At 36.4% G+C, this 72,089-nt stretch overlaps 2 protein-coding genes across 27 annotated transcripts; one reads left to right on the forward strand and one right to left on the reverse strand.

The window, feature by feature from the left end:
- Positions 1-7,600: 7,600 nt before the first annotated feature.
- On the reverse strand, positions 7,601-41,261 carry LOC127646900 (matrilin-4-like). Of its 26 annotated transcripts, XM_052130854.1 has the most exons (19): positions 41,091-41,261; positions 30,648-30,765; positions 27,144-27,707; positions 26,919-27,041; positions 26,707-26,829; positions 25,826-25,948; positions 24,218-24,340; positions 22,994-23,116; positions 22,447-22,569; positions 21,805-21,927; positions 21,047-21,169; positions 19,600-19,722; positions 18,300-18,422; positions 17,871-17,993; positions 16,887-17,009; positions 15,653-16,066; positions 12,991-13,143; positions 10,904-11,008; positions 7,601-8,621 (listed from the first exon to the last, which is right to left on the reverse strand). In XM_052130854.1, the coding sequence occupies exons 2-19, from the start codon at positions 30,718-30,720 to the stop codon at positions 8,563-8,565; spliced, it is 2,844 nt and encodes a 947-aa protein (XP_051986814.1). In that variant the 5' UTR covers positions 30,721-30,765; positions 41,091-41,261; the 3' UTR covers positions 7,601-8,562. The 26 variants fall into 26 exon arrangements, with proteins under 26 accessions (XP_051986814.1, XP_051986819.1, XP_051986816.1 ...); XM_052130859.1 differs by lacking the exon at positions 25,826-25,948; XM_052130856.1 differs by lacking the exon at positions 24,218-24,340.
- Positions 36,328-57,164, forward strand: LOC127646902 (recombining binding protein suppressor of hairless-like protein). Its single transcript, XM_052130882.1, has 12 exons — positions 36,328-36,465; positions 41,029-41,125; positions 43,266-43,382; positions 44,318-44,388; positions 44,504-44,619; positions 46,765-46,939; positions 48,081-48,218; positions 49,191-49,303; positions 51,414-51,554; positions 51,642-51,797; positions 52,282-52,385; positions 56,693-57,164. Exons 1-12 carry the CDS (start codon positions 36,432-36,434, stop codon positions 56,964-56,966), a joined length of 1,536 nt encoding a protein of 511 aa, XP_051986842.1. The 5' UTR covers positions 36,328-36,431; the 3' UTR covers positions 56,967-57,164.
- The last annotated feature ends 14,925 nt before the right edge of the window (positions 57,165-72,089 follow it).

Below are 72,089 nucleotides of genomic sequence, written 5' to 3' on the forward strand. Positions count from 1 at the left end.
AATGATAATCGCATTTAAAATCTAAATATCCGATTATATGGTCAATCCCCAAGGTTGGTGAATATTTTTGCTTTATTGATTTTGCTTTAAAGATTTTATTAATTTATTGAAACACGAAAAACTTGAACAAAAAGACATTTCTAATTTCAAATTGCATTTTAAACGAAACCAAAATGCAATACAAATAACGAAGTGATAAAAAAAAAAATCTTATATTTAAATTAACCACCTCCCCAATCCAAACATTTACTGGCTCCAACGGCCCCATTTGCCACCACGCAAATATCAGTATGCGGCAACAGGTGTAAATTAAAAACTAAAGACAATTATACATGTAAAGATTATTATAATAATCATCATAATAAATAAGCCTAAAAAAAATCTTGTGTTCCCAAAAAATGCTGCCAAATATGTGTTCTTATTGAATGTGTTTATTCCGTTTTGGTTGCGTTCACAATTTGTAAGAGCGAACTAAACTCGCAGTACCTCACAAGATAATCGCCGATCATTTGCAGCATTCTCATAGACAACATTATTCTTCCAAACAATTTTCAGTTGAATGAAATCGAGAAAAAGGAGTGAAAACTCTTTACATGCGCTTGTTTCACGAGACAGTGTCCTGTTGCACGCATCAGACATGAGCATTGACGGCTATTCTTAAAAATATAATAAAGTGTGTTTCTTTAAACATGTCAGCATTTCTTGTCATATGTCACTCTGAGACATCTTACTGGTCACCCACCTTTTGCAGGTAGATGAGTAAAATTACTCGTGCATGAAATGCATTTGCAGAGGAGCTCGCAAACTGGATTCTGTTGCAAAAGTATCTCTAGAAAGTTTTAAACGATCATGTGTGTTGTGAATGTTGAGAGACCCGGCGAGCCACCTGATTTTTAACAAAGAGCCACTTGTGGCTCGCAAGCCATAGGTTCCCGACCCCTGCTCTAGAGCAATAGTTTGAAGTGTTCAGGACAGCATTGTGACCTGAAAACAAGGTGTCAAGGTTTAGCTAGTTAGCATGGCCCAGTTAACCCCTGCTGGTAGAAGCTGTTACCACACCTTAAGGCTGATTTATTCTTCTGCGTCAAATACGGCATAGGCTCTGCATAGTGGCCAACGCGTTGGTTTGCATTTATAGTTCTGCGTTGGTGTCTGCATCGTTCTGCAAGTACACAATAAAAATGCTAATTTTTCTCCCCTTTTCTCCCCAATTTGGAATGCCCAATTCCCAATGCGCTCTAAGTCCTCATGGTGATGTAGTGACAATCCGGGTGGTGGAGGACAAATCTCAGTAGCCTCCTCCACTGAGACAGTCAGTGCGCGCATCTTATCACGTGGCATGTTGAGCATGTTACCGCAGAGACATAGTGCGTCTGGAGGCCCACGCTATTCACCCACCATGCACAACTCACCACGTACCCTACCAAGAGCGAGAACCACACATTATAGCGACCACGAGGAGGTTACCCCTTGTGACTATACCCTTCCTAGCAACTGGGCCAATTTGGTTGCTTAGGAGACCTGGCTGGAGTTAATCAGCACGCCGTGGATTCGAACTCTGGGGCGGTACAAACAGTCTCTGTTTACAAAGTGCACCAATCACAGCTTTTGTGGTCTGCATTGATGTAATGCGCAGTTACATTTTGAAGAGGTGCACTTACAGGGCTACATATTAGCTAGCTAAGCGTATCTTATGGCATAGATTCGACCCAGAAGTTTTAATCAGCCTTTATGCTGTCAAAATGCACCTTTCTCCATTGAAAATGGCATTCAAATGTAGCCGAGCATTTTGACAAAATGTATTATTTTTGCAACATATTAATCGCACTAGTATAGTTTTACTAGTGACTAGTGAAATTAGTGTGAAATTAACTTTTCCCGGGCTAGATAGTTGCTATTGAAGGGTTTAGAACTGTGTGTGTTTTGGTTGCGTTGGGACGTAATCCTGCATCTCCAGAACTAGTCACATGGTATTTAGGGCTCAGGCCATTGGCAACAACAAAAAAACTGTATTTGGAACCGAGATAGTGTTGAAACTAATAAATTAATGTCATGTCAATGCTTTACAAAGTATGCAGTACTAGTGAGCTTTTCCAAATGTCTCCATTTTCAGTTAAGGAAAATGCAGATCCAGTGTGGATGAGAGAAGTAAACATGGCAAAAACCATGCTAATTCGAACAAAAATGTATTTGTGTGGATGTGACAATGGCAGATTTCAAATAATGTACTACAAGGGGGTCACTCATGTGCCAGCCTAGCAATTACCATTGATATAAATGGGATGGCCCCCATGCAACCAGTAAACTTGCAATATAATTTTCCAGATGTGGTTTTCAGACTAGTACATTGCAGTAATATTTCTGACCATGAGGCCATCCCAACAACAATTATCTGTTGCATACAATAGCTTTTCACCATTCGTAGGGGCGTTCTTTTAAACTTGACATGGCATCTAGAAAAGTGTAACGATGCTGCTGCTGGCAATGACGAAGATGATGAATGAAGAACCCAAGTGCAATTTATTAATAAACGTGAAAACCCTAACTACACACGTGGACTAAACTAAACATGAACATGATTTGACTTAAAAATTGGCTTGACATAAGTGTCTACATTCACATTCAATACTTGACAAAGGACAATGAAAACATGAGGGTTTATATACATGGACATGGGAGAACATAAACCAATGAAAACAAGACACATGAACATGGAGGGAACAGGAATCACATGACTAGGGACACATGACATGAATCAAAATAAAAGACATGAAATACATGAATCAACAAAATACACATGACAAAAACAATGCAATTTAAGATGAGGCACAACAGTTAAAGATGTCCATCTAGCACGTTTACACAGAAAAACAATAGAAAAGAAAAGTTTGGTGTGACGTAGTGGTGGTGGCATAGTGGGATAAAGCACATAACTGGTAATCAGAAGGTTGCTGGTTTGATCCCCACAGCCACCACCATTGTGTCCTTGAGCAAGGCACTTAACTCCAGATTGCTCCGGAGGGATTGTCCCTGTAATAAGTGCACTGTAAGTCGCTTTAGAGAAAAGCGTCTGCCAAATGCATAAATGTAAATGAACAGCCCCTAATAGAACCTGATAAACCTGGATTGAACACTGCAGCCAGACTCCTATCATCACCACAGACTCAGTGAGCCTTGAGAAAGCCTGCTACTCAATTATACAAATTGCCTCAATGACCATAAGGAATTCATTTTTATGTGACTAAGAAAACGCTGTGATTTCACAATGAAGTATTTAATCATAGCTACATCGCTGCTACTTTATTGTCTCTGTATTATATGCAAAAATAACATGACTCTTATCATACATGACATTATTTTCAAGCTATGTATGCATTTCTGCCTTGTGTGTTTTAATCATTTTGAAACTATGTCTTGGTTTGACTAGCTTTCTCCAACATCTTATTTGTGATTCATATAGTTCCAACCCAGAGACCCCCAAATTAAAAATGCTGTATTTTCTTGATAACAATGTATAATATTTATGTCTAAAATACGCAAACTTCATTACATTATGCAAAAATAGTGTTGACATTTTTTCTAAATTAACAACCTTTAAATAATTTTTTGCAATGTCTAATATTTAGATATTTTCATTTACAGTAATTATTGTTTCATGCTCTAAAGAAAGCAGCCAAATCAATTATATAAAAGGTTTCTTTAGAGCATTTTGATATCATAAACTGCAGAACACATTAACCTTAATATTTAGAACATTAAGAAACATTTAAAAATGTAAGTATATTTTTTAAGATATTTCTATTCGTTTCATCGCAACTGTATTTTATGCTCTAGAAACAACTGAATCAAAGATTATATTAAAGAGGTTGTTTTTTTTTTAACCATATATTTCAAAACGCTATTAAAGAAATGTAAGCGCAGCGTAGTTCTAGCAGGAAGACTAGCAGCTGTACATCATCGCACCATTAGCTGGGTAATTCCCAGCCAATCACATGTAAGCCATCGCTTTACAAGTCTGCTCACAATCTATCACATTGTTGTTTTAGTGTGCTAACACAGCAACCTCCACCACCCCACCACCACCAATTGAGTCCCATCCTGCACGGTTCCTCGCTCCTGCCTCCTATCTATGGCAGGATATGACGGTTCCGAGTCAACTACATCGGACCGCCAGACGGGGACATCTACGCCAAAGAGAGACATTACTTTTCTGTTTTATATTCATCAAATAAATGTCATCTTAAATTTCACTCAAGTCTGCAAGTCTTCCTGATAGAAATATAGATAATTTAAAATATTTAGAAACACATTGAATATTTAATAGTTTTTAAATACATTTCTGCTATGTAAATCAGTCCACACACACCCTGCAGGACCTTTGTGGACCTTTTTGAAAACCCTGGATGTACAGTAGTAGATTATAAGACCATCAAAGTGGCCAGTGCAATAAGGCTGGTAATTTTCATCATCTATATGTCACTCATCTGTAAAATCCTGCCCTTTTCCTCAACATGGGTTTATGTCAACAATAAAGGTAATTACTCACAAAAGATGTCTTTTTTGAGACAAACAGACATTGTTTTTTTCAACGTCTTGTGTATTGGACTCTAAGTGAGAGTATGTTTGGGGTAATTAACACACTACTAAAAAGGCTAGCGGGACTCGCTGACATTTCACAACCTCCACTGAGTCTAGAGCGAGGGAGAGCAATAACATGAGAGTCTAGCGTCCCTCGAGCCCCTGGGTTCTCCCTGAAATCTGCAGGCAAAGGTCAACCCTGCAAGGAACACTTGTTGTTGGGAAAACAGTATCACAGGGAGCTATTAGGACATCTTTGGAGACATGCAGAAAGTTCAAGGAAAATTATAAGATATTTTCTGAGAGATGTTTAAAGGTCTATTGGCATCAGGAGAGATCTGTTTTGAAATGTTAATTATGTGGTGGGAGATAACAGCCTGATGTAAACGTTGATCAATTAGTACATTCAAGAACGTTTGAAAGGTTGAATATAGAGTGTGCATGTATGACATATTCTAGTACATTAAGCATGTATTTGATATACAGTGGCCCCCAAAAAAGTGACACTGAAGCCATAATACAAATGTACAATATACATTTTGGAAAGCCTTTGAATTATATGAGAAAATATCAAACTGATATTTATTTTAAAGACAGATAGCACAAACATGATTTTACAAGCAAAAAAGTCACACACACACACACACACACACACACAAAATGTTTAGATTTATAAAACAATAATAGATTGTATTGATATCACTTTTTGTGTGTCAAACTTTGTGGAACTGGGGTTGTAAATGGATTAAAATCTTTAATTAAATTAATTACGACAATTATCGCATATATTAATATTTGCTAAGAAAGGCCCCCAAATAATGATAACACAATAAAAATAATACATAATCATAAAAATAGCTAAACATTATATATACTCTAAATGAGCACTTTATTAGGAACATCTGTACACCTATTCATTCATGCGATTATCTAATCAGCCAATCCTGTGGCAGCACTGCAATGCATAAAGTCATGCAGATGTGGGTCAGGAGCTTCAGTTACTGTTCACATCCACCATCAGAATGGGGAACATTTTTTATCTCAGTGATTTTGACCACGGCATGATTGTTGTTGGTATGATTATTTCTCTAACTGCTGATCTCCTGGTATTTTCATGCACAACATTCTCTTCACTGATATATATATATATATATATATACTATTTAAGCAATAAGTTACGAGAGGCCATGCTATATTGTGAATATATTCAAAATATGGAACAGCCTTGAGTGCCTTATTGATTTTATTAAATGGCTAACACAAAAAAAAATATTAAAGACACAAATGTTCATTAAATGTTTTTTTTTTTTTAAAGTAAAATCATTAAATGCCATCCTTCCACTAAAAGATATTACAAAAATAACAGTTAGCTATGGGTGCTGTGCAGTGAGACGAATAGAAGCTCAGTAAAAAAAACAAGGCCAGCTGTGTTTTATCGTGAATAAAGCATGGCTATTGACCAATCAGCATCCTGAACCCAAACTAAACAATATAAAAAGTGACTTTAGAAGTCAAAGTACTATTGTTTGTTTTATTCCCATATCATCATTTAATATAATCCTGCATCAATTTTTATCAATCTGTCCAGTTCTCACATAGGAGCTAGTAATGTTAATGAAGAATCAATTATACATAGTTAATAATTTGATCGCATAAGCTTATCGATCGTCTTTTAATCAATTTCAGCACAAATGTGTTTAGTAATCTTGCCAGTAGATAGAAAAAAAGACTATACAGTCTATAAAAAGACTATACTATACCTATATATAAGTCTATACAGTCACCCACCACTAGAGGGTGCACTGATGATTGCACGCATGTCTAGTCCTGTCAGCAACACGGAAATAAAACAGCTTGTAAAGGTGAAGCGTGGTTCAGTGTAATCATAGAGCATTTCTCGATGGACATTACGTTTACTGCATAAACCGTGATAGTGTGTTAAAGTACTCCCTGTATCATCCACACTGACTATCACATCAGTTCTCACCAAGAGAGCAGTTCACTCCGCCCCTTCCGCTACATATGGCAAGCCATGAGCAGTGAGTGTATAAAGTGTCAAACATTCCACACTCTGTTTTGAAGGTTGAAGAAGTGCAACATCTGGGTACTCATAGTACATTTCGTTTTGTTGCATTTTCAGTGTTAACACAGTAGTCACAATACTTACACTTCAAAATGACAAAGGATAGTGCGGACGTGTGGTGTATGGGATGCAACATATACAGTATCTTCTATACAAGTTATTAGTAATACGTTAACAGTAAAATATACAATTCACAAATTCATACTAAACAGAGCCTGAATGTTTTCACATCTCAAATAATTTCAAGTAATGTTTCTGCAATGTTGACATTTTAGAGTTTGCATTAAAACGGTTAGTAAGTCAAAAATCAAAGTTTGTGTGAATAAAGTTTTGATGCATCTTGTAGCTATTGTTTGAGTTTCAAGCTGTTCACCACTTACAGTTTATTATTGTTAATTTAATATATTAATTGATTTTCATTCAATAACATTAATGAAACGTACATGTGTGTCAGACGGACACTTTCGGGGCGTCTCATTTGATTTTTCCGGCTTCTGTGTCAAATTAAAAAGTAGTTGAAAATTGACTTTTGAGATCCATGCATTCTGTTGTGCTTCTTCATCCAGCTGTCAAAAAATGTGTCCCGTGTGACCGGCTCTCATTCTGTGGCTGCGCTGCTTGTGAGGTTTGTTGAGGCGCGCTGACTGCCCTCTACTGACGCAGCTTGTAAAAACATGAATTTACATGTACTTGAAGATTAAATGGCTCAGATGGTTGGAAAATGCAGTATGTACTTTTATTAAAGTATTTTTGTAATTTACAAATGGGTCAGGGGGCACGATTACTTGCGTTAACTTTTTGCAAGATATATTGTGCTAAAAGCCCTATGTGAAACATTTGTAGACAGATGACACTTTGGTTGATATTTTGCTGTCTAATGTATGACCTTAATGCCTTTTTAAGTGTGACAGAAGTTTCCTAATGTGTACAGATGCTTTCTGGGGCACACATTTTATATATAAACATCTTTCAAAAATCTTCACAACAAAATTTTTCACAATGTAAATGAATACAGAGACACTGAATGTTTTTAAAAAAAGCATGTTATTAGTAAATATCCAAAAGTACAAGAATTCACATACAAGAGCCTTAAAATGAGGCCTTTTTGCAAACGTCTATAACACATAATGATCCTGAGGCCAGAGTATTTTGAGGTATTCTTAACTGGATTCTACATGTGTAAATTACACTACAATAGTAAAAAAAATGCAATCTTAAGGGGAACTTTAACATATCACTGTTTCCTCAATTTTGCCTATCTATCTTTAACGTGAACAAAACATTTAGGTGGTTTTTGATTTCCAAATCTTTTTTGCAGTCCAGTCGAACAATTAACAAATATCAGACATATTTTTCTGACTATTTCAAATATTCAGGAACAATAGTGGATCACTTTGCTGTAGGTATCTGTTTTTTGTCTGTAAAATAAGACAATTTATACAACAGTATAATATGTAACTAATTGTTATTTAGTAATATAATATTTGTACATAATTGAAATGTATTTTATTTAGCATTTAAATGCAACAATCAAATGGCACAGGTCCCAGTTTTAAGCATGTTAACATTTTGCGCACAAGTCTACAGTTGTGCAAAGCAAATATGCCAAATATTATGGAGAAAACATATTTCTGAGTGGTACAACCATAAGATTTAATTTCCCTTTTTAGTGTATAAATGCTATTATAAAATTTACCATAAATACATACCTTTCAATAAACCATACAATACAGATCATGTATAAATAGGGAGCATTGTCAGCCATGTTGAAAATGGCACAGAACATGGTCTGCTGGCCTCATGTCTCAGGTGTATACACCTTTATGACTTTGGTTTTATTGAAGGACCCTTCTCACCAAATGGGTCCCTTCCTCCTTAAAGGGCTTGTATGAAGTGCCGTTTCATTTTCTCGTGAGCAACTGGTTCTCCAGAACCTCCAATCGCTTTGTCATAGCAGACAGTGAAATCAGGTTAAGGAATTAGAATTAATTATTGGTCAATACATCAGAACTGCCGTATGCATAAAGTATCCAAAATACTGTAGATTGTTACATTTTCTGAGGAGAATAGGGGTATCATTCATGTCCATATTACAAATGGTGCAAGACGAGTAACTAAGCCTAAGTTTAATGCTTACTGTACCAGTAAGGTTGGGTGTTTCTTATATTATATGTAACATATTTATATATATAATATTTTTGACAAAGGAATAGTTCACCCAAAAAGAAAAATGATTCACTAACCCTGATGTGTCTGACTGTCTTTCTTCATCGAAACACAAAATGAAGATTTTTAGAAGATCAAGCTCAGTCAGGTACTTATAATAGAAGTACATGGGTGCCAGCACTTTGATGGTCCAAAAGTCATATTTAGGCAGCATAAAAGTAATCCACATGACTCCAGTTGATCAATGAATGTATTCTGAAGTGAAAGTTTATAAAGTCGATAATTTAAACTTTAAATTGGTGCTTCCGTCCAGAGCTCTGATGAAATGTAATGTGATAAAATGATCTTGTAAGCTGCTGGCAGGAAGCACATTTTAAATGTTAATAACATTTGTGCTGACGTGGGCGTGGCCGAGCGACATCTGTGGAGAGCGAGGCCAGGAGAGAAAGTACGGTAAGGATTGACACCTGTGGGAAATCACCTCTAACAGCTGTATTGTGTTGCAGTGAGAGCTGGAGAGGGATAAAAGGGCAGTCCAGACTGCTGGAGGGGACAGAGAGAGACCCACAAAGCTGTGTGTGTGCCTGAGCACATTTGTTGCTGAAAAGCAAAACCATTTGTGTAAGCTGAAAAGTGTGTGAAATAAAGTCTCACGTTGGATTTTTTATCCGGATCCAGCGTCCTCCTTCACAAAGTGAGCAACACTTTGTGAAGGAGGACGCTGGATCCGGATAAAAAAATCTGTCACAACCATAGGCGGAAATCGCGGGGGGGTCGGGGTGGTTGGGGGGGGCAGGACCCCCCCTATCTGAGGGTTGTCCCCCCCTAAAATATCATTAAAATATGTGTATTGTAAATAATATACAAAAACAACAACAAAAACCTTGGTGTCCCCTTCAAAAATTGCTCTTGAGAATTGTTATGTTTATTGTCAACCCCAACATTTTGATGAAATTTTCGCCCCTGGTCACAACGTTTTAATTATCGATTTATTTTTTACACAAATATATAGATTTGCTTCAGAAGACATTCATTGATTGACTGGCGTCCTGTGGATTACTTTTATGTTGCTTAAATGTGATTTTTGAACCGTTAAAATGCTGGCCTGTCACAGGACGACAGGCTTTCTTTGATTAATTTAAATTAAATTAGAGCAAAATGGATGCAATGTGGCAATGTGCATCAACATCCAATTGAGAATCATCTTTTTCTGGACTCAGTAAGTGGACAAGGTATCTTTTGAGGTTTGATGAATGATGCTGAGTGAGAGATCTGAAACAAAGAGCCATTGAAGCCTGTGGTCACAGAGGTTTATGTGAGAAGCCAAACCAGAGGGGCCAGTCTGGAACACATCAGACCAACAGACAAAATGTGGAATCTCTTTTTGCACAGAGGCTTCTGTTAAACTCCTTTAGCTTCTTTGTAAAAATGCTACTACAGGCTATATAATTATGTTAAATGAATATTTGCTCACTAAATGACTTTATGACTAAAAGAACTGTATTTTTATATTCTGAAGAACATGTAAATTGTGCTTGCCCATGCAAAATCCACAGACACATTATGAGGGTGTTTTGAAGGTGATTGCTATAGGCTATTGCATTTACTAGGGTATCATGGGTGATTGCTAGCTGGTTTCTAGGGATCTCGGAGGTTGCTTACGGGCCCAAGTCAAAAGAGCCCAGTTCCACGTCTCTATGGTATTCTGGACCCTAGATATGGCTCTGGTCGCTCCTTCAATGTAAGTCTATGATATTTAGTTGCCTGTTTTATAGCTTGCCAGGTAAAATGTTTTATCAGTTCAAAAATACCCCATCTTTCCACAACAAGCCAGATGATTTTAGGTATTTTGTCTGTAACAAAAACAGGAATGAGTTATGCACCAAAGTTGAATACTTATGGAATGGTCAATGATTTAAAAAAAACCTAAACCTACATGTTAGCAAAAGAAATACTGACAGTGTTCTTGCCTTAGTAAACACAACTAATGAGCAAGAAATTGATTGGAACAGTTTAGTAACATGTACTTCAAATATTCATTGGTTAAAGGATCTTCACTGAAGATATAAAGGATATGTTTCTGGTTGAGCTGGTCCAGGGTGGATATGGTGACCTGCTGGAATTCCACAAGACTTTCACAAGTGCAGGGGTCCTTCACCTCGACCTCCCCCTGACTCTCAGCTGAAAACAATAGCAGTACATTAAGTGAGATTGATCAGTTTCAGAAATTAACTTTCCCTTTCAGGGGCAATATTTGCTATCTGGGTTTGATTGCTTTTTTTTTTTTTTTTACCTTTATGAGGCCATATGTCATATTTCATCTCAAATACTAAACAATGCATGTAATCAATTCATTAACACATTCTCAATCTGAATAATTACATTTGAAATGTTCTACATTTTTGTTACTTTCAGTGGCATTTTTGTTAAATTCTGACCCTGAAACTGATTAATCAATATTCATGGTAAAAATTCTCAAATGTATAAGATACAAATTGGCTCATCTAAATGTGGGTTAAAAAAAAAAAAAAAGAAAAAAAAAGGATTTTTGCAGGTTGTTCAGTTTATTTAATTAAAATGATCTAAAGCAACACAATTCTAGAAAATGTTGTCACGACTTGGTTTTAATGTGTTCTATCCAATTAAATTTGTAAAATATTATTTTAATTCATCCATTTGGACTAGATTACAAATTTTTGTTGCATTCATGAAACCTAAAATTTCCATTTCAAAGCATGCTTTGCATGGGACTGAATGGGTTGAACAAATGTTGAAATTAAATGTTATTTTATGCTTTTTTTTGCAAGATGATAATAGGAGGTTTGTTAGTGTTTAACACTTTAAGCTCTGAAGGTGTTTTTAAAGTTTTTCTGTTTCAGTGGCATACCCAAAATTAAAGGCTCATATCTAAAAAAAACTAAAACAAGGAGGATTAAGTACTTGTATCATGATGTATGATTATGATTATGAAACTAGCAGCCTAAGAAACTGCTGGAATTCATAAATTGAATTTTTCTTATTTGACATTATAAATCTCTGGGTGTAAATAAATTGGCTTTTGTTTTGTTCCCAATTATGTCAGCTGTGAGAAAAGTTTTGTGTTGATATGACAAAGCAATCAAAAGTTATAGCATTAAAAAAACAATTTATAGTGTCCATCTTTGACAAAAATAGGTGCTAAATGATACAATTTCGTATTTATATATATATTTCTTCAATAAAATGAAGAGTTTAGAATTACATTCTCTCAATAGTATGTCTTCTTTTGTGGTAAATGTGTCATTTTAACAATGGCAGTGGAGGTTTTTGTGTGTGCTTGGATTTGATTGTCCACCCCGTTATGCCATGATCCTCTGACCTTTATTTCAAGATATTTGGTATGGACTGATGTCACCCTTAGGAGGTGGACATCAGCAATTCAGCAAAATCATGTCAGAGGTATTTGAGGTGTGTAACTTTTCTGTTTTATTCATGTTTCCCTTTATTTTGTGATGTTAATCATGTGTCATCAAGAATTACATATCAACCCTGTTATGGAAAGATATAGGGACAATTAATATACATTTAGAATTTCAACATATTTATGTTAACAGAAATACACTAATCACTAAAAGTTTACAAATATGTTACATGGAGATCTTTAAAGACGATGCAGTGGTTAATTTTACCAATCGAATATCCACCCCGATGGAGCCCACCTCACCCAACGAACATCTGAAGTATAAAGGTCATTTAGCTCGACCTGTATAATTTGTGTAATCTTTAACTTGTCCCTTTAACAATAAAACACAAAGATACCTATAAAATGTATTTTTTTTTAAGTTTTAAAGCCGAAAAAGTCCCTGAATTGTAGTAATGACCCAAATATACTTATCAAAAACAACATTTTAGTTTACAATTGATCCTTTAAAAAATAAAATAATAAGATGATAACTGACAACTCATTCTCAGTAGATTTTTGGCTTTCCTATCCTTCTTTTTGTAAATATAGTGTGTGTTTGTACTTGACAGGCTCTAGATGGCGCTTTTGAACAGCTTACTGTGTAAGTGTGTGTACGCTGTCTAACACAAAGCACATTCATGAAATCACATTTCTATGATCTTGTTTACATCTTTCCAAGTATCTGTCTATTCTGTGTTTTGGCATGTTGTTTCAGATGCACCTGCGCAGACGTTGAGTTTGAGGTTCTCAGCAATCTGGCTCATGGCTGTGAAGTCTGCGGTGTAGAAAAAGTTTTTTTCCACGGGCTCAGAGGCGATTACTCTCAGTTCATCCTCTACGGCTTTGCCCACACCAACAGCATACATGGTGATACCTGGAACACACATAACACACGCATAGTGAAGTCTAATCAGTGGCAAAGCTCAAAAGAACATATTGGACAATTTCTACAAAAAGTGGGGAAAGTAGAGCATGAAAGTAAATTTTTAATTTTTCAACAAATGGTCAGTGAAGGGAGGTGCGTCCGTCTCATGAGGTCAAATTAAATACTATATGAGGCCGATTTACCCGGGAATTTTTTTAATGTCTGAAATTATGCCTTTTTTATTTTTAACTAGTGGCACCTAATAAAAATGCCAAAAAATACAATAATTAATTCTAGAGCAAATATTTTCCTAAAAATTGATGGCAACATATGTGGACAGCAGACAAGTTGTGAAATTTTAAATAATATCAAGCTATAGAAAGTCAGATTTTTTAAATCAAATTGTTTATGTTTGCAGGAGTGTTGGTTATTCATGTTTTTGAGACATTACAGACGTTACATTAGAAATTAGCATAAATAATTCTGATTCAAAGTAATGGCCAACATCATCCAATCATTCCCAACCATGTTAAAATAAGATTATACATTATACATTCTGAATCTATGTACCAACTGCCATTGTCTCATGTCTGCCAAACATGTTGAGTGGTCAAAACATTATCTGCAGCCTTAAACTAAACTTTTGGTCAGATTTTTGGAGTGAATACACTTAGCTGCATATAGAGCTATAGGATGCACCCTTGCTTCCAATTTAGTGAATGACTTAACCTCCAGTGTGCTGTCTATCTGTACTGGTCTCAGAACAGTTCGAAATGCACCTTGTTTCATCCTAACTCCATTTAAAGCATCTGAAAGCCAAAATGTTTAGCTTTTGGATGAACCCATTGATTCTCAATATGATAACACACAGTAAATATAGGATTTATAAGGAAAACATGCTAAAGTACACATAATAATGTGCCTGTCGGGCAATGTTTCTAAGGTGGTAAAAGACCATTTTAGAAATACATTTAATATATTATCCAAGTGTCAGCTGAGCATCAAAGATAACGCCCAGGTTCTGCACTTGAGAAGTGGAAAGCATCAGACTGTTATCAACCATTAATTTAGTATAGTCAACTTTACGAGTAGCAGCAGGTGAACCAATAAGCATAAGCTCAGTTTTGGAGCAATTCAATTTCAGAAAGGTATACGGCATCCAATTCTTATTTCTTGCAAACTCTCAGTCATAACAGTTAAAGTGCAGGTGATATCAGGGCTAGTGTTAATGTAAATTTGAGTATCATCAGCATAGCAATGATGCCCAAGGCCATATTTCTCAATAATCTGCCCAAGGGGAAGCATATAAATGCTGAACAGAGTGGGGCCCAACACTGACCCCTGGGGAACACCCTGACGTACTAGTACAGTCTCCAATTACACATTAGAGTACATTGTGTTTAGAAGTGTGGCGTTTCTGACAAATAACTAAAATTTAAAAAATGGCAAATCGGATGAAACTAGATTTAATTTAATTTTAATTTTTAATTTTAATTGATCAATTGTCACACATTTCTGCACATACATGGTGAAATTATTTATTTTTCACATATCCCAGCTAAGCTGGGGTCAGAGTGCAGGGTCAGCCATGATACGGCGCCCCTGGAGCAGATAGGTTCTATGGGCCTTGCTCAAGGGCCCAACAGTGGTGTCTTGGTGGTGTTGGGGCTTGAACCCCTGACCTTCTGGTCAGTAACCCAGAGCCTTAACCGCTGAGCCAAGATTATAGAGACTATAATCTTTTGACTCAAACAGATTTCAATGTAAAAAACGTTATTTGGTTTCATAACAAATGTAGTTTGTTTGCATTTCTCCCAAACACAAATTCCTCTGTGGTCGCCACCATGTTGTTTTGTCACATTTATCCCTTTACTGACAGCCCAGAGTGTCCTGAACTTAAATCAGTCGGTGTAGATTAATTTAATTATGCCTTGCATATAGCGAAGCCAAAATACAATATCCATGCATGTGTAAGTGGGGTCACACAATGCTAAAATTGTTGGATACTGTCGAGAAGAGAAAATTATTTTAGGTTATTGTTCTCCAAATCTTATTGTTGGGGCAAGTTGACACATGGCAGGTTCATGGACTTTTTCATTCATTAGAATTTATATTAGAGTTAAGGATAAAGTGTATCTTTTTGGTCCGGTCTCTCGTAACCTTTTTTTTAATTATTTTATCACCTTTTGCCTTCACTAAATCATTTTAAACTGTTCTGTGGTGTGACAACTGTATTATAAAAAAGTGGAAATACTCCATGTAGTCTATCAATCTAAAGCTGCATGCATATTAATTCTAAAACAATTGTGAAATGTTGTGAAATTGCTTTTGATGGAGTACAGCATGTCTCAATGCAGGACATGTCAACTTACCAAAATTATTTCACAAGTTCACTGGTTCATATAGTCCTGGAGCACATTAAAGTAAACAGATTTGGCATGCTATCCATAATGGAGGGGGTCAAGCACATGACTTTTCTATCACTGTGACTCTTATTTATGGTCCTAAATAACAATACCTGCTTCCTTGGCCTTCTTGGCCCACTCTGTGATGTCATCCTGTGAGCGTCCATCGGTAAACACCAGGCCAATACGTGGGATGTTCTTCTCAGCAGGACGTGCTCCGTTAGCCTCAGTGAAGCTGTTCTCCACCATGTGTTTGAGAGCCAGACCTGTCATGGTTCCCTTCTCCATGTATTCCACATTCATCACAGCCTTCTTGATCTCCTCTTTACTCTGGTACATACTGAGGGGGAATTCTGTCCTCACTCGGCTGGAATACTGGACAAGACCCACGCGTGTGCCCTTAGGGGAGACATCGAGTTGATCCACCACCTGGTTAACAAACTGCTTGACAAGCTCGAAATTGTTTGGGCGAACACTTTTGGAACCATCGATGAGGAGGACCAGATCGATATTAGAAGATCGACAGGCTTGGGGAAGGAGAGAGAATGAATGAACATGTATTTCAGGAGTTTGAAAAATCTCAAAAAAATGTTTTGACTAATGCTCAGCAGAGAAAGTGTGTCATTGTTTTATTAAAAGTGAAGTGTGTAATTTATGTGCTCTGGTTGTTTATTTTGGCAAATGTAGATCACCTGTATTCCATCAAGACGTTTTATTAGTATTATTAGTAGTAACCAATTATTTGTAAGGGCTACAGAGCCACAGTGTTGACACTTTTTGGGAAAGTCATCCTAAGAATCTCTTACTTATTGTCAGGTCTGAACATTAAAGGAACAGTTTACCCAAAAATAAAAAAAATCTAAAATTATTTACAAACCCTATTGTTGTTCCAAACACGCATTACTTTCTTATGTGTAGCACAAAAGATGTTTTACATATATATACCGGTCCGTCTTTTCAATTCAATGGCAGTTGAAAGCGATTCACATTAAACTTAAAAAGGACACAAAAGTAACATAAAAGTAGTCCATGAGGTTTATGCATCATATTCTAAGTCTTCTGAAAACATACAGTCAGAACACGTCAACAGTAACTAATCAATAAATTATAACAGAATTTTCTTTTTTGGGTCAACTATTCCTTTAAATTTGGATAGGAGAAAACATTTGATCGTTTAATTTTTATTGACAATGGCAAGGACAATGTGTACAGTTATGCTATGGAATTAACAACTGAAACTTGTTTGGTAGGTAAACTGCTTTAAGAGATCAGATTTAGGAATTTCCCCTAAAATTCAGGGAAATCCCAGCTGTAATAAATCTTAGTGTGAGTGAGAGTGTGCCATACTTCCGCAGGTCTTGCCATCGTCCTGTAACAGATGGCCCTCAGGACAGATACAGTGATATGATCCTGGAGTGCTCACACACTGGTATTGACAACCATGTTCGACTGTGTTACACAAGTTATCCGCTGTAGAAGACACAAAACAAGGCATGAGACACTTTAAATAAATCAATTTCTAAAGACAGAGTTTTTTACTCGGGGTGACACTTTAATTTGATACGTTTTAAGTTTTGCAGTTGAGAAACTTGCAAAAAACACATTATGAATATGAACAAATACTAACTACAGAGTTTTGCATAACATTGGCAGCAGATAGAGAGGAAGTCTGGTTATGGAATGAATGGGTCTTTTAAAACAAATGTCCAGAGTCTTTAAGGCAAGCAAAAAAAGAAATTATAAACGACACGCTTGATAGTTTTGGCCTTTCCAGCTGTTCAAGGCCAAGGTCTGTGAAGTCCATAAGGCCTGAAGAGGGGGCGCTTTCACATCCGTGTCATGATGATTTTGAATAGTCTTATTGTTTTTGAAAGGTCAAGTTAACCTTACAAAAAGTGCAGTTTGGGTAAATGAATCAAATAATGCATAACTGGAAGTTCTTGACTTTAAGGTCAACAAATCATATCTTATCTACATGTTCTAAAAGGTAAATAAAACCTTGAATGATAGTTTGAAAAGTTAATGTTTTCCACATTTCCTCTAAAAAAGCAAATACATAAACATTAGTCTCTTGTTGTTGCCATGAACAGACATTATAGGCCCCATGAAATGTGTTGACATACTTCGGACATTTGGGCAGACCATATAGAAGGATTTGTCCCATTTAAAAAAAAATAGCCAACAGGCTATTTTTCGTTACATGAACTATGATTTGTTGCAGGTGATATTAGGGAGAGGGGCAGTCTCATTCTTGAGGTAATTTAATTGGAGAAAAAAAAATTGGTGTAGTGCAATCAATATTTTTAGTCCGTCTGTCCCCCTCATACGTACACATGCAGGTCTTTCCATCCTCCTGAAGAGTGTATCCCTCATTGCAGCGACAGAAGAAGCCATTGAGCACACTAACACACTTATGATCACAACTGTGATTCCCAAACGAACAGTAGTCGATCACTACAAGACAAAATCAATGGCAATATTTAGTAAGCAAACAGTACTTAACTGCCCTTGAAAGGGAAGACTGTCTATTTAAGTGGTTTGATCATAATTCAAGCAGCTGGTAGAACAGTTGACCATAAATGACCAACTTGGGCCACCTAGAAACCATGTAATGATTGAAGAATTAAAAAACATTTTGAGAACTAAACAAATTAAGGAGTCTGTAGCATAGCCAAACACAGCATACAGGCAAGATTAGCTTTATGTTTGTGTTGTGTTGATCTCAAACAGTGATTATGTGGCCTGGTTGACTTCACTAACTTGTGCAGGTCTTCTTGTCATCATTAAGAGTGTATCCTTCCTTACAGCGGCAGTTAAAACCTTTGAGCACACTCACACACTCGTGCTCACAGCTATCATTCCCAAATGAGCAGTAGTCGATCACTAGAACAGAGGACAGCAGGAAATGTACTTAAGAAGCAGTAAGCAGTGCAAGCAATAGACCAGTTGTCCAGTATGCAGCATGCATTAAGTACACACTGACAAGCAGCGATAGCCCTGTTGAAAATATCAGCATTGCTGATCATGCTGGATGATAAACAGCATGGCTATGCTGATCTACTTGCTAGACCAGCACAAAACCAGCACTAAACAGCATAAACCAGCCTGAAATTCATTTCATACTATAAATTCATGCTTGGTCTAAGCTGGTCTCTTTTCAACATGGGCGTTGCTGTTCTTGTGTTGTGGTCTTATGTCTGTGCTGTGTACTGTCCTTCTGTTTATGTGGTTAAAATAGTAGCATGTTGACATTTAAACCAGCTGGTCCAAACTTGAAGAAATGGGGCAAAGCTACTTTATGGACCCTTTTTTACAGACTTCATTGACATATTTACACCTATTTTAGCAGCTTAAATGGAAAGTTCACCCAAAAATGAAAACTCAGTCACCATTTACTCACCCTCATGTCATTCTGTTTGTTGCATAATGTTGATTATCACAAAATAAATGTAGAAAAATCTATGTTATATTAAGGCACTTACTATGGAAATGAATGGGACCAACCTGTAAATGCTAAATTTCACGTGGGCAAGAACCAATGACACTGCAACATGACATTAGGTCACGAGACACACCAATGAGGTTTGATGTTACCACCATATTGGATTTCAGCACTCGTTATAAATTACCATAAAATACTTTATAAATTATTTGATTTAAGAGTGGATATAAACTTAAATAATGGTCTGTTCATCATACAAATTGACTGTATGCCCTCAGTAGACTGGGAATATGCTGTATGAGTCGCATGGACTACTTTATGACACTTTTGGGTGCGTTATAAAGCATTAAAGTGAATCCCTTTATTCTGCCATTGTACTGAATTTAGCCAACGGTATGTCCCGTTTCATTAAATGATTTCCTCTTGTGTTCTGCAGAAAAAAAGAAAGCTACACTAGTTTGTCATTCCAAAAGGGTTAGTAAATACTGACAGTATTTACATTTTTGGGTGAAGTATTCCAGATGTGTTTTAGGTTGGTCTGATTTAATGATCTGTATTAGTGTGTATATATACAGTAGCAGTGTGTGTGTGGAGGTTTCATATATTGCCCTCACTAACTTTTGCAGGTCTTCTTGTCATCATTAAGTGAGTATCCATCATTGCAGAGGCAGTTAAAGCCTTTAAGCATGCTTACACAATGGTGCTCGCAGCTATCATTCCCAAATGAGCAGTAGTCGATCACTGGAACAGGCAGAAAAAAGCAGATAAGCTCAAATTAGTAGTAGAGTAAGATGATCAGCCAAAGTAGTTGGCAAACAGCAACATATTTGTAAGAGGCAGATGCAGGAAAACTGTAAAAACGTCTCTACAGCGATTTGATCATTTGTTTTTTGTGTGTGTGTGTGTGTGTGGGGTATAGCACGCACTAACTGACGTTCACTCAGGTGATTAAAGTCAACATGAAACACATTCGCAACTGTTTTGTTTGTGCTCCTGAATTCTGCAGTATTTCTGAGTGAAACAGGATATTTAATGAGAAATATATTTAGGGCGGTACTTTACTTCATCCATCAGGAATTTATTAGATGGTGAAAAGTGGGCGTTATATACTGGAACAAAGGGCTTGCTGTCAGGAAAGTCATTACAGAGACAGAGCAAGTTATTAGATTTTGAATGAAAAGCTACATAGACATAGATATTTCTTTCTTTGGAATAATGTGCACAATAAGATGAGTAAAGTGTATTAAGAAAGTAAATCGGGTCAGATTAGATTTCATGTTGACTTTAAGTATATGCATTCTGTGTATAAGTAGGTTTATGTGTGCAATTTGATTATGTGGCCTTCACTAAGGGTCTTCATGTCATTGTTGCGTGAGTATCCATTGTTACATTGGCAGTAAACGCCTTTCAGGACACTAATGCACTCGTGCTCACAGCTATCATTCCCAAATGAGGAGTAGTCAATCACGAAATATAGATTAGATTTATTTTAATTTGAGTTGCAGAATATTGTAAATATTAGATATAAGATTATTTTTGCTTTCCATTTGAGTGCAAATTTTCAAATCCTTCCAAATTTTTCTCAAATGTCTACCACAAATATGTCAGAGAACTTGTTTTGGGCCATCAAGATGACTACATGAGTCTACTATTAAATGGCAAGATGGTGTATCAATCCTGAAGGAGGCATATCGATTTTTTTGTCCTCAATAAACATGGGGGGTGGGGGGGGTTATTCTATGAACATCAACACATGGATGGTTTTCACAGTTGCACACCATTTCAGTGTTTACAACAACATCTCCCGCTAAGCACGTTACAATGCATTCCTTCCCCCAAAATCAATGGGGAATTCCGGGATGGCAGACGCCTCGAAATAGGTCCCCTTGGAGCTATGGGGCACTTGGCTTCAGCCCGTGTATGCCTATGCGTTAATGTGCCCATGACCATCTTAGCAATGGATGGCCCAAATATTGATGGTAAACAACTGAGAAAAAAGCAGGGAAATCAATTTCTAAGGTCAATAAAGTGATTGTCAGATAAGCAATGTTGGGCCTTCACTAACTTGTGCAGGTCTTCTTGTCATCGTTGAGCGAGTATCCATCATTACATTGGCAGTAAAAGCCTTTCAGGACACTCACACACTCGTGCTCACAGCTGTCATTCCCAAATGAGCAGTAGTCGATCACTAAATATAGATTAGATGTATTAGAAATTGAGTATAATATCAAATAGGGTAAACATTTCTCTTAAATATAAATATTGTAGTTTCAAAATGTTCTCAATTGTAAACAATGAACATGACAGAGAACTTGTTTTGCTCAATCACATCCTTTATTATGGCAAATGATTTGTTGGGAGTTCTATCTCATTATTCAAACTATAAAAGTCTACATGCAACTAAATTGCACGTTTAGTAAGATGGTGTGGCTGAACATGATGGAAGCTTAGTGTGTTTTGACCACAATCAGCATAGAAAAATGTACAACAAATCCCGGAAGAACCATGGGAAGAGTTGTAACAGGACTGCATAAGCATGGTGAGTTGAACTTTTGTGCTTTAAGTGCTTTGAGAAAGAACAGAGCAGCGGTGGCAGGAGGAACAGGAAGGAGATTGAATTAGAACCATGACCCCTATGGGGTCCAAAATTGTTGCCGTTCAAATTAAAAACACTCTGCTACTGTTTAAAATGTCCTGACCAGCTTAGCAAAGGATGTCCCAAATATTGAAAGTAAACAATTGAGAAAATTTGCTGCAGAATTGAAATTCATACGTGAATGTATGAATTGATAGTGAGATGAAGGATGTTGGGCCTTCACTAACTTGTGCAGGTCTTTTTGTCATTGTTGAGCGAGTATCCATCATTACATTGGCAGTAAAAGCCTTTGAGGACACTCAAACACTCGTGCTCACAACTATCATTCCCAAATGAGCAGTAGTCGATCACTAAAAATGGATTATATGTATTAGAATTTGAGTTGCAGAATATTGTAAATATATAATTAATCTCAGATATAAGATAACTTTTGCTTTCCATTTGGGTGCAAATTTCCAAATTCTTCTCAAACGTCTACCACAATTGTGTTGAGGAACTTGATTTGGGCCATCACATGCTCTTATTGAAGCCCTCAAGATGACTACAAAAGTCTACTACTGAATGGCAAGATGGTGTATCAAAACCTGAAGGAGGCATATAGTCTTTTTTGGCCCCAATTAACATAGGAAAAGCAGAGGTTTTGAGTAGAGGTTTCCACTAACCAGTAACCCTGAGGAACATCTGTTGGTATTTAAATTAGAAACACTCCATCTCTTTTTTTGAAAAGCCCTTAACATCTTAGCAATGGATGGTCCAAATATTGATGGTAAACATTTGAGAAAAATAGCAGGAAAATTGATTGTTAAGGAATTCCTTTAAATAAGTCAATAAAGTGATTGTCGGATAAACAATGTTGGGCCTTCACTAACTTGTGCAGGTCTTCTTGTCATCGTTGAGCGAGTATCCATCATTACACTGGCAGTAAAAGCCTTTGAGGACACTCACACACTCATGCTCACAGCTGTCATTCCCAAATGAGCAGTAGTCGATCACTAAATATAGATTAGATGTATTAGAAATGTTTTGAAATTTCAGACTTTGACATGTTGTGCAGAATATGGTAAATTTTCCATTAGATCCATCTCAGATATAACATTACTGTACTTTTGAATAGTGTTTAGGGGCTTTAGCTTCCATTCTTTCAAATGTTTCTCAATGGTCTACGATGATGAAAAATTTGTCATCATGTGCCTTCAATTTGGAAAACATATCTTATTTTTCTGCCCAAAGGTCTACATACTACTAAATGACATTTTCACACAATTAAGAGAATGAATCCAAGGAAGTGTGTCAATACCTCTAGGAGGCATAGAGAAAAAAAACGATATTCCAAATACTGATATTTATCAAATGAGAAAAATAGCAGGGAAATTGAATTTGCAAGGAATTCCGAACAAAATTTGGCCTATCACTAACTTGTGCAGGTCTTCATGTCATCGTTGAGTGAGTATCCATCGTTACAGCGGCAGTAAAAGCCGTTGAGAACGCTAACGCACTCGTGCTGACAGCTATCATTCCCAAATGAGCAGTAGTCGATCACTGGAACAGGTAGAAAATAGAAGCTTTTGGCAAAGCAGGAACAGCAAACCACATCAAACCAATATACCAGCTGTGTTTATTTTGTTTCATAATAGTTAAATAGTTAAATAGCTAAAATGATGAATCTTGCGCTTATTACTGTTTGGCCATGTACACTCCAAAAACATGTACTACAAAGTGACAACGGCATTTAAATGTGGGAGTGAAACACGCATATTGTTGCATGTTTACGCAATAGAGTTGTCACTCTTGAAATGTTGTTGAGACATTTTTTACCAAAAAGTAATTTCAGCAACTGGTTGTGTTGGGTAGAGTACTTCTGAAATGTAATCTGGTACTGATTACACAAATGAAATTGCTATCAGTCACATAATCTTTTATATTACACTTTCAGGCTAATTTAATCTGATTATTTTAGATTACCTTTGGATTAACTATTACATGTTAATGTTTCTTTGAAAGTCAATACTCAATATGTAATTATATAATGTTTTAAAAAGTAACCGTAATATGTATAATTTAGTAATCCAGTAACTGGTAATATATTATCGTCTGTGAATTTTAGAAAACTGTCATAGAGGCCATATTTTGTATGTATGTGCACACTATGCTGCATTAATATAAATACGGTTGTCACTTCCTAAATGTTTCAGGAGTAAATTCGGTTGTTGAACGTAGTTGTTCGTAAATTAACACAAATATCAAACTTGTACGTTTTTTGCAAACACTAGAATTATAGTGCAAAATAGAGAATTCTAGAATCTATGCAGACTGTGAATCAGTTTGTTTTTGTACTTTCTTCCAACTAAGTGGGCTGAGCACTGGCTTAATAGATAAACCAGCTGCTCACAAAAGGAAATGGATAGACAGGTTGTGATGATGTGCTCTGTTGCAACATAAGGCCATGCGCCAAGCTGTACTACATTACTTTCTCTTTGCATTAGAGACTGTGCCATGTGTTGGAAAAATGTTAGTTAAGAAAATCGACTGTGCCTAACATGTAATTATGGGCTTGTTAAGTTGTGGTCTCTAAATAAACTTGTGAGTTCTCCATATGTGAGTGTATGTGTGTGTGTTTTTGTGTTCGTGTCCCTCACTAACTTGTGCACGTCGTCTCATCCTCGTTGAGTGTGTATCCTTCACGACATTGGCAATAAAAGCTTTGAAGCACACTCACACACTCATGCTCACAGCTATCATTCCCAAATGAGCAGTAGTCGATCACTGGAACAGGCAGACAAAGGTGTGAGACATTGGTGATGAGAAAAATGGGAAATTCATTGCTGTTGTTTATGTTTGCATTTGGATGTGCCAGCACAGAGCTAAAATGCAAACATCAAAGAAATGTCAATTTCTTATTTCTAATTGTTCTGTATCAAGAGGGTACCACGTGTTTGGAATGGAATACTAACATACTGCCTACTGCAAAGTATACACTGTATACTGCATGCTAGTTTTAAAAAATAGTGATAAAGTATGCAGTATGCAACAATAAATATTTCAAAATGTAGTATGTATCTGCATTAGGTTATTCCAGCTCAGAGCCAATGTGCAATCAAGCGTTTTATAAAAATATACAGTACATGGCATGATAATAAAGTTTGTACATTGTATGCTATATTTCAAAAATATTGTAATAGTGCACAGTATGCAACAATATACATTTTAAAATGTAGTACACTAGTTCAAATGGGATATTCCAGCACAGAACTATATCAACCATTCCAATCAATCTTTTTCAATAAAAAAACATAGCATCCTACACATTAAATGTTGTATACTGCATGCTATTTTTCACAAATAGTGAAATATATGTATAACATTTATTGGTGCATAATACTAAATTCGGCTATTCCAGCACAAATTTAATGTGCAATCAGCCTTTTTCTATAAATTATACATGGCATTCCATAGGGTAAATGTGGTATACTGCATGCCATTTAAAAAAAATAGCAAAACAGTATGCATTATGCAATAATACATGTTTTAAAATGTTGCATGCTACTATATTTAGCTATTTCAACACAGTGTTAATGTACAATCAACCTTTTCCTATATAATACACATAACATAAAACAGTAAATGTTGTACACTGCACACTTCATTTATCCAAAATACTTAAATACTATGCAGTATATAACAATAAATGTTTTAGTATGCTGCTAATTTGGCTAATCCAGCTCCGAGCTAATATGCAATCATCGTTTTTCTATAAATATACATATTATATTATGCAGTAAATGTTGCGCACTACATGCTAGTTTGCTAAAATAGTATCTAGATAGTATGCAGTATGCAACAATAACTGTTTAAAACTGTAGTATGCTGCATTGTTGTCATGCAACCCTATGTTGCATGCTTACATCAGCAAGAGGTTTCTAAATATCTTCTCAGAAATAAATACGTTTTGTATTTCTAATTCAAATGTTGTGTAAAAAATATCCTAACTTTAGGTAGTTAGATCAAAAATAAAGGTTGTGTCTGATAATGCTTTTGGAAAATTTGGAATTCTGGAGAATGTACACAGAATTCATACTGCATACTAGGACGAGTATTATTGCTGTATGCCATTCCAAACATCCCATGTGTCTCGGTAGAGGATACCTCAAGTCTTCAAATGTTTTTATATATACCAAGTATAAAATCCATCTAAAATATTATAAGTGTTGTGCAGGGAGAAATAATTGTGGCCCAGTTGCCCTCACTAACTTGTACAAGTCTTCAGGTCATCATTGAGTGTGTATCCTTCGTTACAACGGCAGTTAAAGCCATTGAGCACACTCAGACACTCATGCTCACAGCTATCATTCCCAAATGAGCAGTAGTCGATCACTGGAACAGGCAGAGAACAGTGAGAGAAGCTTTGCAATATGAGCATTATGTTGAACAGTGAATATACTAATAAATGTAAGTATACTATGTATTAAGGTACAAATAGCAGGTGTACTGTATATTGACTGTACAGTGCTATCTGTCTATGTTAGGAATGAAGCAGACTGCTTACTGTGCAGTATAGAATGTATATTGCACACTTTGGTAAATGTAGTAAGTAATCTAGTAAGCATTTTCCATGAAGACAACTTGCATACTGTGCACAATATACAGTTGGTAGTTTACTATTCCGAACATAACCTTTGTTTGCATGCCCTTTGAGTAGATTAATATACTGTACAACGTGCCTTGGTTTGCAAGCACTTCACATTGCATGTTTACATGCTTAAGTGTATGAAAGCACACTTTAAAAAAATGCACATTGAAATGTTTTTACACAATGTATGAAACTACATTACTATGTGGGAAATAGTGAATTAAGTTACAGTATAAACATACACACTGGAGACCAATGAAAAATTTACTATAAATATAATATAATTATTAAGTATTAAATGTGAAACAATATATTTTTCATTAGTGGTCCCAGACTTTTGGATGTGTGTGTTGTGTGTGTGTGTGTGTGTGTGTGTGTGTGTGTGTGTGTGTGTGTGTGTGTGTGTGTGTGTGTGTGTGTGTGTGTGTGTGTGTGTGTGTGTGTGTGTGTATCTGAACAATTTCAAATGCTACTCCAAAGATCATTTTGTTGCATCACTAACTTGTGCAGGTCCTCTTGTCCTCGTTGAGTGTGTATCCCTTGTTACAGTCACATGTGAAGGATCCGGGTGAAGCGATACAGAGCTGCTCACAGTCATGCTTCCCTTCTGCGCATAAATCAATGACTGCAAGAAGCAAACACACACATGTTTAACTCCTGTGGAATAATAATCATGCCATGCTAATATAATCACTAGTTTGTAAGAGTACTCACATTTGCATGTCTTGCCATCCTCGTTCAGTTGGTATCCAGGCAGACACAGACACTGGTAGGAGCCAGGCGAGCTCTCACAGATGTGATCACAACCATGATCTGATTCTAGACACAAGTCCATCCCTGCGAAATCCAATGCAAACATCAATATTGTGAATCACAAAGCAAGAAAAGATAATGGCACAAAGCATGAAAAGTCTTTATGTTCATGAGATACACAATTACCACAAAGCTTGTCTTGGAATTGAAGCCCAAACTGATGAATAAGGTCAAAGCTCTCCACTAGGAACACGTGATCTTCAAATGGTGGAGATGCCATTGCTCTGAGTGATGTCATATCGGCCCTGGCGACACCAATGGCATAGATCTCAATACCAGACTCTCTCGCAGCCGCCGCCACTTCGGCCACACGGTCTTGCGGACGACCGTCGGTCACAATAACAGCCACATGTGGAACTTTAGGACGGGCGCCTTCCTCGGCGGAGAAGGCTACGTTCATGGCATAACGGATGGCGAGGCCGGTCATTGTGCCCTGGGCCAATGGAATGATCTCATTGATGGCTTTCACCATCTGCGCTGGCTTGCTGAAGGCTTTGAGGGAGAACACGTTCTGGACTTGGCTGGAATATTGGACCACACCAACTCTTGTATCCTCCAGGCTAATGTCCAGCTCATGGATGATGTTGATCATGAACTTGCGCATCGTCTCGAACTCATGCGGACGAACGCTGCGGGAGCTGTCGATGATGAAGACTAGGTCGACTGGGCCAGATTTACACTTTGGCTCAGCTAGAAAGTGTAGGAGAATGAAATTAACAGCACACATAAAGACATTACTGCCTCAGGGGTTATAAGGAAATTACATGGTTTCTCCAGTATGCAATTTCACATAAAAAAAATCTTATGAAAAACTTGTGGATGTTTCCCTATATAAAGAAATCCAAAGAAATCCAATAATAAAGGTGGATGAACAAAAAATATTTGTACCAATAAAAACATGCATCAAAGTCGGCACAATGTGTCCCTATATAATGAAAACATAAATCCACATTCAGGCACTCATGTGGAATTTCAAAATTAAAAATAATGTGAGGGGTTTATATATATATATACAATGCACCAATACCAATACAGTGTGTATTCATTACACAGGGAAACATATTTTTTTTCATGCAATTACCCTTATTCGGAGCACCTGCGGCATTTTTTGTGCTCTTGCATATTATAATTATTTATTTCTTTATTTTTTTACAAAAATGTTTTCTTAATCAGTGCTTTTCGGCCTTGTTTTCCAGGAGAAATTTACTTGAGAAGCAAATTTGTGAAATATTTATAGTAGTTAATATATAATGTATTTATCTATTATGTTTAATATTTATTTTATTACATCATAGACTTAAGTAAAAATATATAAACATCCTTAAAAGCAAGATACATTGTCTCAAGATAAATGTATTCAAATTCTGATATAAATTGGTGTTTTTAGAGAAATATACCAAAATTAGTTAAAAAAAAAAACTATTGGCCAATGGGTCAAGAAATCAAATTCTTTATTTTTTAAATTTTAAATTTTATTTGCTTCTGTCATTGGTAAATAGTTTTTTTTCTTTTCTTGTTTTATGCATAATCTATGCTGAATTTTGTTAGATTTCTCTGAAAATGTGATATTTTGGGTTTTAAAGGGGTCATGACATGGGTTTTTTTTATTGTATTATTATGTTCCCTTAGGTGCAATTATAGTATTAATATATTTTTTTTAAGAAAAACTTTTAAAATCTAGTGATTTATGACCTTTTCCCACCCTGTTTCTCATCCTCTGATTCAAACAGTCTGTTTCGAGGCGTTTTCCATTTAAGACTTCAGTGTTAACGCCCACTGTTATGATTGGCTAACGTCAGTGCCTATGTATCAATTATTGACGGCCCCAGCCAGAACAATATGCAAGTAAACTAAGTAAAAACACTGTGATTATTCATAATGAATGAAATTGCGCTTTAAAAAGTAGTTTAAAGTTTAAAATAGATTACTTACAGTTTGCGTCGTCGTTGTTCCCAGAATAGTCGGCACGGACTTATCTTTGAGCAACAGTTTTCTGGCAAAGCCAGCATCATATTGAGATTTGTTCTCAAAACAGTCATCCTTAAAATGACTGGGACGTCCATAAAAAATAAACTGCATCCATTTTTCCCTGACGTCTGGATCTTTCGGCAGCTTATTCAGAGGTTTTGTTTGACCACAGCCAGGAACAGCACATCTGTGTGGCATCGTAATTTTCCTGTGCACAAGTAGTCTCTGTCAGAGCTCGCTGTCCATCGACTGAACACTTGTGAGGCGACGGCGATACTGAAATGAGCGTAGTTGTCTTGCGCTTAAAGCGTAGTTATCTTGTGCTGGAGACGGTCATATGCAAACGCTGGTACGTCACTTCTAACCGACACGTCACTTCTAACCATGAATCCAGAACGAGCTGTATTTTGAGCTTGATTAAATAAATGATTCGTTTAGAATGGGGAGGACGTCTTAAAATATTAAACTTGCAGGACGTTTTAATGATACAAAGACCTCTTATATGCCAAAAGATCAAGGCAAATTTGGTTTCTCATGTCATGACCCCTTTAAGGAAATGTATCTTATTTTAAGAATGTTAAGATATTGTTATTGCAAGACAAGACAAAAAAGAAAATGAATGGCAAATTTTTTATTGATTTTTTTTGGTGATTTTCTCCCCAATTTGGAATGCCCAATACCCAATGCAGTCTAAGTCCTCGTGGTGGCGTAGTGACTCGCCTCAATCCGGGTGGCGGAGAACGAATCTCAGTTTCCCCGCATCTGAGACCATCAATCCGTGGATTTTATAACGCAATGTTATAAATGCATTGTTCCTCTATTGGCACCTTGTTTTCTTGATTTAAGCATAACCCTCACTAAATTTCGATAGTTTATTGTTTAAAACAAGAAAGAAAATATATATTTTTTCAATTCAAATGGAAAACAAGTTTATTTATTTTTAAACTCATTAGAAAATGTTGTTGTTGTTTGTTAAGCATAATCCTTACTACATTTTGTTAGATTTCTCTGAAAAGTAAACATAATATCTTTTGGTTCTCAAGAAAATGTATCTTGTTTCAAGGTGATTTAGGTCTTTTTCCTTAGAAAATAATTGTCAAACAATTTTTAAGGTTAAACATAAACCTCAATACATTTAGTTAGATTTATGCTTAAAAAATAAAAAATATATATATTTGCAAATGGGGAAAAATAAACTTAATTCTAAATATATTCTATGAATGTAAACCTTATATCTTGCATAATTTTCTTCTCATGTAGATTTCTTGTTTTAGGAATGTTTCAATATGTTTACCAAAAAACAAGAAAAAAATTCTGAACAAGAAAACAATTTTTATACAGGGCTGATTAAGTAATGTACATGGAACAAATGGAACATTAAAGTGTTCACAAAAACATAAAGCAAGTTCAAAATCTCACACAAATCAAAATTTGGCAGATATGATTACAGTTGGTTGTATCACTCATCTTACATTTTTAATAAAACAATATCATCTAACAAATTGTAAAACTGATCTATTATAGTCATCTGTTCTCAATAAGAACAACAAAATTGTTTTACCACTAAGTGGTTAAGGTATAATATGACAAATGCTGAGGTAGTGTCTACAGCTGCTACTGTCAAAATGGATTTATTAATATTATGATGGCGGTTTAACCAACCTGATTTTGGCCTTCCTTCCGTTGCAGCCATTATGGCTATTAGCACGCCAACGTACACCAACACACGTGTCATGTTTCGTCAAGCAAGGCCAAAACTCACCGCCAAAATCACACTTGGCTGTAGGAGGAGAAGAGAAAGAAAATGAAATTGCAGGTGAAGGGAATTCCTTGCTTAAATGTCAACAGGGTCATTCCAATTATACTGTACATTTTCACGTCCTCATCATGTATGTCTTAAAATATTGGCTAAAATATTAAACTTTCAGTTGTTAAAGATGGAAATCATATCAGTTAGCTTCCTTACAAATATTTCACTAGGTTGCTTTAAGTCGATGTTGCCATTTAGCCATGTCTAACTAGCTTAACATGAAAAATGGTCAATATCTGCATTTTTACTCATAATTTTTGGAGGGAAAACAAAAAAACAAACTAATATCAGTATGTATTAGCAATGGATTTGATACATTTGGTGATGTTTTGTTGTATAAGTTGGTTTATCTTACTTTAAAACATTCCATCCTGTTAGATAAACTTACTGAAATCGTTATATTATGAACATTTCAAAAGAAGAATATCAAATTAAGTTTACACCCTCATGTAAGGAAACTCTCCATCCCTCACTTAGCATTGGCTAACTTTAACATCCTTTTAGAAATAATAAAGTTTAAGTGTCTGAACTTGACCAGAGCACATTTCTGAATGTCTGGGAAACACATTTATAGGGATACTTCCTTAAATCACAAGTTCAGGCAATCACAAATACAAGCATATTCATTTTTAAAGTTACAGAGCCTAAATTGTATTGCTTAACAGGAATGACCCAACTATCCATTCTAGTCATAGCTTGCCATAAAACAGTGTCACCAAACAGATGGTCAACAGCAGTCGCTCTAAATAGAGGCCGTTAACATGGAACAGTGAATAGACTTTAGGGCACCATCACATCATCACAGGCTCTTAGTTCAAACACTGTGTGAAGTAATTGCTGGAAAATAACAACGTCTGGGAAACTGGTGTTGTACATGGCATGGTATCATTCACTTTGACTTTCACAAAGAGGGTTGTCTCTCCAACGGCCTGATAAGGATTATTATTATCAGTTGAACTGCATCAGTGTTGTGTGTCATGGTTTGGCACAAATGTTGCTGTCTTTAAGCCCAGCAGATAAAAAGATAGACAGGTTAGTGCTGTGTTGCATTTTGATCTGCTATTTATCAAACAGGAAATAAATGTTTCTGCCAAACGTTCCACTAACATGAAATCGACTGCATTCTTGCTAAGTTACTAACAAGCTGCATTTTTGCATCAATTCAAATGGGCCTGTTGCACTAGTGTTGTGAAATGCCTGAGCAGCCTAGCAGCCGAGACATGAGTTCTAGTCCCACGGAAACTAGGAAGTTCACATAATCAGTTCATATGATGACAAGCATTTAGCATTTTCGCTCTAAATCTAAATTTTTACTCCACTGACGGTTAGGTTTAGGGTTTGGGTTAGGGCAGGGGTGTCCAAATTCCTGGGCCATTGGTGTGCACTCCAACTGCTCCGATGCAGCCTGCGAGAGACTTTAGCAAATGAACAGAATTAGGCCCTCTATGGAGAAATTATATGTAATTCATATTCTGGGCCCTAGATGTAGCTATCACATGTAGCCGCTAATCACAGCGTATCATCTCCGCTTGTGCATTCTGTGTCATCACCAGCTTCATCCACGGGCAGATTTCAACAGGAGTTTGGAATACTCTTTATTTTCAGAGACGAAGCGCCCCGCAGAAAGAATGATGCATTTATTAAAGGATTGACATCAGGTTAGATATTTTACTCATGCACTTGTTCTTGTTAAAATGTCCTGATCCCTCACATCATACATCTGAGTAGAGCTGCTGTTGTGTGAGCGGCTGAACAGAGTTTATTGAGCGCACAGAGACGCGCAAACCGAGCATACTTTCCAGAGCATCCTCTGTAGCACTGGGAAGTGTACTGTAATGAAATGGTTTGTTCTGATATTTTGTTGAAACCAAAAAAAAAATTTCACAGGCTTCCAGCGCAATTTGAGCGAGGAAGAACTGTAGAAGAGAGCGCTTAATACACTTGCCCATCTGTGCCTGATACCAAAACTTGATTTCATTGCATCCTATCAATTTAAATGACTAAAACTGAAGTTTACATAATCCATTTGAGTTGAGACTACATTAACACTTTTTGGGGGGTTAATGTAGCATTGATGAAACTAGACACGGGATTTGTTATAATGTATTAAAATGTTAAATGTTGTGTTATTTTATGAGTTTTTGTGCAAGGGGGATACTTGTTAGTGTTTAATGTTTTATTATTTTGAGATTTCGAAGAGTTTCTGTATGTTGGAATTTTGGGGTTCCCGTTAAGGTGAAGAATGGAGTTTGAGCTAATGGACAGGTAGCTGTCGCACATTAAATTAATTGCTCGCTTCATTGAGCAAATGCTGTGCTAACCATAGCATAGTTACTATACTACTCTCTGTAGTGCTTCTAACCAGGGGTGTGTTTCCCAAAAGCATCGTTAGACAACTATGATCTCAAGTTCCATTGTTACAACATAGTTCAACGATTTGGTTTTTCCTGAAACATGGTTCTGACAAACATTCACAACGCAACGTTGTGTGGTTGGAACTACAGCTCTTTACCTGTGGATAGATGCATAGTTCCTTGTTAGGTTGCTGTGTGGACATTATTTCTCTTCTATATATTTTATTCTATATATATTGTATTTTTCATTCTGTCAACACTTTATATATTCGTTCTGAAAATGATTTATTCTAGGGTTTTGCAGTTAAAACAGTTTCTGTTTTAATATTTGCAGAATGTATTACTCCAATCCCTGAGAAATGTCATTAATGACAGCTCAATCAATGTGGTTTGAACGATGGATGTGTGACATATTTATTACGGTTTGAGGAAACAGTCCTGACTGGCTAGTTCATTTCTACAATGATGCATCGTACTATGGTGGTTACACAGTAAGTTAAAGGAATAGTTCATCCAAAAAAAAAAATTCTCTCATTATTCACTTTCCCTGATGCCATTCAAGATGTGTATGACTGTCTATCTTCAGCAGAACACAAATTAAGATTTTTAGAATAAGATAGAGCTCTGTAAGGTCCTTATAATGCAAGCACACGGGTGCCAGCACTTTGATGGTCCAAAAGACACATTTAGATGGAATAAAAGTAATCCATGCGACTCCAGTTGATCATTGAATGTCTTCTGAAGTGAATCGAAGGTTTGTGTAAAAAAACAAGTCAATAACTAAAGCATTTTGAACTTTAAATCCAGGGCTCTGATGCTGTTTGAAATGGCCGAACTCTCGCGTGACGTTCGCTCTTCTGTTGTAAATAAGCGTCGCTTCAGAATTCTCGTGTGAACTCGCAAACTCGGTTACGTCATGATTTTTAAAAGTTCATAACGTTTTAATTATTGATTTATTTTTCACATAAACATATCGATTTGCTTCAGAAGACATTTATTGACCGACTGGAGTGGATTACTTTTACTTTTGACACCTAAATGACGGTCTTGTGCTGGCACCCATATACTTGCATTATAAGGACCTTACAGAGATCTATCTTTTTCTAAAAATCTTCATTTGTGTTCTGCTGAAGAAAGACAGTCATCCACATCTGGGATGTCATCAGGGTAAGTGAATAATGAGAGAATTGTCATTTTTGGGTGAACTATTCCTTAAAGTAGTTGTACGGGACATGCACCCCAGCATGTATTTAGCATGTTAACATTCTCTTACACTAGTAAGAAGAAATAAATTAGATGAATTTGAGTTATACTGACACGTCTAATTTTGTTATGTTTATGCAATTCAACTAGGTTCTTTCTACACAAAGTGTTTGTGTAGATGTTACATGGTAAATTTAAGTTAAGAAAACTCATTTCAAACATGTGGAATCATGGTCCATGACTGAATTAAATTCAGCCAAAGAGCTATTTCCCGTCATTGCATATTTAAAAGTATATGTTATATACTCAAATACGACAGAAGGGAATTTTCAGTGAATAGAAGACATAAATGTCTGTCTGTTCCTCACACAAAACTATTGTAGGACTTTAGAAGACTGGGAATATAGCACACGAGTCATATGGACTGCTTTTATAGTGCTTTAATGGTCATTTTTGCAGCTCAACAGCATCCAGCCCCATTCTCATTCATTGTATGGAAAAGAGCTGCTCCAAAATTCTGATGAACTTATCTTTTGTTATTCCACAGAAGAAAGCAAGTCATATAGGTGACAATGTTGACAGAATTATAATCTTTGCTTGAAACAAACAATTTTAAGACAGAGAAAAACAGATGTTGAGAGTGCAAGCTTTTGAAAGTAAGCTATCCATTCACTTGTATCCCCATACACCCTACAGATTGAAAAAGACGGTCATTCTCGTTTGAAGTGACCTCACTGACCTGTGGGAGTTTGTGGTTTTGATAAAGAATCTGCACATAACTGTCGGTTTGAGCAGCATCCAGGTTAAGAGCAGGCATCAGTCCCTGGTGTCTAACTAATACAATGAACCCCTCTGTGTGTGTACATTCGTCTGTGAGTGCGGTGGCCCTTAACTCAGCTTTGATTTTTTTTCTGCACTGTATGGTCACATACACACATATACACACATCGTATAGGCAGACAGCCAATAAATTCAGAAGATTAAACTGGTTATTCAATGCTTACAGAGAGCATGGCACTATTACTGGCTTTTGAATGGTGGCCTTTAAGTTCTCAACATAATGGATCATGTGTTGCAGGCATACAGCATAAATAGGGTTTCTTTTTTTGGGGGGAGGGGGGATTTTCTCCCCTTTTTCTCCCCAGATTGGAAAGCCCAATTCCCAATGCACTCTAAGTTCTGTGGTGTAGTGGTGTAGTGATTCAATCTGGGTGGCGGAGGACAAATCTCAGTTGCCTCCGCATCTGAGACCATCAATCCGCACATCTTATCATGTGACTTGTTCAGCACATTTCCGCGGAGACATAGCGCATGTGGAGGCTTCACGCTATTCCCCGTGGCATCAATGCACAACTCACCACGCACCCCACCGAGAACTAACCACATTATAGTGACCACAAGGAGGTTACTCCATGTGTCTCTACCCTCCCTAGCAACAGGGCCAATTTGGTTGCTTAGGAGACCTGGCTGGAGTCACTCAGCATGCCCTGGATACAAACTCATGACTCCAGGGGTGGTAGTCAGCGTCTTTACTCAAGGGGCTACCCAGGCCCAGATAAATAGGGTTTTTAATCTAATCCATTTGTATTTACTGATATTCTTCGTCTCTGTACAGATATTGTTTCCATAATCGAATGTACCGTATACATTAATGGAATTTATGGAATACCAACAAGGACCATGAAGCCCCTCATAAGGAAGTTTGCTGATTTAATAAACACAAGCCAAATCAACATCTGAGTCAAATGTTCCAAGCACTCATTTCTATTTGGACTTTACGCCTAATTCTATGCGGCTTTGCGTCAGGAACGACTTGCAGCGTGTAGGGAGGCATGAGAATTTGGCACCTGGGTACAGGTGACTATCTTTAAAAACAAATATGCATATGGTTTTACAAATACTGCTATGAGGCTGATAACAGCTATTGGAACAGGAGGTGAAGAGACGGTCTTACAACAGAGTCATGTTGCGAAAAGAGACAAGAAGATAAAACGAGGTGGAATGAGCTCTAGAGGACTGTGTGGTACTGTAAAGGACTTTTTGAAGATTTCAAAGCAGCTGGTGTACATTTGAGAAAAAATGCAGGAGCAAATGAAAGAAGACAGAGAAACAGGTGAGTGAGTGTTGTTTGGTAACAATGGTGGGCATTCTATATTCTGGGGTGCATCTCATGAAATCAGGTCACATTTAACTAAAATAAAATAATAAAAAATATTTTATAATGAAAATGGAGCCTGTTGTAGGACATTAAGGTTTTTTAGCATTGTGATCATTTTCATGACAATTAGGCAAATGTTACCCCCCAAATTCTCATTACTGTAATACAATAAAACTCTCGTTCTCATTACTGTAAATATATTTTATTTAAAATATTTTGTAACTCTTTTGATTCTCGTTAGTGTAGTACAGTATTTTTAACGGTATTACAATATATATATATATATATATATATATAGAGTAATACCGTTAAAAATACTATAATAAAGCAAAATAAGTTGACACCATTATAAAGTTAAATAAATAAATAAATTATATATATATATATAATTATATATATATATAAAATAAATATAATTTATTTATTTATTTAACTTTATAATGGTGTCAACTTATTTTGCCTTATTACATTATCTCACAAAACTTTTTATTCTATTACTGTAAAATTACTGTTTTTACAGATTTTTTCTTTTTTTAAATCAGCATAAATGGCAGAACAGCAAATGCTACCATGATTTATTAGCAATTTAAACCAAAAAAATTTTTTTGGTAATTTTAGGAATATAATATATTCGTATATTTTAATTTTTTAATACATATAATGCATTTTAACTGCATTACATATACTGTATCAGAACATTTAGCCGAAAAAGGGAAAGGCTGAAGCCAATGCTTATTATACCTTCCCTATTCACCTTAAAAGTATACAATCTTGTGATCTTATTTTATTATCCGCATTTACAATCCTTTTAACAATACATAAATTAATGAGCAAGGTGACTATTTAATAGTACCTTTACACAGAATAGGGAAGGTATAATAAGCATTAGCTTCAGCCTTTCCCTTTTTCACCAAAATATTCTGATAATGTTTTCTGTCTGGACAATTTGAGTTGTATGAGTGCCAAAAATAAATTAATAAAAAAAAAAAAAAGGCAGTTCAACAAATACTAATATGATTTATTAACAAATTTAACATTAAATTGTAATTTCATTAAAAACAATGAGATATTTTGGCATTTCAAAAGTTGTCATAAAAACAAATAATGAAATGAAATCTTAATGGTCCAAAAAATAGACTTAATTTTATTTATTTTATTTGATGTTAAAATAATACGTTCTCATAATAATGCATTTATAATACATGAAATAAATGTATACTGTATTACATATACAGTATTATATTTTTTTACTGTATTACAGTAAAAATGACTGTAATAGGATGTTTACATTTACATTAGCATAAGTTAAAGTCAGTACAACAAATACTAATATGATGTATTAACAAATTTAACATTGACAGTAATTGCATTACAGTAATAAGAATGAGATATTTTGACATTACAAAGGTTTACTTAGTTGTCATAAAATAATGTAAATAATATAAATAAATAATAATGAGAAAAATATAAATGGTCCTAAAATCAGGCTTCATTTACTTTAAGAAAACGTAATTGTTTTTGATTTCATAGTGAAATATTACCACATCCTTTTTGGAAGATTCACCCTCTAAGCTTTAGAAATGTGAACATTTTGGAAAAAGTGTAGAGATCAACAATGTACAATAATGATCGAACGTGTGAGAGAAAGAATAAATAAAGAAATAGTAAATTTGAGACAGTACCCAAGAGAGGATACCCAAAAGTGATAATGATAATTCTAAATAGCATATGGAAGAGGGAAGGTATAAACGTATGAGATAGATGGTGTAAGAACGACGAGGAACCTAAATCAAGCAAAACATAGCCTCCTGTCAAACACCACCACCATGGAGAGAGAAATGGTGAGAGGAACCCCAGTGTGCTGTGTATATCTTTAGAAGACTGTTAAAGCATCCCACATCCATCTAGCCTAGGGATCTCCATAGGGTAGCAGTGTAAACATTTCTCTCAGCTTGACACGGGGCACAGACAGACCAAAAGAAAAACCCCCCTGTGAGTGAGTTACAGTGAAGACAAGAGTATTAGAGGAGGAGGGCGTATGGAGGAAAATGACAAGCTTGGTTTCTTTGGCACGGGCTTGACTGACAGCTGCTGAGCAGAGTTAGATTAAGTAACAGCAGCTTCTTGCTAAAGTCAGATTGAAAGCAGATGTGACGCTTTGCTACTAATAGCAGTTCTGCCTCCAGCCAACCACTGTACACCTAAAGCATGTAACAATGGCTGTGTTTTAAAATCTAGGGAGCAGCCTACCTAGACAGCAATGTATGATGCCCAAGAATGCTGTCTAGATAGGCAAGTTGTTAATCTAGGTATTCAGTCAATTCAGCTCTTTTTCAGACTTACACCATGGCTGTGTTTGGAACAGAATACTTGCATACTTGCATACTGCACGGTATGCACCGTGTACTCATTCTGCACCTTTAAAAAATCAGAAAAGTTAAACAATATAAAATATGCCATATAAAATAATACGAACGTGTTCAAATCAACGCGGTCCCACGCCTGCACTATTGATTACAATTTGAGCATCGCGTCTTGTTTTGTCACGTCCCTCGCTCGTGCAGATGTGATGTCTGAAGCACTGGAATTCTTAGGGGCTGTTCACACCAAACAAGTTTTTGCACAAAAAGAAAATATAGAAATAAAATAAGAAAGCAAGATACAAATATTTTATCTCTCCATGCCAGCCGCTTGTCACTGACCAATCAGAGCTGAATTTATTCACAACCAATCAAATTACATTTTACTTTTATGTAATCACAAAATGGAGAAGAATATACTCGCGGTTGCTGAATTTCTTGAGCTATATAACGTTACTTTTGGGATTTTGAATATTCATTTGTAGCCCTCCCATTTTAATGATTGATGTGATGTTATTTATACTATATCAATTTGGCAATAGAAATTTAAAGTAATGCAGTCTTTTTCCCCGTCATTAAAAAATGCGGAATTCATCAAATGTGGAGACAGATGGCAAGACGCCATCAATAATTACAATTACATTGTTTAACCTTGATATTATAATTTTACATTAAAGTAAAAATTGCTTATTACAATATTTATAGTTATAACACCTTTTATGAAAAAATAAGAGCCATTTGATTTAAGTGCAATCACTTACATGAAAACGAATACAATATAGTAATAGACGCAGTAATTGAGCCGAAGCAGGAGTTGGCATTATTACACTTCTAATGGCACGTTTCGCACCGCTTCTAGTGTGAATGGAAAACGAGAGGCGGCAAGATCCAACCCGATCCGATCTCATGAAAATTCGTACATAATTTACGAGTTGGCTATCTCGTATGGTCTTGCACGTTGTTGTTCGCATAAACTCGTACGACTTCCCAGATGTCTAATGCGAAAGATTGATTTCCGCGCACTGTGTGTTAAGGACATACTTATTAACATTATGCCCTTACCCAAATCCCTTATCTTGAAACTTAACCAATCAGTAGAGTGTGTAAACAGGATATGAGCTGTTGTGTGTGTGACAGAAGCAAGTAATTGTCGCATATTTGATGGAAACGATGTTTAGCCGCCACTGGCTGTAGTGAAAGTCGTAGGGATTCAAAGGAGTGCAGTCCCACGATATCATACGAATTAACCAAATTTAGAAAAGTGGTATGAATCCTGACAATTTCGCCATGAGAGTGTGTTGCCAAGATAGCAAGGAAAGCATGCCGCCCACTGCATCCAGTGTAAAACCGCCTTCATGCTGAAAAAAGAGCGGGAAACGGTGCAATGCTCAAAAACGTATGTTTGCATAGGAAAACAATTATAAACTTACAGATGGATGCAAAAACGTGTACGGTATAAACGGCCCCTTATAACAGTCTACTACAGGTAGAAGAGGAAGCAACTGGAAGGGAGCAAGTCTGTAGACAGCAATAAAAGCTAATATTTAATGAAGGTTTGGCATTTTTACAAAGACTTGAGAAAGGCCTGTAAACTGAAGGAGCAATTTTCCATATAAGAATGCTTGTATAGGGTGCCTGCCACATCAAACGCATTTGGAAACGTAATAGTAAAGACAGGAATTAAGATTGTTTTTACAATATTTGAGTAGGCAAATTATGATGCCGTGATTTTGACATTTAAATGAAATGTAATTTACAGTATTTTCTTTTTTACATTTTAAAATTGCCGAAATAGCTAGGCTATAGCCTATCCTGAGGGGAATAATGGAAAGAAATGGCGCGAAAATAATGCTGCTCACACGCAAAATATCTGACCAAAGCTGATAACATCCGAAGTTAAGGCAGTAGAAGTTATATATATATATAAAAAACATATATATATAGCCTATTTGTAACTTGGTCAAAATCAAGAAAGCATATATCTCTTTTATTTTTAAGATAAGTCTAATTATTCTTGTGATTATTTTATTTATTTATTTGCTAAATAGGGTCCGTTATTTGTATGTTGAAAACTCCAACAATTTCTGTTGTCTTGTTGCATTTCCAACTCAGTAAAACAATTCAATATCAAGTAACTTTTTATTTCTTAATTCTCCAGGGTTGCCCATTGTGGACTCAGACGCGTCTCACCTGTACACACCAGACACGAGCTTCACTCACCTCACAACAGTCACGCGCTTACCGGGATGGGACAGGTAAAAATCTCTTCTGCGGAATTTGACAATGGTATCCGGCCCTAACCTATTTGCAAAAAAATAAAAATGTCCCGCTAATGGTTCAATAAATCTTAAAACGAATGAACCAGTTCCTTCAGGCGAGTAGTAACTGCTCTTATACAGGGATAGAGTGAATAGTCTAGACATTGGGCAGGTATTACATTTAGGAAGCACGTTTAAAATGTAGAGCCCACCCCCGTCCAAAATTGGAAGAGCAGGCAGGGTTTCTTTGGGGGGTTACAGTACAGAAGAGAGAACATTAACGCTTTCTTTCTGTGAGCCCACAGAAATTTCTTGCGGTTTAGCATGCACAAACACTTGTTAGAGATATTTAATGTTTTAAATACATTATAATTTTATATAATGCACACGAACTTGTTTTATTCAACATCAAGCCTTTAAGTTCATATAAATATGTAATATATAAATATCTATTTCAATAATAGAAAGTGTATATTCTGAGGATATGTAACTGGCCACCATTTCTTCTGTGTTTTTCAGGTTACAGGTTGAAAGTGCAAATATTTAATCCATGTAGCTTTTCGATTATAATGATGTCATAAGAACTGCATGCATTATAATTATGCAAGAGTTAGCAATTGTTGTTTATAATAACTTCAGATGATGCATGCCACAATGCAAAGCACTGTCTGCAACCCATTAGCAGTGTTTAAAATATTTTAAACAGTGCACAATTATTAAAAAAGTGTAAAATATTAGTCAAGTTTCACCTCCATCCTAATGTGCTCTACATATAGGGTAATAACATCCTTACTGCTCTTTGACCCCTGCATCCTCCTGGGAATACCACAATAAAAACCAAGGCAGATGTACTGAAACATCATAAGCCTGGGGAATTATGTGAGATTTCACTTAAAGTACTTTACTCTGTCAGCAAAAACCACATTCAGATCCTTAAGGTCCTAATCAAAGGAATTAGAATTCCCAGAGAACTGCATTGCACTATATATTTGGACAACATATCTCAAAAATAAAAAAGGGGGGTGTTCACCATTTTTATCTTTGATTTTAAAACATAATGGATCAAAAATAATTAATAAAAAGTGAATCATAAGATTTAATAGAATCAAACAATTCCACTCAACATTCCCCTCCTTGCAACTGGCATCAATATTGCAATCATGAAAAATATATTCAGTTGGGATACATTTTCCAAGAGTGTAAACGCTTTCTTCTTTTTCGAAACAGGCTCCTGCACAATGCAAAAGGACACATCTTTTTAATATTTCTTTAGTTATACAAAACAATGTTTATCTTTATAAATGGTGGAATTAATTTTTCTAGAAGAATAATTTAGATGTTGAAAGTTATTTCATGTCTTAAAGTAAATGTCACTGTCTACACTGTCAAACCACCCATGACATGACTGATATTTGATTCAGTAAACAGTATACAACTATTATTTGTTACTCATATCCATTCCTGAATCAGCAAAATGCAGTAGGACTACCACCAAATTCCATTTCAAGTAATGTCTGTCCAATCTGTGGCCATCTTTGGAATGCTGCAGGCCAGCTACTTGAATTGGTAAAGACCAAAATCTCCAAAAATATTGATCAAGATTACGATAAAAGAACATATTTCTAATCAGCAGTTAAACCTGTCAAAAATGGTCTCATAAATTGTGCTTCTTTAGCCCAGATCACACTTAAAAACCCTATTTTTCAGGCTGGTTCAACTAATGCACATGCACATTCTTGAATTGACTAGGCGATGCATGCATCTGAAAGCTGATTGGCTCTTTTACCTGTGAGGCAGGACATTCTTTTCTACATCCGCCATATTGGGAGTTCCAATTTCTTCCATTCATTTAATAGAAGTGGTCCATCTTGGGCTAAACAGTCACTGCCACCACAGACAAGGGCTGTCAAAAAAAGCTGTTTATGCCTCCACTGTCTAAAGATATATCAATATATAAATTACATTGCAAATAGAAAGGAACTGTTTCATTATAGGACATTGGAAAAATTCATTATTCGTTTATTTAAATGGGTAAATTGACTTTGAATGCATTTTTATTTACAAATGATTTGCGATTTGGAGTATTTTAGTGATGCTAAATGCTTAAAATAAATACTTTTCTATATTGTAAGTATAGGGAGGAACAAAATTGCTCTCTGTTGCCAAGAGTAACCAGAGATTCCTTGAGGCCTGACCAGTCAGTGATCATCTTGCATGCCAAAGTTGCTCAGAAGTCCTACGGCAATGAAAAAAGGTGAGAACGATTTAAACAATTTAAACGACTTATGCAGCCCTGATCCACTTTCACAATTCCATTTTCGAATCTACCCTTTAATATTAAGATAAAGGCATGCCCAAGACATCACAACCTCTCTATTCAAATAAGTATTGAACACAGTCTTTCTTTTGGCCATCTGAAATGGCCAATCCAAGTGTTTAATCAAGATTTGAAGTAAGTGAACACTTTCAGAAATCCTGGATATTCCCAGCAAAAATGAACATAAATACATTATACTAGAAAATCTAAAACAAGCTTAAGGTAGCTGTGGAGCATGACATTTATTTCTAGCTTTTCCAAGCTGGTCATTAGCTGGTTCACAATGGTTTAGGTGGTCGACCAGCTTTTAGACTATCAACAGGACAAGGGCCTGTTGGTTTACCAGCTTAAGCCCAAAGTATACATTCACAGGTGGTTTGACACATGACAGCTATTAGATACCAAACTATTTCTCTTCAGGAGTTTAGACCCATAAAGATGTCTTAATAGTCCTTCAGACTCCCCAGTTGTTCACCGGTGATTACGTCATCTTCTTGAATTCTTCGCAAAAGCAACGGCCCAATGGCAAAAGTTGCCAAAACTGAGGTTTACTTTGGGCTTTATTGAGATGGTGTTGTAAGCCAGTTGGTGAAACATTGCAGAACGTTTGTTCCTGGTCCAAGGTGGTCTCCTAGATCTAACCTGCTTTATCAGGGTCTACCAGGTCAATAGCTGCCCTGATAGCTAGTGGTTTAGCTACCTAAACCAATTAGTAAAGCTAAAAACTAGAAAATAACTACCATGTTTAAAGTTTTCACTTTAAGCTAGTTTTAGCTGGATTTTCCATCTGGCCAGTTTGGTATGGAGTTCCATTATCACTCATCAAATCATTTTATAAGCAGAATCTGTTGTCTTTTTGTGTGCATTCTCAGGTTTTTCTGTCCGCCTCCTTGTGTGTATCTCAGTGGGCATGGATGGAAACTCAGACAGGAGCAACTTAAAGGTCAGTGACCTGTGAGAGACTATTGTCATTCTTACCAAAGTGTGAAAGTAAACAGTCATAGGTAACATATGAAGAGCTTGTAAGGGATGCATTTTTCAAATTTTTTTTTATCCAGCATCAGGTGTTGGTGAGTCCAGTTGTCGTCTGTTTGGGTACATGGGTCTGGACAGCTCCACTGATCCGCAGACAGACAGTTTCAAGCTGAGCTTTGAGGAGCAAACAGACAAGAAGGTGAGATATTGCCAAAGTACATTGATCAAAGAAAAGAGGGCCTGACAGGTTTATGAGTGAACATGACTGCTGTGTGTGCAGATAGACCTGAAAAGGGACTATTATGTTTACTCTACCTGGATTACAACCAGGTTTACATAAGGATGACAGTTGGGAGAACATGACGAATATGGACTTTAACTGTTTTTCCCTTCCTACCAATAAAAAGAAAAGAAAAACCCCACATGAGATCACTTTAATACCTCATTTTGTTCTCCATGACAACAGTAAGATTAAATGTCAAATTCCAACAATTTGTTACTATTATTATTTCTCTTAAAGGGGTCATATAATGGTACATGCACTTTTTCAAGTTGATTGTACTGAAATGTGTGTTGGCTGTGCCTGTACACAACCATCCTATTATGATAAAAATCCATCCAGTGTTTTTGTTTTAATCTCCTTATATATTTTCCCCTGCCTCAAATCGAGCCGTTCGACCGTGTGACTTCACACGGTCGGACGCCCCTCCCAGGATTGTTGATTGACAGCAGTGTTTCAACACAGACCCGCCCTCGCTCGTGAGCGAGCTGTCAATCATAGTCCTTCATCATTGTTGATACACTGGAGCAGAATGGCGCCTATAAGCGATTGTGGTGTTCTGTTCTTCGGTGTAATAACGAACACAGCAGTCATTTTGATGTTCCTAAATCTGAACCGCTGAAGACGCAGTGGCTGAGTTTTGTTTACGATGGGAATATTCCCCACGAGCAACGTCAATGCGTTCATGTTTGCGCGAATCATTTTTCACCAGACTGCTTTATAAACGAGGGTCAGTATAAAGCTGGTTTTGCTAAGAAGCTGCTGCTGAAAAAGATTCGGTACCAACTATTTATATTCCCTCTGCACCTCCAGAAGAAGTAAGTGTAACGTTTTATTAACCTTTATATTAATCTTTGCAAATCGCTAACCCTAACGGAGGGGCGGGGTGACCAAAGCTCATTATCATTTAAAGTCATATGCACTGAAACGGCGTGCTGAAAACAGAGCTGTTTCTGAGCAGGTAAAATTAGTGTTTTCTTAAAATACTAATGAGAATTTTTAATAAAAGTATATTACAAAGTTTTCATTTAGACCCTAAAGATTCATATTAACATGTACAAAAATGGCATTATATGACCCCTTGAACCCTTATGTTGTGTTCCATTTTGACCCAGACAGCTTAAGTATTTTTACTTAATACAATTGGAATAAAATTCCTTGACTTTGTTCACATATGGTATCTGAAAACAAAAAAGCTTTTCACCATTTTCTTTACATTTTATTTCACTTTGTTACACCTGATGCGTGCTTCCGGTCAAAAATTACCGGCCATTGGAAATAAATGGATTAGACTGCAAAATACAGAAATATAAAAAAACTAAACAGCTCTCATTTGTCAGCAAATTAAAAAGCATTATTTAAGAATTTGTAGGATCAGCTCTATTGTAAAGTCCAGATTCTAAGCTTTAAAAACACACCTTTTATTTCAAATTCTAAGCTTTAAAAACACAATTTTATTTAGATCAAGCAAGTGGTTATGAATTTTTTACATTATTATTATTGTTTAAAACAAATCTGCAGGGAGTGCTCCCTACTAGCCCAGTAAAAGCTCAAGAATATATATCCATCCATCCATCCATCCATCGTCAACCGCTTATCCTGTGTACAGGGTCGCGGAGGGCTGGAGCCTATCCCAGCTAACAGTGGGCGAAAGGCGGGGGACACCCTGGACAGAACGCCAGTCCATCGCAGGGCCACACATAGACAGACATACACTCACACTCACCTCCACATCCACACCTAGGGCAATTTTTTTGGAGACACCAATTAACCTAGCCTGCATGTCTTTTGGATGGTGGGAGGAAGCCGGAGTAACCGGAGAGAACCCACGCAGACACAGGGAGAACATGCAAACTCCACACAGAAAGGCCGGGGCAACCAGGGTTTAAGAATATATATATAATTTATTTTATTTTATTGTACATAATTACTAAAATTAAGTTGACAAAAGATCTAATCTTACTGGGCCAGTAAGTTTTGACTGTGAACACAAAAGGTGTTCGCACAAACAAACACAACACAAGGGTTAAGGAATTTGTTTGTTCCTTTATTTGTTTCTTTCAGATGTTTGCTTGCGCTAAGACCTTGTACATCTCAGATACGGACAAACGAAAGCATTTCCGGCTGCTGCTCCACCTGTTTCACAGCGGTGGACAAGAAATTGGCACGTTTCAAAGCAGACTCATTAAAGTCATCTCTAAACCATCACAGAAGAGGCAGTCCATGAAAAATGCTGACTGTGAGTCTTTGTGTAATTTTGAATGTCTGCACTCATAAAGAGGTCATTTGACCTTAGTAAGGGGAGAGATATCATAATAAATTTCATGCAAATGTAAACAGAGCTGTGAGGGATAGACCTACAGTACATTCAATATGTTGTATGAAAGACTTCATGGAATCAATATTTGGGGTGTTTTGTGGCTTTTTGTCTATATGATTTAGTTTTGAGGTCATCTATATGTTAGTGTATTCCTAAAAGTTTAAATAATCAACTTTTCATTGGTTACTAAAAATTGGATGAGCCAATCGATATACCCAATTTCCTGTTTCAATAGAAAATAAGTCAACAGAGGAAAAAGAACTGCACTTCTCAAGCAATTTCAGTAGGTCTTTAAGGTCTTAGGGTCACGTCTGCTTTTCAAAACCCATGTTTTTTGACCAATGGAAATTTTCTTGAAAGACGTACAGTAATTTCAATGCTTTCTTGACTAAACAATAAAGGTACTCAACAGTACAACCCACTTAATGGACTGTGCATCTATACATTTATGTCAAATTAAACACATGCTCTCTACCCTAACTAAGGGCCATAACATAAAAGGTTTAACCGGTATAGAAACCGAGCTCTTGTATGTTTGTGTTGCCATGTTTGCATGTATTTAAGTATTTAAAGAAGGGTCGAGCGCCTAAATGGTGTCACCCAGCAGCCATTACCACAGGAGTCAGACATTTGATCTCTAACCTTTTGATCCTAAAGCACACACTGAGAGGGCAACTTCTGTTGACATTGACCATTAGATCCACACAGAGATCCTAAAGGGGAAGAAAGAGGAGCTGTAACTGTTTGACATCTGAGAGCCACAGTCAAATGACGTCGAATTTCTCACTAACTTGTGGAAGCAAGAGATAATGAGGCAAAGTTCTAGAAAAAGAAGAGGATGGTTTTAGTCACAGTATAACAGCCATTTGTGTTTACTGTCTTCTTGTTTGTCTGAATATGTATACAAACAAACATGCAAAGATGTCAGATGCTTAAATTATTAGTGGTGTTTCTTTTGTCCTTTTATTTGACATAGTTTGCTTCCCTAATGTTTTTGTAAAAGTTCTGTTGCTCCTTTGGATTCTCTTGCATGTTTCTAAAAAGTGTGTTTGTTTTGCAGTGTGTATTTCCTCTGGCTCAAAAGTGTCATTGTTTAACCGCTTACGGTCACAGACGGTCAGTACGCGTTACCTGTCGGTGGAAGATGGCGCATTTGTTGCCAGCGCAAGACAATGGACATCCTTCACTGTCACTTTAGGTTTGAAATACATCTCACTCTTTCCCTCTTTATCATACACTCACACCCTCATACAAATAACTCAACCTAAAAAAATGATCTTTGAAGAGAAGAAATTCTTAAAGTGTTGACAGACAGACAGATAGAGAGGTAGATAGACAGACAGACATAGATGATAGAAGATAGACAGACACACACACACACACACACACACACACACACACACACACACACACACACACACACACACACACACACACAAGACAGAATGAAAGACAGATAAACAGACAGACAAGCAGATTATTTTTATTATTAATTAATTTGCCAAATTAATTATCTTACCAAATAAATCATGGTCTTTAATGCACTGCTAAGATTAACAATGCAATATTCAGTTAAAATTAACTTCTAACTGAAAAAAATCAACCACACTTATGACACAGGGGAAACCCCTTTTGCTGTAGTTAGAGTTAAGTAGTTGGATTAACCTGGGTTCCCCAATGTATATCCAAACCCCAAAGTTACAGCTAGGGTCAGACCCCAGTGTAGGATCCACATCACTCAGCTGCATTGACTCTACAATGAACTGGTTACCACAGTAGCTAAATAAATACAAGAGACCCATACAAGTCTGAAGACAACAGGCCAAATAGTGTTCACACTCCATCTTGGACGTCTAGTGCAAATAAATACTCACAAACGCTTTTAGCCATGTTTCATGCAGCACCACATTTGAGAGAAAAACGTGTCAACAATCCCGAGTACTTACGTCGGCATTTCCCCCCAAAAACTAGAAATTCTACAAGGTCCTATTGTAAATGTCTGCAACATGTGTTCCACAGCTGGTATAAATGGATGATAAATGGGTTTACCCACAGTGCCCAAGGCCATATCCTGGGAAGTGTGAGAAGGGTATTCAAGGGGTAAAAGTCTATTTTTCTGTCTCAACGCCTACAGTTCCAGTGCCTAATATTAGCTCTGTTGTCTTTTTAGTGGAGGAGATGCAGGCTGATCTCAGTGAATACACTGTGCGTGACAGCTACCTTTGTTACGGCTGTGTGGTTCAGCTGGTATGCACTGATACAGGAGTTGCATTGCCACCAATGGTATGTAGATACACCAATTCAGATGTTTCTATTACAGAAAGTTTATAAAGCACTTTTAAAAAGAAAAAGAAATACCACAGAATTACATAGTGACTCTGGATATATCTAGAAACCAAAATATCTAGGAGACCTAGGAGTGCTCTTTTGACTTGGGTCAAAACCTCAGAGACGTGGGTTCTGGCATTGCATGCAAAAAAAGTGTAAAACTTAAACATAATAGTGTTTTGATAGAATCGGCATGCTCTGTGTATTTTTTTTAAACTACATTTTATTCACTTATGTTACTAAAGCCTATTCAGTGGCAAATTTCCATTCTAGTGGTGTTTTTTGGAAGTCAATGTGCTACCAACCTGCGTCACAATTTGCTGATAAAGCACTTAATTAAAATGCAAAGGAGCGATGTTTAAATACCACATGTAGCAGACTAGCAAACATACACTTATAGAATAGACCTTCACAATGTTGTTTTAGTTGTTTGAAATTGCTGACTAGTTTAATTTGGTTTTAAAATTTGTGTTTTCCTTTTAAAGACCATAATGCACAAGGATTTTTGATAGTTCTGCTGTTCTGTCTTGGAGGAGGGCGAAACAGTCAGGCGTATTGTGCTGAACAAACAGGCACTGTGGGGGGCCAGTTGTATGAAACCAGGTGCAGAGCTGCATGATGGAAGGGCAATGAATAACTGTTTTCTTTTTTTTAATGGCTATTTTTGGTATGTCTACGCATACCAGATTTCTCAAACAAAGAGAACAAAAAAAAAAATTCTAGGTCTAGTTAATACATCAGATCTGAAAATCAAATGGAGCACAACAGTAGGGTTCCAGAAGTAAAATCAAATTAAACTTAATTTATAAAGCACTTTCAGCACCACAAGAGTGGACAAAAGTGCTGTACAGAGATAGACATTTACAACATTACAAGAAAAAGGACATAGATTAAAACAATTATCACAATAATTACCATTAACAATGTTAAAATACACTTGCAATTTACAATTTACATTTATTCATGATATCTATACAAACTCATACTCGTTTGAACATAATTTCCAATGCACATTACTGTTTAACAAATATATGTGCATGTACTATTCATCTTATCCTTTAACTCTGTGTCTTGCTGATGTATTACTGTATGTACTGGAAGATTCTGTTCAGAGGCCAAATTTTTGGCATGCATGAGCACACCTGGGCAATAACAATGTGATATCCAATGGTTTCAGATGGTTATACCATGGTACTGTGATATACAACTACCATATTTATATACCATTCTCCATTTAGATGGTGCTCAAAGTACTCAAAGAATACCATAATATCAAGGTACTTCGCTAGCTGATTGCCATTTTCATATACGGTTGTAACCTGGTGATAATGTCCAAAAAACACGGTAATGCCATGGTATGTGTTTTCGTCTTGGCAAGTGTTTTGATACTCTTTTGGTTTGGAAAATAGCTTTACCTGCAGTAATCATTAACAAGCTGTATATGTGTTGAACTGAATAAAGACCTTCATCATCACTGGCAAACGACAGGATATATTTGCAGGTTTGGTTTTCATTAACTGTAGATAACTATCCTCTGCAACCAGCGTTCTCTTTGTTTTCCTTGTTTAGAAGTATTACCATGTTGGTCAGTCGGTCCAAATAATTTAGCAGCGCACGCATGAGCATATTAAGTCAATTAGATTTAATCACTTCGCTATATAGTGTGAACCAACTCAAAAGAGCAGTTCATTTGTGAATCGGACATCTTTAATTCTAATTCAAAACTGATGACAATAAATGCAGGTACACAGCATGATGTACATTTACATTTACATTTACATTTATGCATTTGGCAGATGCTTTTATCCAAAGTGACTTACAGTGGTTCTTACAGTGATGTAGTGGTTTAGCTTTTGTCAACAGTACCTTATGAATAAAATAGCTTCACTACTGAATAGCTACTCGATTTAAAACTAGCGAAGCAACCACCTCGCTACTGAGAAACGCAGTTAAAGCTAATAGCTTCGCTATATGTAGTTGGTTACTGTAGCTCTTTAATGATGCTAACAAAGAAAGGGTCAGCTCTCTGAAAAGCTGTACATAATTCTGGTTTGTCTGCTCGTAGGTAATACGTAAAGTGAATAAGCAGCATGCATGTCTTGACGTGGATGAGCCCGTTTCTCAACTTCATAAATGTGCGTTCCAGCTCAAAGACAGCAACCACATGTACCTCTGCCTCTCCAGTGAAAAAATCATACAGTACCAGGTTAACAAAGGCACCCTCTATTCAGAATATATAGATGAAGATGCTGCTGAGCAAATAAAGTCTCAGCATCTATTTCTCTCTGTCTAGGCATCTCCATGCCCTAAAGAGGGTGATAAAGTTTTGTTGAATGATGGCTCATGCTGGACTATCATTGGAACAGAGGTGGTGGAGTACACCTTTAGTGAGACTCTGACCTGTCAGCCAACCATCATCAGCCCTGCACCTGTTATCAATGGACTAGAGGTAAGAATCTAGAAGCCAACATAATGAGACCATTGAAGGGAATCATTTCTGATAAATAAACTGCTATTACAATTTTCCATGGGTTAGAGTCCACTGAGTTTCAGTGGTTTGAACAATTCAACGTTTTAAGTAAATTCTGGAGAAGTTTTCATGGAGTTATGTAGTGTCTACAATGAAACTGCAATTATTTTTTATTCTATTAGTGCTAATTTAAGATCATTCAGATTGTTTATGAGTTATAGGTTTTTATGTAGTCCAAGTTACAAGTTATGAATCCTTAATGGGCGTTCACACATAAAATGACTTCAAGATATGAGCGACAGCGACCAATGGCAAATGTTCTGCCACTTGACACAAGTAGGAATGCATATTAGACATCATCAATCTAATTGTTGTAGTTTGAACACCCTTTTTTATTTGTTTGTATTTTAGTACCTAAAAAAGTATCAAGTGTTCATTTTTGGTTTATGGTTTTGTGATTTAGCTGAACGGCGGAGGACATGTGGCCATGTTGGAGCTTCATGGAGAGAACTTCAGCCCTCATTTGAAGGTCTGGTTTGGCAACATGGAAGCTGAGACCATGTTCAGGTTAGTATTTAGCATAACTAACATCCATGTACTTTTCCTTCCAGTTATGAGAAAGCTACTTTGAACTGATACTGTGGCTTCCCATGCTATAAGCTCATAATTTAAAATATTTAACCCACAAGCTACCCATTTGAAAAAGTAGCTACACCTCAAGCTAACTAGATCCTAAAAGTACACTGAAGCTAATTAAGAGGGTAATAGCTTTTTTTTTTTTTTAATATAGGCCTATAACTGTCAGATTATATAATTTATTATTGATTTTCTTTATCATATTTACACAAAAAATTGAAAAAAATAAAAATGAAAAAGCATAGTTAAAAACTGCAGTACTTAAAGTCAACATGAAACAGAATTTGCAACTCATTTTACTTCTGTAACATATTTCCAGGTGAAACAGAATATGCAACGATAAAAAAATAAAATTTAGGGTGGGACTTAATCCATCGGGTATTGATCAGATCTTACCTTTATTTAAATTAAATTTGAGTACACAGTTTTTCTTCTTTTCATGCTAGCCCAACTCTATTAAGTTGACTCACTCTAGATGAGTTACTATAGAATACGACGAGCTTTGTAAATGAGCTGTTTAAAAGCTTCTCTCTTCGGTTTATGACTTCCTCCCCTTATAAACCACAGGAGGCCCTGTGTAACTCAAGATTAGGTAATGAAACTAGACTTCATAGTGCTGCTTTCCCAAATGCACAGGACAACAAGCACAAGTGTCTCAAAGAGGGATCTGAAGAATATCTTGGCTATAAAGAAAAATATATTTTGTTTTAGATAACTGAACAACTAAAGTATCATAGCAAATTGTACAAGGATTCTTGTAAAAATAATATTTTTTCTTTTGGCTGTTAATACAGTCTAGTGAGCAATGGTACCCAAGTTAAAAGCAAACCTTTTGCACCCACCTTTTGTCCTTTGGGTCATTTTTGACCCATGTTGAAAATCATTCGAAACGCATACATTTTTGATTAGTATACAGTGGTACTAAAGACCCCCCCTTAACAAAAATCTGCTTTATTGTTGTCAAAGTGTATAATGATAAGGGTTCAAAAATATAGATATACTATATATATTGAATATTCATAGAGTAACATCATTTTTAAAGAATGTTTTAACAATAAAAAGTTTAAAAACGTCGGCAAACATTGGACAAGAATCTGTCAATTTACATTTATTACAATCACTTTTGGCATTTAATAATTTCTCATTTATTCTGCTTGAAAATCAACAGTGTACATTTTAGAGTTACAGTACATGCCTCTTTCACAAATGTTTGAGAAGTAGCAATTTGTGAGAAAGATTCAGTACCCAGTGAAGCTGGTGGGGAAGCTAGAGAGAAGTATGAGGCTAGGGGATAAATTTGAAGAACAATTGAAATATTTTAGGTCAAATTTGATTCATAAATGTACAAAAAACTATTTAAAGTCGTAAAACATCTATAAATCAAAAGGTGAAAGGTCACAACTGGTTATTCCCATATGGATCAAAATTGACCCATTAGGACAATGGAAGGAACACTTTGTTTTAAATAGTTATTTATCTTAAACACTTACATACATATTTTATTTTATTTATATTTTTGTATGTTTTGATGGTCTTGACAAAGTCACAATGTTTCATTCCAGTACCAAATTCTATGCGGAAAGAAGTGGTTCATGTTTCTTCTAAAATCCTCCTCTAATTTTAAGGTAGCTAAAGCACACAAGAGGCCATGCGTGGCAGTAAGTTTTCCACAGGTAATGGGCGTGGCTAAGCACAATGCAAAGCAGGCTACATAAACCCTACCTAAACACTACAACCTAAACACTGCAACAATCACAGTTTAATGGTCATTATGCAAAAATAATTGACCACAGAATGCTAAGATTGACCAATCAGAATCAAGTATTCCAGAGAGCCAAGTAATAATAGTTATTGGTCACTACAGTGACTGCATTTCCAGTGCAAGACACAGAACCAAGTTTTTATGCATACTGAACTAAACATGCATGATTTCCTGTGCAATCATTTTAGTTAATTGTGAGCACCTTGCCAAGGCTCCAGGGATGCCATGGTGTGACATTCCTCTCTCAGCAGGCTTGACTTAAATGATGGTCTCTCTTAGGTCCTTGTAGGGATTTTCTTAGGGCTGTAGTGAAGCATCAGATAACAGGAAGGTCAATGGGTGATCTGCAACGGGGATGACTGCAACTCAGTTAGGTGCAACTTCCTACATCTTAAGTTACAAGATGTAAACATTTAAGATTAATTATTGAGTGTTTATTTAATAACAGCATGAAATTGTAACCATAGTAAAGTCCTAAACACTACACAACTGCTGGAGCTATTTAGTGAATTTACCATCTGTGTAATTTCTATCAGAAATATAAATTAAACACCAGTTTGCTAGATGCTGGCACATATTGCTCAGTGTGACTTTCTTAATGAAGGAAGTTATGTTTTGTCTTTCCCAAACTATAACCCTACAAACACACTGTCCTTCTCAACAAATAGTACTTTGTGTATACCTTCCCCATATTATTAGTAGTTCTCTTATTTCTTTTTTTTTGTTTGTTTTGTATTTGCTTTAATCATAAATTCTAAATTTCCAGCTACAACACTGGAAGTGTGTTGCTATTACACACTAATGGCAGACCTTTTTATTGACTGGGTGGATTAATCGCTATATATTTTACCATTTTGAGTTTAATGGCAATGGCCAATAATAACTCTGCCTTTTTGGCTGATTAACAGAAGAGGTCATTGTCTGTTTGAAATAGTTCTCACCTTCTGTTTAAAAACATTTTGCGTATTTTCAGGTGTTACTACATATCAGCATTATAAGAGCGATCATACAGCATGCTCTCTAGATGTCAGTATCAGCATCCACAACTGAAGAACTCACATCAACCACAACTATAAACCCATCAAAATCTTTCTAATGCCATGTTTTATTTAAACAGGAAGCCCACTACATGTTTACAATCCTTTCAGCATTTGGCCACTGGCCTTTCAAATATAACATGATATGCAGTATCATGTTTCTTGCAAATGTCCTGTAAACAGAAGCCCTATAGGCTGCATGGGTGAAAAGCAATACTTCCTTTTTAGTACTCGCTGATACCTGTTTGTTTTATAATTGTTTTTGTAATGTTGCAGTTTTCAAATACAACACTGTATAACATTTCTCTTCTAAAAGAAGCATATCTGCATGGATATCATGGCATGGATATCCCATGAAATCAGTTTATTTATTTATTTTACAAATTATTTTTTAATGTTTTCACAAATTCCATATTCAACACTTTAATTCAGTTTTATCATCAAAGGGTGTCTAAATAGATTAATTCAATAAAATTTTAATCAAATGAAAATAGAACAATTACCAGTTATTGTTAGCATAACATGCATTATTTGTATCATATGAATTGCTTTTATACAGATCCACAAAATTCAACATTAAAGTTATTTTTGTCAATTAAAGTGCTGCACAAGCACCACAGATGTGATGTAGTGCTTTAATTTAAAACAATAGAATTCTGTCCAATTTTTGTCCATTTAAGTGGAGCTTTTATTTTGCCGGGATACCAAATGATGTCAGTTTGTGATGACAGCTTCATACCTCCGGAAGAGCAGGTCAATACGTGACCCAGTGTGATTTTAAACTGCAAAAAGTCTGCGTTTTAATTAACTAAATATGTGGTGTGCAGGTGCACTGTTATTTTATTAAACTGCAGTCTTTGCTTTTTAATAATCACACTAGGACAAATCATAGATTTAATTTGTGCACTGAATGTTTATGCAGTGACTTTCGTGTGTCAGATGGTGTCGTTTGTTGGTATAAGAGCAGTTTTACGAGCATGAGTACGAATACGTGAGCACAATATCGGACCCAATTTCGATACCAGTATCATATCGGGACATCCCTACTTTTATCCAAAGCGACTGACAAATGAGGAACATAGCAAGCAATTAAAAACAATAAATAGCAAGTGCAATTAGTGTGGATTGGTTGAGTGCTTGCCGAAGAGTGTTTTTAGCTGGACCATTACATTCTGGACCATCTATAGCAGCTTGATCGTGCTAGTTGGGAAGCCGGCCAACAGAGCGATACAGTAGTCCAATCTTGAAATGAGTAGGGAACAAGCCCATAATAGATAAATTCAGGCAATTTTCAATATTTAAAATGTTTCTTAAAATCATCCTAGGGGACAGGAAAGTTCCCCTAATGGAAGAATCACTCATATACGATTGCTGGCTTGTTGTGTACAAACATTGCAAACATTTTTACACACTTTTTGAAAATAATGTATTTTTGTCAGGTCGCCCAGGTCTCTGCTGTGCGTCGTCCCTGATGTGTCTATATTGAGTGGCGAGTGGAAATGGATGAGACAACCAATCACAGTGCCCCTATCCTTGATCAGATTGGACGGCCTTATCTACAGGAGCTCTTTTTCATTCACTTTCACACCAGAGCACAGAGTCCCCTCTCAATCAAACGGTACTGCAGAAAGAGCCGCAGACTCCGACTCACTCATAGACACGATACACCAGGAGTTCACACGGATGAACTTTCATCTATTTATGCAGAGCTGAGAGGTAAAATATTAATTCCAGATTATGTACAGTTACATTAACAACCAAAACTTGATGGAACGTTTGATGAACAGGAATGCCCAAAATGAGTGTGGAAAGAGCCGGTTCCAACCTGGTATCATAGGTATCACGTTACTTTACCTACATTTTAGCTAAATAATTTTTAAGTGGGTCATTGTACTTACGTATTGCGTCATTTTTCTGGTGAAATAAACATTGATTTTTATTCCCTTTCACATGAATCACTTTCTTTTCAAAATGTTCCTCACACAATGCTATTTTAAAACATCTAAAGACTTTTGCAATAGCGCTTGAGTTGTGAGGCGATACAATTTAACGTTTGCATTACATAACCAACTACATTTATCAGCTTGTTCGAGTGTGATCAAATTACTCAATACTAATAAAGCATTGCTTTTGTGATGCAAAATAACGGGGTACAGTCCTGAAGAGCACACAAGTCACCAAATGTGCCATAGAAGCACTACAAATTGACGTGGCTGCTTCAACAATTGCATTTTTCATCTCACATTTGCGTTTTATGACACTTTTGGTCAGTTTAGGTTTAAAGCCCCATTCACACCACCTGTGACATCGTCGCTTGATGTTAACTGGCCAAAGCTTTTGAAATTCTGACCACAGAATAGATTTACTGTTGGTAAAACAAAGATATCTTTCTAATTTGAAAAGGAGTCAGTTTCACTGTCACTTCATTTTCATGAGATCAGACTGGCCGGATCGGTTTGAAATAGAGCAGGAATACAATGAATTGGATTTCTAAAAAGAAGAACTGGACACGTCTCTCTAAAGTTCACATTGGTCAGTGGATGATTACGTCAAGTGCTTTGCTTTTGGTCACATAATGGAGCAATACTTTCAAAACCCATACATTTTTCCTCTACGCACTAAAAATCACTCAGAACAGCTTAGCAACTACTTAGCAATGCTTTATCAACAAAACACAGTTTGTGGCAAAGAACTTTAAACAGGAAGGTGGCACTCATCTCATTTCATAATAGTTATGATATGATTCACACAAGCCCCTATTTATCTTATTTACATACCATGATCTTTAACCATACCATGCCAGCTTTAAACTGTATGAAGCATCAATTTCACTGGCAGTTCACTATAGTTGTATCTTAATTAGATTTTTTGCTTTACTATTATCTAATAAGTGATGATGTAATAATTAAGTGTAATTGATGTTATAATGTCCACTCTTCTCAATTTTCTCCACATTAGAGATACTACAATAACCTTCTAAATCTGCACACAATTTTACACAAAGCAGCTATTATACAGCCAAGTTACCCCATCCAAGATCATCTTCTAAGGTCGAAAGCTTAGAACATTCCCCATAAATTGTGTTCAAAAGTGTGAAAGTGTACACAATTTTTGAGGGGTCTTAGAGGTCTTTGGCTCGTTTCCTTTAATTACTAAAGCAAACATGCGTGAGAGGGTTTGGACTGGCACAACACATCAACTAATCTTTATCATGTGTCCACCATCGCCAAGAGACTCCTGGAATTCATTTTCACATCAATTGGTTCCGCTCGGACACAAGAGATATGAACGAAGCTTTTCTTCTATCCGCTTCCGTTTTTCACACCTTCTCTTATGTAACGGGAAGGATAGACTTTTATACCATAAAAAGGAAATATCTTTCAGCACCGACTTCCTGCTTGAAATGAAACTCTCTTAATGGCTTACGTTTTTCTTTTTCAACAAATGGTCTATGAAAGGCAATTGCTAGCAATAGATATTAAAAAGACAACATTTATACAATAAAAAAAAAAAAATTATATAAAAAAAACACAATAAACCAAAATGGGACGCATGGTTGCACATTTAACCTAAATTCTATCATTTAGGAGGGACTTGCTAGTTTTAGATGAAAAGTAGGTTTGTAGTTAATAAAACTGTCCTAAAAATTTTACTTTTTGGGTGTCACAATTTCAAAGCTTGTTCTATTTTTTGTAATAGAGACATATTTTTCATACTGCAGTAACCGGGTTGCGCACAAAATGCTTGTCAACGATCACACCATGCAGGACTACCAGGAATCTTGGGGTTGTGTTTGACGATCAGTTAATTTCACGGACCACATCGCAGAGACAGCCCGCGCGATGATGCAGATTTGCACTGTACAACATTAGGAAGATCAGACTTTTGCTATCTGAGCATGCAAAACAACTTCTTGTCCAAGCTTTTGGTCTTCTGACACAACTTCCTGCATGTACAGTCAAACCTCTGCAATAAATCCAGAACACAGCAGTGTGTTTGGTTTTCAACAAGCCCAATCCATTCACTCTGCATGCACACCTCTCTTCATCAAACTGCACTGACTGCCATTGGTTGCTCACATCATATTCAATGCATTGATGCTCACTTACAGAACAGCCACTGGTTCTCTGCCTCCTATGTACACTCAGCCTATGTGCCCTCCAGAAGCTTGCTATCGGCGGTTCAAAGACGCACAAAATTGCTTTCTCTCTGACTTTCTCTCTTTACTTCCACTATACCTTTCTGGTGGAATGACCTTTCGAACTCCACCCGAGCAACTGATTCTCTAACTAATTTCAAGAAACATCTAAAGACGCATATCTTTTGTGTGCACTTGACCCAATCCTACAAATACATTTTATACTTTCTTCCTAAATTATTTACACTCACTGAGCACTGTTAGGAAAGACTGTACACCCACTTATGCAATTATCTAATCAGCCAATAGTGTGGCAGCAGTCCAGTGTATAAAATCAGGCATATACGGGTCAGGAGCTTCAGTTAATGTTTACGTCAACCATCAGAATGGGAAAAAAAAATTATCTCAGTAATTTTGAGCATGGCATGATTGGTGCCAGACTGGCTGGTTTGAGTATTTCATCTTCTGGGATTTTCATGTCTCTAGAGTTTACTGAGAATGGTGCCAAAAACAAAAAACATCCAGCGGCAGTTTTGTGGACAGAAACACTTTGTTGATTAAAGAGGTCAATGGAGAATGGCCAGACTGGTTCAAGCTGACAGAAAGGATACAGTAACTCAATTGTAGTGAGCAGAATAACATCTCAGAATGAACCTTGAGGAAAATGGGCTACAACAGCAGAAGACCACATCAGGCACTTTATTAGGACCATAGTTTTCCTAATAAAGCGCTCAATGAGTGTACTGTATATACACTACCGTTTAAAAGTTTAGGGTCACTTCCTCATTCTTTATTGTATTTTTCACATTTTAGAATAATAGTAAAGTCATCACAACTATGGAATAATAGAAATGGAAATATGGGAATTATGTTGTGAGTAAAAAATCCAAAATAAATCAAAACTATGTTATATTTTAGCATCTTCAAAGTGACAACACTTTGCCTAGATTTTCCAGACATGTACTCTTGACATTTTCTCAACCAACTTCTTGAGGTATCACCCTGGGATGCTTTTTAAACAGTATTGAAGGATTTCTCATCTATGTTGAGCACTTAGTGGCTGTCATTCTTAATTATTCAGTCCAAGTCATCCATTTCAAAAAGTTTTGTAATTAAATAAATGAAAATGTTGGCACAATTATATTTTTGTCTACAAAACTAATTTCAAACATTTAAGGATACGCCCTTAGATCAAAAGGTTTTTAAGATCACAAGAAACATTTCAGGCAAGTGACCCCAAACTTTTGAACGGTAATGTATATATTTCGATAAATGCGTCAGATAAAAGAATAAATGTAAATGTAAAAAGCAGCTAAAAAAAACCAGCATGGAAACAAATAACTACTACGATTTTGTTTTGTTAAAATTACTTAATAATTAAAAATATTTTTTACTACAATGACTTGATTATCAATTCAAAAGCTTACATATTAATTATGATTAATACATAACAAAAATCTGATGTATGATTTGAATTGCTAGATACAGTCGAGAAGAAACAATTGTACTTTTCGTATTATTTGAATTTAATTGTATAAGAAAAACAGAAATACGATACCAAAGTTCCCTATTCATAGAAAGTGCCTTACACTGGGAAATATTTGGGCATGTGTACGTGGCGCATCAATAGTCTCTTTTACCTCTTTGGGGAGCTCCTCCCTTTGAGCATAAAGGAACCTCTGTCCATTTATTTTGGCTTGTCTTTTGTCTAATATATCACCACTCTCCCATCATTCCACCGCAATCTGCCTTCTGCTCCAATCTGTGAAAGGATCACTCCCGGGATTGACAGCTTGTTTACAGCTCAGAGAAGGGCCTTTTAAGGGCCGAGGGGGCCTGGAAGAATTCTGGGCAGAGTTTTGACACTGGATGAGAGAATAATGAAAAATATGTCTTTACTCATCATTCTCAAGGGGCAAATGTTAGCCAATTAGTGTGCCAATGTAGACAACAGTAGTTATCAAACGTGTCCTTATGAATATCAAAATCTTTGCTGTTGTAAGACATTTATTATTGTGAATGTTTTGAAAGATTAGCCATGTTTGTCCAGAATACACCCAGAATTTTTCCTGTCCATTTCTGAACACACACAATATATCATGTATCATGAAACGGATAGTTCTGACTTTAAATTCTGATTGGATGAACCACGTTAGAACCCATTTTAATATCCTATACCAGTGCTCCAGAATGGTTGAAAATACAACATAATAATTACAACACTAATTTAAAATCTAGTCGCCATTGGCGACAGTCAAGATCTAGAGATCATCTTTTGAGTTAGCCAGTGTTTCTTGTGTCGCTGTTCACCCTTTTTTTGTTGAGACAAGCTCACTGCACGCGTACAACAAACATAGCCATGATGTCCAGTTTGCGAACAAATATTGCGTTGTTAAACTCAGAAGTGATTTAGGGGATTTAAATCTTGATTCACCATACAGGGAATCAGCCGACTCCCAAACTGAACCACGAGTCATTTTATGACCAATTTGAAACGAGTTATGTCTAATTTGAACCAAGAAATAATGTGTACTTTTGGTTCGTCAGGCATCAGTCTAATTAATGATGGCAATGTGTAATTTAAGATAAATATTCTTCACTGAGTTTTCTTGAAAATAATGAAATTGTTCTAAAACATTCCAATATGTTATAAAAACATTGATTAATGTAGAGCATAATTTGTATAAGGACTTGAATGGAGAACTTTGTTTGGGAGACTATTTATATAACCTTTATTGATTAATTTCATGTTGGTTTTGATTGACGGTATAGAGAAAAGAAAAAAGACTGTTTTAATAATACCTGATTACCGGAATACCGGGCATTTAAAACAAGTGATCACTGATGATCTACTGTTGATAAATTACAGCTCATTTTATTATATGGATATGTTTACTTTGTTTGTATTATATTATATGGATATGTTTACTTTGTTTGTATTATATTATATGGATATGTTTTTGCACAGATTGTCTGACCAACCACTGGGTGATGCCATGATGAATGTACGTCACCCAGACAGAGAAAAACAACCATTTAAAGTGTTATTTGGAGTAAAAATAGTTCAGGCTCAACTTTGCGGTTTTTGTCTTAATACCTCAAAGTAGTTAGTGATATCAGTGTAACTAACATTAGGCCATCGCTTCATGTCATTCCAACTCTGTAGAGTAAAGTATCGGCACTATGAATGTTTTCAAATTTAATAGTAAAGTCAAGTCATTTTTCTTTGTAAAGAGCCTTTCACAACACAAATCGTTTCAAAGCAGCTTTACAGAAAATCAAGCATTAACAGAAAATAAAACTGTAATATCTATAATGTCTTAGAGTCATCATTGTGTAGTTTGATAAAATATGATTTTGAATTGGGTTTAAAATTAATTCAATAATTATTGTATTTGTAACACCAGTGAGCAAGCCGAAGGCGACTGTGGCAAGGAACACAAAACTCCATAAATGTTGGTTAATGGAGAGAAATAACCTTGGGAGAAACCAGAATCACTGTGGGGGCCAGTTGGGGCCTCTGACTAAACAACATGAATATAATGCCAATATTACTTATGTATAGTGGAAGTCATGGTTTAAAATTATTAAACTAATTAAGTGTTAAGCGACAGTGTTTAAAAAAATATTTTGTATGAACATTAAAATGAATGACTAAAGTCTATGAAGTCAATCCTGGATTAACTGCAGAAGTTCACATATATACAATTGTCCTTGTTAGTTGGCTGATGAAGGGTTTTGTTGGCAATTAATTGATAGTCTATGTATTTCATTTCAATAGTGTAGTCCATCATTAGACCGAGGTGATACAGGCAGAGATCAGTGAGAGCAGAGATTGCATATCAACTGGCCGGTAATTTCGGTGAGGTCTATCCTAAATCCAAGGTTCAGGCACACACTGGCACACACTGTACTAGTGTAGTACAGGTAAACACACTGGTAGAGCATGGTGCTAGCAATGCCAGGGTCATGGGTTCGATTCCCAGGTAACACACAATCACAAAAAACACACAAACACAAAAAAAGTCACTTTGAATAAAAGTGTCTGCCAAATGCATAACTGTAAATCTAGTGAAATTACTGGAGATCAGAAAACGAAAACAGGCCGTTATGAATCGTGGAACACTTCCACGTTCAGGATAAGGGTGGATACTTTGTAAATAAGTGTAGATAATTTTTTTCCTTTATCGGTTTGTGAGAGCACCTGGGAGCACAGACATGCCCGGTGTCTTTAGGGGTATGTTTATAGTTAAAAGACCCAAGTTATGCTCCAAATCTTTTTTTCTTCTGGTTATTACTGGGATATTATTGGGATTATCTCAGATTCCATTCAGTTTGGACTTTTTTAGCCTCTTTTTCTGGGCCGCCTTGTCACAGTAAGGAAAGACTACAAACATTTTAACACATTTTATAAATGTATTGATTTAAAAAAAAAAAAAAACAGATGAGTAATCGGTTATCAGCTTTCTTTCTTTTCTTCACCTTTCAATGTTGATTCTGAATATCCATCTAAATCAAGAAATTCTATAATTTGGAAAAGAGCAACAAAAACAAAAACAACCACTTGGCTCCTAAATGTTTCATTTTAACAATGCAGTGTTTTCTTTTCTTTGTTTGGCTGGAACCCTGCTTTATCCACACCTATATGTCTTTAATCTCCTTTTGAGTTCCACAGAAGAAAAAATACATGTTTGGAATAACATGAGGGTAAGTGGGAGAACTTTTTGTGAGAACTATCCCTTTAGGCAGGGATAAAAGGGTCTGTAAAAGTGTCCAGGGTTTAAAAAAAAACTTTACAAAAGGTTAAGCATAATTTAAAAATCCCTAGAATGGGGGCCTGAGTAGCTCAGCAAGTAAAGACACTGATTACCACCCCTGGAGTCGCGAGTTGAATCCTGGGTGTGCGGAGTGACTCCAGCCAGGTCTCCTATGCAACCAAATTGGCCTGGTTGCTAAGGAGGGTAGAGTCACATGGGGTAAACTCCTCGTGGTCACTATAATGTGGTTCGCTCTCAGTGGGGTGCGTGGTGAGTTGTGCGTGGATGCCACGGAGGATAGGGTGACACGCCTCCACACGCGCTATGTCTCCGCAGTAACACGCTCAATAAGCCACGTGATAAGATGCGCAGGTTGACAATCTCAGATGCGGAGGCAAATGAGATTTGTCCTCAGCCACCCGGATTGAGTCACTATGCCACCACGAGGACATAGAAAGCATTCGGAATTGGGCATTCCAGATTGGGGAGAAGAAAAAGCTAAAAAGGAAAAGTTCACCAAAATGAAAATATGTAGGTGGCAGTATGCAAAGAATGTGAATTGCCAAAAAACAAAAGAACTTGATCCTTTTATGAATGCTCTAAGAAGGCTAGTAAAAGTGGAAATGTATAGAAAAAAAGGACTTAAATATTGATCTGTATCTCACCCACACCTACAGTATCATATCTCTTCTGAAGACATGGATTTAAACACTGGACTCATATGGACTACTTTTATACATTATGTAAACTATGAGAGATTTTTCATTTTTAGGTGAACTATTCCATTAAGATGCTTTTACAGGACAGCTTTGGATGCAGAATTAAATAAAAATGGTGTTCACTATAATGCGCTCTTACTTTTTCTTTCGTAAAGATGCGGTTAAACCTTAACATTGATTAAATCCATTTGACGTCACATTGAGATCCAAGTTTTGAGCTCTTTGCTCTCTGTTCTGTTTTGAGTACATGAGAACCTGGAAGTGGTCCTTTCTAGAAACCCATTCTGTCTCCACAGGACGCCTGTAATGATGCCTGACTTAAAGGGGAACCAGCTGACCTTTATATCCTTCCGTTGGCCGGAACAGAATCGCTCCGTACAGCAATCCCACAAGTGATCTGTGTTGTCAAAATGCCTTAAATCCAACTGGATCAAAAACATGGGTGGAGAGCCCAAAACTTTGGAGAGCATTGCTGTGTTTATGTAGAATGGGAATATTTTCCAGCATTCTCAGCATTAAGATTTTTTTAATGAGTAGTGTACCAAAATCAAGGGAAACAGTTGCTCTTTGATAGCTCAGAAGACTTTATTGAAGTGTTAAGGTATAGTTCACCCAAAAATGAAAGGTCGGTCATCATTCAGGCCTACTCACCTCTTGTTGTTAATGTAAAGAGATTCAAACATTATAAGTGTATCTAACCCTAACCCTAACCCTAGTTTTCAATATTTTGAGGCTTCTGTATCTATGAGAAAGAACTGAGATATTATAGAGGTCTCATTTGTGTGTTTTCTACATTCTCATCTCTCTGGATCTCCTCCTCTTTGCGGCAGTATGCTGGTATTCCTGTGGGAATCTCTTTCCTCTCAGGAAGCAGGTCCCCTTTCAGAGTCAATAAGCCTTTCTGCTACCACCCCAGCCCAGCATGCACACTCACATGTACAAGCAGCATGCACACGGCAGTCTGACCAGCAGCTGTGGGTGTGTGGGCTCTTAGGAGCCACTTGTTTGAAGGGTTGGGGAACATTCCTCCATCAAATGCTCTGTTCACTAGCACAGCACAGCAAAAATAATAAAGTATACAATCATATAAGGTTTAATATGCTCATTAAGCATGAGTAAATCTGAGTATTTTAAGCAATAAAAAAATATAAAAAAATAACAATTATTACTGGTGATATACATAAATGATGATTAAAGCCATAACATAAAATGCCATGGATCAATATTTACTGAGCATCTATTATATTGTAGAGGGGGTCGAAATGACAATATTCACCTATGATTATGGAGCAAAATTAAAGGTCTAGAAATAACCTTAGAAAGGTGGCAGCATCACAAGTTAATTTTTACACAGAGATAGGTAGGTCTATTACTAAAACCAGTTGACTTTACCTAGCACCTATTGTTACATTATATGCCAATGGTGTCCAAAACATTTTCCAAAGTTGGAGAGCCTATAACTCAAGAGGTATTCTTAATATATGTTTAGATTCTGGTTCAGAACAAACCAGTATCTTCTCCTTTTTAAGCTACTGTATGGTTAAATCCCAGAGATATGGGGCTTTCAATGTGGCTTCATGCGAAAATTGCTAAATTTACCCATTTTTAATGGATGAAAACCAAATGTGTCATTTGGCATGAAGCTAGACCAACAAAGCAAATGTCTGAAGTACAAATAATGTACTTTATTTTAAATGAATATAGTCAAAATCTCTATTCAAGAGTCCAAAAATGCACAATCATTAAGAATATTTAGAATAAGACTTTGGAAAAACAACACAACATTTTTTTCTCCCATTTTTGGACTCGTACCATTGGCATATAATGTAACAATGAGTGCTGAAGTCAACTGATTTAAGTAAGAGACCTACCTATCTCTGTGCAAAAATAAAATAATGACCTTTCTAAGGTTATTTTTTGACCTGTAGTTTTGCTCCAAAATCATCAGCGAAAATTGTCATTTTGACCCTCCTCAACTAAAGAATGGTTTACTCTGTAAATAATGATCAATGGAATTTATTTGTATCTTTCTGCAGAAAAAAGTATTTAAAAAAATGTCAGCTCTGGAAGTTTCTGAAATTTGGTTGCATTTAACATGGAATAACCCGATTACTGATCCTCAGGGTTAGCGATTAGAACAGATGCTTAACCCTAAATATCAAACTTTGGCACTTAACTCATCCAATGTTTGTGCTATGGACTGATACATCAAATCATGAATTTGTGCAAAAATATGATAGAATTGAATAGAACACTCAACATTTGACTTCGACAGCAACAACAAAAAGAAGATATGGAAGCATTTTCTCATCCTTTTTAAAAACTGATAAGCCTAGCCTATAGATTTTGCTATTATAAATGCACTGTTGTATCGTTAGTTGAATTTTATTGTATGCATTTGTTATTGTTTTTAGCCTATCAAAAAAATAAAAAATAAAAAATGACCTGCTACCCATTAGTTGACCCATTAGTTCCCAACCAGTTGAGAACTACTGTTCCAGAATACTTTTGGTATAAGTCTATTTCAGCATCATTAATCTTTTATCTTATACCACTAAAATTCAGAGTGCTCCAAGATTCCAGCTAAAAATACTTCACTTTCAACTCAGCAAAAAACAACAGGCATGAGATTAATTTAAAGACTTGACCTGAAAACAACTAATATTATTCATCGGGGGGATAGTGATATTATTTTATATTTCTGTGCTCCCTACCGAGATTATATTGGCTTAGCGAATGTAACCTTAGCGAATGTAATACAACTGGGGCAGTGGTGGCTCAGTGGTTGAGGCTCAGGGTTACTGACCAGAAGGTTGGGGGTTCAAGCCCCAGCACCACCAAGATGCCACTGTTGGGCCCTTGAGCAAGGCACTTAACTCCAGGTTGCTCCGGGGGGATTGTCCCTGTAATAAGTGCACTGTAAGTCGCTTTGGATAAAAGCGTCTGCCAAATGCATAAATGTAAATAAATGTAAATGTAAAATGTAACCATAAGTGTGTTTGTTCAAAACAAAATCATGCCCAAGGGAGGTTTTTCAAATGCTATTCTGACTGTAGATGGCCATATAATGGATGGGCAAGCGGAAAAACAGATAACTCTGACTGGAAAACCTTTAATATAATATTTTGACAGAGCAGAGCTGTTAGTGTCAAGATGCCACATATTTACATTTTCTTTTGAGTTTTACTGTGTAGCAATACTGCAACTATTTACATTATTGTAATGGCCTATTGTATTACTTTAGGGGCAGTGGTGGCTTGGTGGTCAAGGCTGTGAGTTACTGACAAGAAGGTTGGGGGTTCAAGGGCCCTTGAGCAAGGCCCTTGATCCTATCTGCTTCAGGGGTGCTGTATCATGGCTGACCCTGCACTCTGACCCCAGCTTAGCTGGGATATGTGAAACAAATCATTTCACTGTATATATGCAAAAATATATATAATGTGTGACAATAGATCAATTATTATTATAATTATCAATTAACTATAATACATACCTATTTGTGATTTCATTAGTTCAATCTATCTCCATACGTGTATGTGTGCATATGTGGCCTATTTACAAGCTGATGTTCCCCTTACATTTGTCCCAGAGACACTAACCGGTTGTTCCTTTGCTGACACATTTAGTGACATTAGCCTCTAAAATAATTATTCACATGACACAGCAATAGTTGAAGTTTTTCCAAATGAACCTTGTGCGACCCCGCGAACAAATGTGTGGACATTGTATTTTGGCTTCACTATATATACAGTAACACATAATTTAAATTCATTCAACACAGTAAAGGGATAAACCTTTGATGCACTGTGTCATGTGGCCAAACAACATGTTGCTGTCCAACAAAACTACATCTGGTAAGAAACCTAATTAAGTTTTTACATTGAAACCTGTTTGAGTCATTAGTTTCAACCGATATGTATTTATTTTTTTATTTATTTAAGCAACTTATTGTGAAATACCATGCTGCTGAACAACATGTACACTAATGTGTACTTTAGCACATTTTTTCCTTAGAAATCCTGTATTTACTGTTCATTATCACATTGTGGATCAATGGGTTCATCCAAAACCTGTAAAATGTTGCTTTCAGACACTTTATATGGAGTTAGGATGAAAATGAGGTGCATTTCAAACTGTTTTGAGACCAGTACAGACAGACAGCACACTAGAGGTTAAGTCATTCACTAAATAGGGAGCAAGGGAGCATCCTATATCTCACTATGCAGCTACAGTAAGTGCATTCAATCCAAACTTCCAATTAAAACTTCAGTTTCAGGCTTCAGATGATGTTTGGACTGCTCAAATGTTTGGCAGACATGGGACAATGATAATCAGCACATAGATTCAGAATTTATTATGTGTCATTTTATTTTCACATGGTTGGCAGTGATTGGATGATGCTGGTCATTACTCTGAATCAGACTTAATTATGCTCATTTCTGTTGTAAAGTCTGTAATGTCTCAAAAACTTGCATAACCAACATTCCTAGAGACATAATAAACAATTTGGATGAGAAAAAAACTATAATTTCATAACTTAGTCCCAATGTTCACATATGTTGCCATCAAAGTTTAGGAAAACGATTTGCTCTAGAGATAAAATATATTATTATTATTATTATTATTGCATGTTATTTATGTGTAACTAGTTAAAAAAACGAACATGGAAAATGCAAAGAGGAGTCCCGCTCAGGTCTCAGGAGGATAAATATTTAACCTAGTGTGGCAGTAACATGGTACAGTCATGGTGTCATATGGTAATACCATGGTACTTGAATATATATTCATATATAGATAGTTTGTAAACCCATTTGACTTATTAATAGAAAATTACCGACCCAAAAGAGTGATTAATTCAGCTCCTTGCACATTCAGGTTTTCATAGTAACTGTTCCCCTATCTTTATTTATCTGGAGCTTGCCATGGCAATTCTTTTGGTAAGACTTGTTAAAGTAAGCATCACTATTAGCCTACTGTTTCTCATAAATAGGTATTTTTCAAAACCCTGACTATAAAACTTAATACATAACTTGTTTGTGCAATGCACTGTTTGTGCTACAAACATGAATGATACCTCAAGTTGTGCGAATTGTTGAGGAGAAGTGTGCTATTACTTTTCTAAGTGAATGGAAGGTTTCCGGTCAGGCAAGTGATGGGCAAAACTTACATTATTAAAGGAGGAACCCAAGGCATATTTAGGGACCAGAATAGATGTTGGGGTGGGTTCTTGTGACTTGGGCCAGCAGGTAACACCCTAGCAACCTCCCAAAGCACCCTAGCAACCACATAAAAATGCCCTAACAACCATTCACAATACTGCAGAAATACTTAACAGAATACTGTATTCAACAATGCAATGCGCTCGACTTGATTTTGACAACTCTCTCCAATATTTTTAATCTGGACTGCAGTGCCCATTTTAAATGCTTGATGTCAGTGTTACATATTGCTCCTTTAACGTTTCTTTTCTGACCTATTGTTTGATAGAACTGCCAAAAGTTGAGACCTTTTACCTCAAATTGGATCACAAATCCAAAATAGCCTTGATAACTGGATATCACCTACTGAATAAATCATGGAACATGAATCTAAACTTTATTAAAATGAGATAAATGTACCTGAGAAGAAAAATGACATAAGATAATGTTGTCTTGTATTAAGGATGTTTAAATATTTATACCAGAAAACAAGACAAAAACGTATGTAAACATCACATAAGCCTTTACTTCTTCACACAACCATAATAACTTCATAACAGAACTGAAATGTGATCATTTCAAAGAGTTCTAGGTAGGTAAAACCCCTCCTCCACATAGACACTGCCATCTCATAATGGGTGCTACAGTGTGCTAATGAATAGAGAACTGTATTCACAATGCTTTGACATTTCTATAAATTGACAAATGATAGTTTATAAAGCTTACGTCTGTTTTCTCAGGAGTTTCCACGTAGAATAAAGGCCCCAGGTACCTCAAGACCCCAACAATGCCGCATGTGTCCTTTTCTAGCCAAGATATCCATTAAAAACGTGATTATTACCTAACATTGTGCGTTCATTACTACTGTTAAGGCTTTTGAAAAGCAATCTTTTCAGGTAGGCAAAACTTGCCTCCATCTGCTGTAATTGTGAAGCCCAGAATTTCTGTTTGTGTGTAACAGTGTAATGTGATAGGGGATAAAATTCAATAACATGAGGAATTTTTCCTGATTACAGCAGAGAACAGATAATCTTTTCAACACATGACAGATTGCGAACATTCCCCCCTATAGTGTTATCTACTGGAATATCATTGAAGTGTATTAATTGGAAAATCATATGGACTCAATGTAACAAATACTTCTAACTACTAACAAAATTAAAGAGGTCGTGTTCCAGATTATTAATTGAATATACCCTGTATGTACCCAGTATAATAAAGATTACATTATTAAAAGATGTCAAATTGATGCGAGAGTTATAAATGTGCATTCTGTTAAGATAAATCAGAAACATTATCCCATCTGTTTTGGAACAGCCACTTCATAATATTACTTTTGTAAAGATGTCTCTCAATTTACACTCACCTAAAGGATTATTAGGAACACCATACTAATACTGTGTTTGACGCCCTTTCGCCTTCAGAACTGCCTTAATTCTACGTGGCATTGATTCAACAAGGTCCTGAAAGCATTCTTTAGAAATGTTGGCCCATATTGATAGGATAGCATCTTGCAGTTGATGGAGATTTGTGGGATGCACATCCAGGGCACGAAGCTCCCGTTCCACCACATCCCAAAGATGCTCTATTGGGTTGAGATCTGGTGACTGTGGGGGCCATTTTAGTACAGTGAACTCACTGTCATGTTCAAGAAACCAATTTGAAATGATTCGAGTTTGTGACATGGTGCATTATCCTGCTGGAAGTAGACATCAGAGGATGGGTACATGGTGGCCATAAAGGGATGGACATGGTCAGAAACAATGCTCAGGTAGGCCGTGGCATTTAAACGATGCCCAATTGGCACTAAGGGGCCTAAAGTGTGCCAAGAAAACATCCCCACACCATTACACCACCACCACCAGCCTGCACAGTGGTAACAAGGCATGATGGATCCATGTTCTCATTCTGTTTATGCCAAATTCTGACTCTACCATCTGAATGTCTCAACAGAAATCGAGACTCATCAGACCAGGCAACATTTTTCCAGTCTTCAACTGTCCAATTTTGGTGAGCTCTTGCAA

Source organism: Xyrauchen texanus, chromosome 7 (genome assembly GCF_025860055.1).
Source record: "Xyrauchen texanus isolate HMW12.3.18 chromosome 7, RBS_HiC_50CHRs, whole genome shotgun sequence".
NCBI lineage: Eukaryota > Metazoa > Chordata > Actinopteri > Cypriniformes > Catostomidae > Xyrauchen > Xyrauchen texanus.

Coding starts and splice junctions, on each gene's coding strand:
- LOC127646902 (XM_052130882.1), top strand. CDS start 36,432: ATGCAGGAGCAAATGAAAGAAGACAGAGAAACAG. Junction 44,620..46,764: donor AGGAGCAAACAGACAAGAAG/GTGAGATATTGC, acceptor TGTTTCTTTCAG/ATGTTTGCTTGCGCTAAGAC. Junction 48,219..49,190: donor ATCCTTCACTGTCACTTTAG/GTTTGAAATACA, acceptor TTGTCTTTTTAG/TGGAGGAGATGCAGGCTGAT.
- LOC127646900 (XM_052130854.1), bottom strand. CDS start 30,720: ATGACACGTGTGTTGGTGTACGTTGGCGTGCTAATAGCCATAATGGCT. Junction 21,170..21,804: donor TGACAAAAAGACCTGCACAA/GTTAGTGAAGGC, acceptor ATCTATATTTAG/TGATCGACTACTGCTCATTT. Junction 8,622..10,903: donor GGACCAGCTCAACCAGAAAC/ATATCCTTTATA, acceptor ACCTGATTTCAC/TGTCTGCTATGACAAAGCGA.